Genomic DNA, 70,797 nt, shown 5'->3' on the forward strand with positions numbered 1-70,797 from the left:
GAATATTTTCAACAAAATTATAGAAGAAAACTTTCCTAACCTAGAGAAAGAGATGCCCATGAACATACAAGAAGCCTTCAGAACTCCAAACAGACTGGACCCAAACAGAAACTCCTCCCGGCACATAATAATCAAAACACCAAAGTCACTAAACAAAGAAAGAATATTAAAAGCAGTAAGGGCAAAAGGGCAAGTAACTTATAAAGGCAGACCTATCAGAATCACACCAGATTTCTCACCAGAGACGATGAAAGCTAGAAGATCCTGGGCAGACCTCATACAGACCCTAAGAGAACACAAATGCCACCCCAGGCTATTATACCCAACAAAACTCTCAATCATGATAGATGGAGAAACACAGATATTCCATGATAAAACCAAATTTACACAATATCTGTCCACAAATCCAGCCCTACAAAAGATAATAGATGGAAAAATGCCAACACAAGGAGGGAAACTATAACCTAGAAAAAGCAAGAAAGTAATATTCTTCCAACAAACCCAAAAGAAGATACCCACACAAACATATAAATAACATCAAAAATAACAGGATGCAACAATCACTATTCCTTAATATCTCTTAACAACAATGGACTCATCTCCCCAATAAAAAGACATAGACTTACAGAAATATTTCTCATGTAATTCTTAAATTTTATCAGAATATGTTTGTAATTCCCCTTCTAATTAATTTAGTAATTTTTTTAGGTCTACCATTTTACCTGCATTGTTTTTCATGATAATCTTCAATTTTAATATGTCTTTCTATATATTTCCTCTCTTTTATCAGAAATGTTTTCAATGTAAATCTTTTTTGCTTTCCACCTTCAATTAATTTAGGAAGAATTTTTGTATCTACCATTTTATGTGTAAAATTTTCCATGAAATAGTCAATTTTAACTTGTTTTTCTATATATTTCTTGAATTTTACCAGAAATATTTTCCATGTAATTCTTCAATTTTATCTGAAAATGTTTATAATTCTACCTTCAATCAACTTAGAATTATCTTTAAGCCTATCACTTTATCTGTATAATTTCCATGATAATCTTTAATTTTAACATGTTTTTCTATATATTTCTTCAATTTTATCAGAAATATTTTCCATGTAAATCTTCAAGTTTATCAGAAAATGTTTATAATTCTAATTTCAATCAACTTAGGAATATTTTTTGCCTACTGTTATTACATCCATATAAAATTTTCCATGATAATCTTCAATTCTAACATGTTTAAAATTTTTAACACTTAAAATTTTTCTACAATTTTATCAGAAATATTTTCCATGTAAATCTTCAGTTCTATCATAAAATGTTTCTATTTCATATTTTAATTAATTTAGCAATGTTTTACATGTCTACCACTTTACTCTTTAATTTTCCATGAAAATTGTCAGTTATAACGTGTTTTTCTATGTATCTCTTCTATTTTATCTGAAATATTTTTATGTAAATCTTTAATTTTATCATAAAGTGTTTTTATTTCCCTTTCCAATAAAATAAGATACAAATTACATAATGCACAACTCATCCATGTAATATGTAAAGTTCAGGTGTTTTGTACACTGTGCAGATGGACCTGCCCATTACCATCATAGTCAATTTTCAAATGCTTTTTCGTTCAAATGAACTCAGGGCTGTTTGTGACTCCTACCCTGACTCATCCAGGCTGTACTTACCCAGTAACCCACACACATATATATATATATATATATATATATATATGTGTGTGTGTGTGTGTGTGTGTGTGTGTGTGTGTGTGTGATGAAGGGGTGGTTTTACCAGAAACAAAAAGATAACAGGAAGGAAGGAAGGAAGGAAGGAAGGAAGGAAGGAAGGAAGGAAGGAAGGAAGGAAGGAAGGAAGGAAGGAAGGAAGAGAAGAAGGAAGAGCTGTGTTTACATGAAAAGTAGCCTACTACTCTCAGGTCCAAGTCTATGGTAAGGTCTCTTAACCATGACGTTTTTTCCAAAGTATTGGTCTTCTTGGTGTCAAAATTAAAAACAAAAACAAATATAGTTTATTTTGGAGCCATTTTAGTGACCATATCCTCGGAAGACAGATTTAGGTCATCCCAAATTTCATGTTTCATCATAGAAGCAGTTTCATGAAGGTTTTATAGTTTTACATAACAAAAAAAAGTCATATGTGAAGGCCAGTTTAAAATACGTAGATGGGAGCAGCATGGAAGTACAAATTACCACATGGGAGAACAAGCATTTCTGCAGGCCCCAGATGTTGTCTGTTAACATTTTGGGCTTTTAGGTTGGTTTGCTAACTTAATGGATTCCAAGATTTCTGTCTGTTCATCATAGGATACTGGTTCAAACACATAGGTGGTCAAGGTTATGTTCTTTTAGGGGCTAAAGGTAGCTGAAAATGAAGAAATTTGCCTCTTGAGCTGCAACATTCAAACTTTCTACATAACTGCAGGGTTGTTTGTTTTGGAGTGTGTGAGTGTGTGTGTGTGTGTGTGTGTGTGTGTGTGTGTGTGTGTGTGTATGTGTGTTGGTTGTTTAGTTTTGTTTTGTTTTTATGTGTATGTGTGGTTTACCTGCATGTATCTCTATACATCATTTGTGTAAAGTTCATTATAGATGGTTATGAGCCACCATGTGTTTGCTGGGATTTCAACTCAGGACCCTTGGTTAATGCTCTTACCTGCTGAGCCATCTCTTCAGCCCCTGCAATGGCAGTTTTAACTAGTCTCTGCTGACACAGCTCCATTTTTGGAATTTTGTTTATACTACAAAGTGACTTTTATCAGCTGTCTTCTGCCTGCTTGCCAGCATTCAGCACATAATATGTGATTTATTGTTTTATGTTTAATATTTGTATTTTATGTTTTAAAAAGTTAATATGGATAAGACTTATGATCAGTCCTAAGCTCATAAAACATTTGCCAGGTGGGCCATGGTAGAGCAGGCCTCTAATCACAGCACTAGGGAAACAGAAGCTGGTAGATTTCTGAATCAAGGCCAGGCTGGTCTACAAGGTGAGTTCTGGGACAGCTAGAGCTATACAGAGAAACCCTGTCTTGTAAAACAAAACAAAGAAAACAAAACAAAACAAACAAACAAAATGCTCCAAACAAACAAATTAAAAATTGCCTATTTTAAAATAAGTACATTAGGAGTTTCAGAACTGACTTCTTGAGTTTTGTGAGTTGTTTTCTTTTTTAAATATAATAGTTTTATCCACACAACTTGTTTTCAAAATTTTTAATTGACCAACAAGTACAGGGTTATCAGGTGCAGCTTTTGTACCTTTCTTGGTAACAAGATAGTTCATGATCCAACCTATTTACTGTCTCTCACGTGGCCCTATCCTAAAGACTGTTGCTAGAGTGTGACTTTCTTTTAATTGGTTCATATGTTCATTTATTAATGTCACTGTGTCTATCATATTAAAATTAATTTAAGAGGGTCAAATGTTAAAAATGACAGGATTGTCTGATTCATGCCACCAGTAGATAAGACTTGACACATGAGCCAGCTATACACTCAGCAGCCAGTGAGGAAGAGGCAGCCTGCCCTGGTTGAGTCTGGCCCTGCAGAGCAGAGGATCCAGTCCCAAGGCGTCTGGCAAGAGGCTTCCAGCTTCTACCTCCAGATTGGGAACACCCTCAGCCACAGAACACCATCTCCAAGCAGTGCAGGAAGCCAGCTATACACCCAGCAGCCAGTGAGGAGTAGACAGTCAGCACAGCCTGCATCCAGAGCTGATCGGGGCCACAGAGGTACATACTCAATACAACTACAAGAGAGTGGGTCTTGGCTGCCATCTTTGCTTCTGTGACTGTGCAACAGATTGGTAGGCAGGTTTCACCAGAGTAAAGGATCACTTGAACACACCTGCACCAAGGAACTCTGCAGCACCACAGCAATCTCTACCATGAGAAAGCAGCTCACCCAGGGTTGCTGAGATAGGCCTGCAGGCACACACACAGGAGGGGCAAGCTCCAGCCAGTGACAGCAGGCCCAACTAACAACAGAGATAACCAGATGGCAAAAGACAAACATGGGATAGTTGCTAACAGAAATCAAGGCAATATGGCATCATCTGAACCCAATTCTCACACAACGGCAACTCCTGGATACCCCAACACACCAGGAAAGCAAGATTTGGATTTAAAATCACAGGTCATGATGCTGATGGAGGGCATCGGTGGAGGGCTTCAAGAAGGACATAAATAACTCCCTTAAAGAAATACAAGAGAACACAAGTAAACATGGAGAAGCCCTTGAAGAACTAAGAGAAAACACAATAAAACAGGTGAAGGAATTAAACAAAGCCATCCAGGATCTAAAGAAAGAGGTAGAAACAATAACGAAATCACAGAGGGAGACAACTCAGGACATAGAAAATCTAGGAAAGAAGTCAGGAGTCATAGATCCCAGCATCAACAACAGAATACAAGAGATAGAAGAGAGAATCTCAGATGCAGAAGATACCATAGGAAGCATTGATACAATAGTCAAAGAAAATTAAAAAGACTTGACATGCTAACAAAGTACAAGTAATTTTAACTTTCTCATGGCGACATTAATGAAATCAGACTTAAAAGACTTTGAGATGGTGAACTATGAAGTGAACAAGTTGAGATTTCCATATTTAAAACCACGTGGGGGTTTTGTCTAAGCTGTGTCTTGAGTGTCATACAGAGGTCATTGTATTTGGTAACTGTCATAAACAGTAAGATGTGTCCTAAGACCTGGACACTGTTCCAATTAAAAAGTGCTCTGAGCCTGGAGTTAAGTCCTGTGCATATGTAATACACATCTTTATTTTTAAACTTCTCTCGTTTTATATGTGTAGATGGTTTGTCTGTGTGTATGTCTGTGATCCACATGTATTGGGTGGCTAGAGTTTTCAGAATGGGGTATTGATCCCTTAGAACTGGAGTTATAGATATTTTTGAGCTGCTCTGTGGGTACTGGGAGCCAAACCCATGTCCTACGGTAGAACAGCCAGTGATCTTAATTGATGGACTATCTCTTATTTCCCTCAGGTTTCTGATCAGGAATGCAAAGGTGAGTCAATACTGAGAGGAAAGCAAGAATAAGGGGAAATTTCGGTCTGTGTCCATCTCATCTTGCTCCCTACAAGGAGAAGCTGTCTAGCCACTTGACAACAACCCATAGTCTATTTAAGCACTCTCCTTTTTATAAACATGAGCTCATATTACTAATTGGTGGCAAGGAAATGGCCCATGCTTCACTTGGAAGTTGTTTTAGAGTTACCCAAGAGCTGTAGACAAGTACAAAGATTTTACCCTATCATTTTGCTAATTTTCTCTGGAGCTGACATCTCATGTAAGCACAGGGGGTTTATCATTGCAGAAAGATGGATTTTGATGGACTGAGAAGATGGCACAGTTTGGACAGTAAAATGTCTGCCATGCTATCATGAGGTCCTGAGCTTGGCCCCCTAGCACCTGCAGAGAAGCTGGATGTGGGGATGGGGTGGTCGAGCTGGATGTGGGGGTGGGATGGTCCCTGGCATTCACTGGTTGGGAGTGTATTCTGGGCTCAGTGAGAGACCTTGTCACAATAAATAGAGTGGAGAATGACAGAGGCAGACACCCAGTGTTCAATTGTGTGCTCTTGTGCCCCTTTTATATAATGATACTAATTGAATCATAGAACACAATTATCTTCACCAGTTTTTACAGTGATATCTGTAAGTTTTGCTTCTAGGATCCAACTCAAGATAACTCTTGTGGTATATGTCAGTGTATGTCGTTGGGTCCTTCTCTCCTGAGTGCTCTAACTGACACCTTAGGTTTCTGCTCCGGTGTTCTGAAGCACATTAATGGATGTGGACTCATCCTGAGTAGCCTGTTTTTACATTTGGGGTGAACACTACAAAAGTGAAGAGCTTTGTTCTCTCTCCCTCCCTCTCCCTCTCCCTCTCCCTCTCCCTCCCTCTCCCTCCCTCTCCTCCCTCTCCCTCCCTCTCTCTCTCTCTCTCTCTCTCTCTCTCTCTCTCTCTCTCTCTCTCTCTCTCTCTCTCTCTCTGTTATCTGTTCATGGATTTTTTTTTATCGTTTTACTAAGGGTGTTGATATTTTCTCTCCTCAAAGTGACTTTTCTTCTTTGCTATTTATTTAGATATTTGTGATGGGTGTCCAAGAAGTCCAGAGGGGATGTCATATCCTTAAGGGAAAGAGATAGAAACTATTGTAAGCTGTTTTGGGACTGCTTGGGACTATATTTTGCCTGATTGCTGGGAACCTAGAGCCAAGTCCTCTGAAAGAGCAGCAAGCACTCTTAACCACTAAGCCAACTCTCCAGCTCTTAAAGTGATTTTATATTGAGGGCTTTAAAAGCCTATACTGAATGGTACAAACATTTTCTACTAATTCATCAGGTGGATTTTGATGGATCAATGGGTGGATTATTTCAATGCAGAAACAGACCTGTTTCTATTTTATGTATTTTATCAGAGCATCTAAGAAACAATGAGGCAAAGAGAGTGTGCCTAGATATGATTGTAACCCAAGGGACATTCCCTCCCTGTATGGTAGGTACACTGTACATGTGCCAGTGGTGCACATAGTCCAAAACATGAGAACTGAAAGGCATTGCACACTGATGTTCCAAATGCCCCCAGGTGAATCTGACTTGTGATATGTGTTCATCTGTTGACCAGATAATATGTGGACAGAAACTATTGTGAAACTCACTAACCAATTTCTGACGCATATGTTTCCACCACAAGTTTGTAGCTTGTTCTGCCACACCTGAGGCCCTTGACTCTTCCCAGCATCTCCTGGATCGGCACAGAGTCTGTTCTGGAGAATGCTCACTGAGCAGCGCTCACTGTGCCTGTGAGGTCTGAGCACATGGCATTTGGGGTGTGCAACATACACATTAGTTTCATGACTGGTTCTGTCTTCCCTCACACATGACAACTGTTCCATGAGTGGTCATGGGCTTTCATGATGACATGAGATGTCCTTTCTGATGGTGTGTTCCTCTTGTACAACACTCATACAATTCAAACACAGAAATTTCAGGAAGCCAGCATATGTGCTCAGTTTAATGACCATAGGGGGGAGGGGAGGAGAGAGGCTGGGAGGAGACAGTTAGGGTACAGAAATCCTCTAGGGCCATTCCCTGGCCTTGAATCACAACCTGTCAGATCTTAGACAAGAGGCTAAACATGGACTATCTATGTTTTCTTCTCTAAGAAAGAAAAGAGGGGTAGCGTGTCCTCAGAACAGGAAGAAGCTACTGACATCTTCGGACACCAAAAGAAAAAGGCTGGGTGACTAGCTGACAGGCCTGAAAGTGAGGAGAGGGCTGGAGCTGGGCATCAAAACGAAGTGGTAGGACATCGGCACATCCTCTTTCTCTTGTGTCTCCACATGGACAGATTTCAGCATCTGGAACACAAGGGGCTGGGGCTGCATCTGGTGTCCTTGGCAGAGCAGAGCACTGGCCCATTTTCTGCTGAGCTACCTAGTACTGTCACCATGCTGCAAAGAAAACCACCTTTTGGGGTGCCCTCCTCTAGAGATCATATGCACCTACCAAGTTACCACTAAGGATCTATGTGGGCTTAGCTTGGGCACCCTACTTTGCGGCTCCATCCTATTTGTCCTTATTCTTAAGCCCCCCCCCCCCCCCCGCCCAGTACTGGGCAGCCTGTGCTGGTGAGCAGACACCCCAGGCTCGCAAACTCTGAAGACCTGTTCTTAGTCACGATCCAGCTCCTGCCTCATCGCCAAATCCCCACCCAAAACTGCTCACATGGTGAAGCAGGAGCAGCATCTCCACTTCTGCGAGGCGCCTCCCCAGGCACTGGCGCACCCCAAAGCCAAAGGCCAGGTGCTGGAAAGTCTTTTTCCTCTCCAGCCAACGCTGAGGCATATAGCGTTCAGGTCTTGGGAACACAGCAGGGTTTCGGCCCATGGAGTACAGATTCATAGTGAGGACTGTCTGTGGGCAGATGTCAAGGGTAAGGTCAGCTGCCTCTTTGAGGTAATGCAGGGCAGGGAAATTGGTAGGTGTATGAAGATCACTTACCCCAGCAGGGATGTGATAGTTCTGAAGCACCAAGTCTGAGCTTAGAATTCTCTCCAGAAAAGCACCAGCAGGATAGAGCCTGGGGATGAAGCAGCAACAGCAGGGTACTCAGAAATGAAGGGCTTCTCCTGTCCTGTCTGCATCTGCACCTTTCTCCCTCAGATCCTCCAGGGGTGTGGTGTCTGACTCTGCTGAGCTCAGCCAACCTCCAGAGGACCAATAGCACCCAGCCATAGGACAAAGAACAGAGAACGTGGACCAGAAGAGAAAGACTACTGAACAGCAGAGAAGGAAGGGCAGTCAGCACCTACCTCAAGGTCTCCTTAAGGGCAGCCTTCAGCAAGGGCAGGTCTGACATGGCCTTCTGGGGATTCGCAGCGATGCTGGCTGCAGCTGCCAGGCTCTCCTGCCTCAGGGCCTGCTGAACATCTGGATTCCGAGCCAGCTCAAAAAGGGTCATTACCAAGGGGATTGCTGTCTGTGGGAGCCAGAGAGCAATCTCAGACACCCCCCCAAAGGGCATCATTACTACAAAGATGCCCTTCCCTAGGGGAAGTGCATGGTCATATCAAGGTGGGACCCTGGAGGCTCTGACCCCTCTAATGTACACCTGAACTCTTTACCCTACATCCTGAGGGGGGGACAATCCCTGACGTGATATTCCTAGCCAACACCTCAGCAACTTCAGAGTTTGGTGCTCTAGACCTGATCTGGTGCCCACTGCAATGGACTCCATCCTTGTCACACTCAGTTCTACTTTCCCCAATTCCTTCCAAAGCCCCTCAGAATTGGCCTTATTGTCCAAACCTCTAATTGGTCACAACTCTTCACACTGATCCCTCCGTACCTGTGTAAGTTCTGAGCCTCTAGATCTAAAATACCTCTTTTAATGGCACTGCCCACAAGAGCAATCTCTTAGCTCTCTCTCTCTCTCTCTCTCTCTCTCTCTCTCTCTCTCTCTCTCTCTCTCTCTCTCTCTCTCTCATCACTGGTCTGTTTCCATGCTGAGCATTGGACATATCAACCTGATTGGCATAAGACATGGTACACGGCCCTTTCTAATGGGCCCCAGATTCTTGGTGGCCTCATCTGGCCCTTCAGATTCAGGTATCTTGCTGCCTTACACAGCCTTGGAGTGCATGCATACAGTTCTGGCTTGTCAGTCTCCCTTTCATGGACTCTCTGATCTTTGCACTGTTCCCATGCCTCTGGCTTGTCACTCCCACAGGCTTATACTGGTCTTTACCTTAAGTACTCCTCCATGGTGGAAACAACGTGGCTTCTGTTCTTACTCTTTCTTCTTTAGAACTTGAAGCTTCTGTTCTTAATCAAGAAGCCTAGCCCAAGGTAGACCCTGGGAGAAGGGTCCTTTGACAGGCAGGAAACTTGTACCTGGGCCTCCAGTCCCTACTGCATTACACTGCCATCTTCTCCCTTCTGCCCCAGTGGGTAACCCGGGTGCTTATCACTCCCTTGGCTTTGTCTTTCCTTGTGTCTGCCTCAAGTTCACGCCGACCTGGAGGACTGCTCTACAGTCCAATAGAGAGGACTCTGGGCCACCCACTGTCCTTCTAAGCCCACAGTATGCCCATGCATTGGAGGAAATGAGGGGTAGGCTTCTGCCTGTTGAGTTTTCTCTAACCTGACTTGTACCCAGAACCTAGATGGTCAGGCCTTGCCTACACACTGGCTAGCCAGGTTATCCCTTTCCCATTGCTCAGACGCTTCCTAGTTTCACAGCAAAGGAGCATGATGGAGGAGCATGATCAGAAGGCCCAGGTGAGGGAGGAACAGTGAGTGACTGTGCTTTGGGGGACAGACTCCGGGGTGTCAGTGTGGGATCCTGACCGTGTCAGTACTTCCAGCAATAAGTTCCATTGAGTTGGCCTGGATGGCATCCATTGACAGGGTACCCTCTGCTACCAGCTCTGCTATGACACTCCAGGAATGTGGGCGACCCTCTGCCAGCTCTCGATACATATTCTTGATACATCTCATGACTGTAGAAGAAGAGAAAGTGTGGAGTCGTGATCCTGGGTTCCCTTTCTGCTTCATCCCCCAGCTGTCATGTCTTCCTGCTGCTGACCACCATCCCTGAGTTATATAATCCTAAAGTCACTATGGAAGCACAGGAAGGGCCTTCAGCAGCCACAGCTCTTTGAAATAAATGAAGGTAATGAATCATGTGACCATCGTCCCCTGCCCATGGTGCTACCCAAGGCAGTGGTCCTCACCGTACTCAGAGATGAAATCCCAGGACTCAAAGTTTTCTTTCCACACCCGGGTGCTCGTCCATCGAGTCAGACTCCTGGGCAAGAACATGAGTTGTGTGGTGGTTTTGAACATGGAATGCAGGGCACGGAGGAACTTCAGGTTGTCTGGGATCAGATCATGGCCAAGGAGGCCCAGCCGCTCCCCCAAAAGAACAAAGTGGCTGGCTGTAGAGAGAATATTATCACTGAAGCAAGGCAGTCACTGCTCTCAATGTTGTTTCCTCCTTCCTGGCCTCTGTCATCCCTGCCTCCCTCAAGCTGGATCCTTCCCCCAAGCCACACACACCTTCTGTGGTGTAGTTGAACACATTGGACTGAGCGTCCATAGACAAGCTTCCGTGGGCACTCTCCAGCATTTTCTTCTTCACGATCTCCACAAAGTCCCTTGCTACCACATCCACCAAGGGGACAAAATTTTGAACGGCTTTTGGTGACAGCACATTTGAGTTCAGCTGCAGTCGGTTGAAGTGCCATTCTGGCCCATTTCTGCAGGACACAGAGCAGAGATACAGACACCTCTAAGGGAACACCTGGCCCCAGGCCTATGTCCATCTTCCTGACTCTCAAAGAAACTGAGAAACAAAGACATTGAGCTCAGAGGCAGACTTTGCAAGTCCTGACCCCACTCCTTTCTTCCAAAGCAGCCTACATATATTGGACAGAGGTCTAAGGTGGATTTGGCACATCCTTACTCAAGATGAAAGATGGCTCTACTGCCAAGCTCTGCCTACCTGACCTATACCACCACCCCACAGAAAAGAAGCCCTAGCTGAGCTCACTTGCCCTGCCATCCTGTAGAGTGTGTGGCCTCTGAGACATCAGCATCTGCCTGCCTCAGCTAAGGGATCACCTCTTCCCTAAGGCAGGATCCTCAGCAGAGGACCACTCACAGCATTCACAAACTGAAGACCAGGATGCAGGGCTCCCATGGAGATTCTCCAGTAAATGACAGGGAGGAGTTTGCACACTGAGCCCACACAAGCAGGAAGCATGTCCTTTTGTGTGCTAAAGCCTGTGATTGGCAGTGATCACACTTACATTTGCGCATGTACCCACACAGGACCTCGAAAACATATGTAAACAAATCCCTGTCTGCACAAAGCTAACACAACAGCCATGCGCAAAAAAGTAAACACACGCAGAGTCACAGATGCAGACAACACACTCTTTCATTTCCAGCAATAATAACCCCTTTGCAGCTCATATAGCCTAAGCCACTAGGAGGCGCCCTCTCACCAGCTGAGTCAATGTTTTATTGTGAGCCCACAAGAGCTGCTAACTTCCGCTCTCCACCCCTTCTTCCCCAGCATGGTCTATGCCAAATCTCTGGGAGCAAAGCATCCCCTAGAGAAATGAAACAGCATCGCTAGACATCTGGCTATGGAAGGAGCTGGCTGTGGCGTTGAGCCAAGAGGTCTCCTACCCCCACTTTCCTGGGGCAGCGCTCTTAACCTGTGGGAAGAAGACTGTGAAAGACATGTTCAGAGCAAGTGCTGTTTGGCCATCTCCTTCCTCACCAGACCCCCAAAAACGTCCATGACATGGCACTAATGAATGCTTGGCAGGCACTGGTCCTTCACATCTACCCCAGCTAGTTCTGCATCCTGGGTTCAGGATTCCAATCTCACCTCCCTCCTCATTCCCAATGTCTACTCACAGCAAGAACACACCACGTCTCAGGCCACGGAGTTCTCTGTGGGCCACCCACGGTTCCAAGAGCTTGCGGTGAGGGTATGTACTCTCTACCTGGAGCAACTTCTCAGCATCCTCTGGCAACATCACAGACACGATCTGTGTTCTTCCTACACTGTGCCTGTGGGGTGAAGCACAGAGCCCTGCTGGAAGTGGAATGTCCCCCACATGAGCTCCCTGCAGAGCCAGTCCTGTCAGCGTGCTCTCTCATCTCATCCTCTCCTGGCCTTGCTTCCCACACAGGAGGGCTCTCTCCCAGTGTCTGCCTGACTCCCCTCCACTGGAGCATCCCTGCACCCTGTCCTCTCAGCAGCGAGCAGTGCCTTTCTCTGTCCATGTAGAGAACCCATGAGTCAGGCCCATGACCTCCTGTGCTCCCTCCCTGTCTTCCTAAAGATGGAATGTCTGGTGCCTACTGGAGAATGCAGTACCTCATACCCTGCAGAGCCTGGGCAACCCCAGGGCAGGAAGCTCTATCTGTGCTTGGCTATGGGTAAGGAAGCCCCTTACCTGAAAATGGGCCCCAGTTCCTGGAAGGCCTGGTGCATCTCCAGGTGTAGGTTCTTTTGGCCCTGCTCCCTCAGGATCTGTATCATCTTCAGCCAGTTGTTCCTGGAGTACTGTGGTATGGCTTCAAAGGGCTGCACAGTCTTGGGGGCCAGCGTTGCCGTGGTGCCCAGCGCCCTTTTCCTGTGCAGGTACCACCAGGGTCTCACCAGCCACACATCTGCTGTCACCCTGAGAACCATTGCCGCCCTCCTCTCTTCCTGTGTTTAGTCTGTGGCCTTTTATCTTGCCTTGAGGACATGAATTGCTGACTGATAATGTCACCACAGGATATGTCCCTGGACTTGCCCTAGAAATGTATTCTGACCTGATGGCTCTACTGGAGGTAGAGGAAGGAGGTGGCCTTCTCCCTGGTCCTGCCGCTGCAATGCCTGCTGGTGGGTGGAAGCTGAGATCAGGTGCAGACTCTATTTGAACACTCAAAAAATGTCCACGGGTGGTTGGAGCCTTCTTTCTCTTCCACAGGGTGAGAGCAGTCAGATGCACATATTTTACCTTATTATGGAGCCTTGAATGATTCATCCTGACTTACAAATCACTAGCCAGATAAAGGGGATCAAGGTTTACCAACTTCTGATTTACAGTTAAGTGTTGGCTTTGAAAATTTCCCATTTCTCTTCAAATTGTGAAATAACAAGGAGGCCACCTCTATGGTCTTCCTCTCCTTCTGGAGTCAGGAAATGGCAGCTGTGTAGTTACGACGGAGGTAAATCCCGAAAATCATGCATGTCAAGAATTTGAACTAGAGTTTAATTTCCCATAACATTCTCTACAAGAAGAATTTTGGCAGTATCTTAAAGACATCACTGACTTCTGGATCCTGCATAAAGCTCAAGGAGGGGAAAGGAAATGGGCCACTCCAATTCTAGATCCCATTCTTCAAGATGCAAGTCTAGATCACAGTCTAGTTCTAGATCAAGATCAAGATCACATTCCATTAAATGAGATACAGTTCTAGGTCTCGTTCCAGAACATATTCAAGGTCTCATAGTAGAGATCATATTTATTCTAGAGATTATCATCGAGATTACAGGAATAATAGAGGAATGAGACGACCTTATGGGTACAGAGGAAGGGGTAGAGGGTATTATCAAGGAGGAGGAGGTAGATACCATCAAAGTTGCTATAGACCCGTCTGGAATAGAAGGCACTCTAGGAGTCCTAGACGTGGTCAGTCATGGTCCAGGAGTCCATAAAGAAGATCAGTGTCTTCTCAACGATCCCAAAGCAGATCTTGCCAGTCATACAGATCCTCTCGGTCTCCACGGTCATCATCATCTCGTTCTTCATCCCCATATAGCTAAATCTCCTGTCTCTAAATGATGAGGGTCTCAGGAAAAAACAAACCAAAAAACCCGAAGGGGAAACCCCAAGAAGAGAGTCCTTTGAAAATCAAATCACAGGAGGAACCAAAGGATAATTTTGAAAATGATCCATCTGAATCTATTGATGAGTTTAATAAATCTACTACATCTGGTGATATTTGGCCCAGCCTTTCAGCTTATAATAATAGCCCAAGGTTACCTCATAGTCCTTCACCTCTTGCTACACCACCCAGTTAGAGTTCACCATGCTCAGTTGCCCCATGCTTAGTACAGTCCACTCTGCCAAAACAATAACCCTTCTCAGCATTCACATTCCATTCAGCACAGTCCTGAGAGGTCTGAATCTGGTTCTGCTGGAAATGGTCTAGTCGATATAGCCCTTCTCAGAATAGTCTGATTCAACCCATCCCATCACAAAGAAGCCCTACAAAGATAATCGCAGCCCAGAATGCTCCAAGAGAGAAATCTTGGGGTGGGGGAAGGGGTCGGTCCTCTTTTTATCCAGAAGGAGATCAATAAACAACAAAGATGGGAAAGTTTTTAAAAAGGTTCACAGATGAGTCTAGAGTATTCCTGCTTGATAGGGGTAATATCAGGGAAAAAGAGGCTCCGAAGGAGAAAGGGTCAGAGAAAGGCAGGGCTGATAAAGATTGGTACGATCAGGAAATTCTAGATTACTTTAGTGATAAAGAATCTGCGAAACAAAAATTCCATGATTCTGAAGGGGATGACACAGAGGAGACGGAGGACTACAGACAGTTTAGGAAGTCAGTTCTGGCAGTCAGGGGAAGAGCTTTCCTACTTTACCTCACCGAGTACTGAGGAGGAAGGACCCAAGCACAAGTCCCAAGTTTGGCAATAGAGAAAGTGATGGATTTAGAGAAGAAAAATATTATAAACTAAAAGAGACTGCATACACAGTGGGAAGGTCTAGTACTGGGAAAGACAAGCACAAGAAGACAAAGGCGCTGACAGAATAACAGTGAAGAAAGAAGGGCAGTCACCGGAGCAGGTAAAGTCTGAAAAGCTCAAAGAGCTCTTTGATTATAGCTCCCCTGTCCAAACGAGTCTGAATGCATGAGAAAATTCCATCTTCAGAGAGGCGAGCCCGCTGAGGATCAAAATGATAGCCAGTGATTCTCACCATCCTGAAATCAAACTCAAAATGGCACCGGTTCCTCTTGACGATTCCAACACACCTGCCTTCTTGACTAAAGACAGGCTACTTGCTAGCATGCTTGTCCATTCTGTCAAGAAAGAGCAAGAATTCTGCCCCATCTTTGACCACATTAAGTTGCCTCAGGCCAGCAAAAGTACTTCAGAATCATTTATACAACACATTGTATCCTTGGTTCATCATGGAAAGAGCAGTATTTCAAATCACCGGCAGTGACCCTAAACGAGCGGTTCACTCCATGCCAGAAAGCTACTGAAGAACACATACACACACACACACAGATAGAGAGACATACAACACACACGTGCATACACAGTCAAACCTCTACCCCACACATCTATGTGTATGTGTGTATACATGCATATTTACATTCACATTTCTTTTTTTTAAAAAAATATTTATTTATTTATTTATTTATTTATTTATTTATTATATGTAAGTACACTGTAGCTGTCTACAGAAACCCTAGAGAGAGCATCAGACCTCATTATGGATGGTTATGAGCCATCATGTGGTTGCTGGGATTTGAAATCAGGACCTTTGGAAGAGCAGTCAGCCGCTGCTCTTAACTGCTGAACCATCTCTCCAGCCCCACATGCATATTTCTATGTTTCTGATACAGAAGAGATTGTTGTTGTTGTTGTTGTTGTTTCTAGACAAGGTCTTGTGTAACCCTGGCTGTCCTGGAACTCACATGTGGACCTGGCTGCTTGCTACCAAGCTCTATTAGATCACAGATAGTGGAGCTGCCCTGCTCTCAGAAATCAAGCTATGGTCTGCTGCAAACAGGTTCCTGAGAAATTTTAAGAGCGAGCACTTAACTGCAAATCAAGACCATTAGTAACCTGCTGCCCAGAGCCCTTCTCTGGCTAGTGATTTCTAAGTCAGGGTGACTCATTCTAGGCTCCACAATAAAGTACAATGTGTGCATCTGACTGCTCTCACCCTGGAAAGGAGAAAGAAGGCCCCTGCTGTGAAAGAGCACATAGATCCAGTAAAACATGGGAGGCACACAAGCCCTGCCCCTCTCCCTCCCTCAGAGCTGCAAGATAAATCTGTGGTCTTATCCACTATCTGAGTCCTCCACAGAGTTCATAAGTGCTATTTCCCATTCTACTCTGAAAAGCTTTAGAAGTCAGGTATTTACTTTGCTCAGGGGGTGTCTCTGAAGGTTCTCTTTCAGATTCCCACTTCAGTGCTACCTCCTGTAGGTCACAGCTGCCTCTTGTATTCTTTAAGCTTCGGATGGAGCCCTTCTCCAGACTTGTGAAGGGAAACCTCACTCTCCCCTTCAGTCCCAGCGATGTCGGCTCTTATCTTCTGACCTGACTCTCTATCCCTTCCCTCATCTTCCCATATAAAGACCCAATCATAGCCACTGGGTTCTCTCTACTAATACAAGAAATGAATATGTATGGCCCGCTTTCCAGGTGAGGTACATTTAGAGCCCATCAGAGAATCACAAATGAGTGGGAGGTACTAGCTTCCTGACTTCCCTAGCTAGCACCTGGTGCCTGCTTGTCTAGTTGCTCCCAGTTCATCTTAGGATTGAAGAGTTGCAGACAGTCTGCAACATAACTGAACCCATGTCCAAAAGGGGGAGGGAGGGGAATCTTGAGCCCCAGAAAGTCAGAGACTTTGGTTTTCAGGCTATCCTAGCTCAGTATGGGATAACTGTAACTCTTTGGCATACCAGCCTTTTGGAGAGAAAGATAGTAGGAATAGGTGTTAGTTTAGGGACTATAGGAAGCACTATTTCATGCCTGTTACTTTTGCATTTTCTCTAACCTGACACTCCTGCAGAATCTTAAAACTTGTCTCATGGTCTGTAGTACAAGGGCAATGAAGTCCAGGCTAGTGAGGCTCTGGAAGAGAGCAAGGTCTTTGCTGTGAATGGAGTCCAAGACTATTGCATTGTAATCGAGGAAGCATCTGGATGTTTCTACTCATGGCTTGGAAATTTGAATGTGACCAAATCAAGAGTAATAGACTAAGTTGTCCAGTGAAGCTATTTAAAGACAGCACACCATCCAGGCTGGGTGGGTTGCTCACTGTTCTTAGAGTTATAGTGGGAGAAGCAGAAAAAATATAAAAATTTGCATTTTGGTGCAAGAAAGGGGCACAAATGGAGTCAATGTTGCATCCAGGGAAGACAAGATTAGCTGAGTCCACGCAATGTGAAACTCTTGAGTGGGCTGTGCAGGAAGAAGTCAGGAGGAATCCTAAGTTACAGTGGCGACCTCAGAATATAGCAGATACCAGAAATGTTGAAGTCTACCAAGGAAAGCTATAGGTACTGAGTAGAGAGAGCCTGGTCAGTAGAGTTAACATGCTACAATCAATAAACCTAGAGAGGTATGGCTTGCCAGGCCCTCTGAGCCCAGATGATGCCATCTCGAGCTAAAGATGCTAACCAAACATGGAACTTAAGCAGTTGATGTTCATCCTGCTGAATACCAGTCTTGCTTTGGATTGATCTTCATTAACTGTGTCCATGTGGTGGTTAGCTTTAATTGTCAACTTGACACTACCTAACACCACTTAGGATGGTCTTAATGAGGGATTGTCTACATGTGGTTGACCTGTGGGCATGACTTTGGATGAATATACCTTAATTACATTCATTGATATGGCAAGACCTAGCCCTCGGTGGGCAGTACTATTCCCTAGACAGGGAGCCAAAGCTGTGAAGAGATCAGGCTGAGAGAAAGCAAGTGAATAATCGGCAAAGTCCATTCCCTCAATGATAGGCTGTAACTTGGAATTGTAAGGCAAACAAACACTTTCCCTCTCAAGTTGCTTTTTGTCAGGCTATTTTATCACAGCAACAGAAATGAAACAAGGGCAGCCCCAATTTCTCCCTTTTAGAACAGGAACAGTATTCTGAGCCTTTGCATGTAACAAGTGTATCACTTGGTGCTTTATTTTTATAAGAGATCACAGTTAAGAGATGGCCTTAGGTCCCAGAAGAGACGTTGAGCTTTTGAGCAGTATTGCAACTGCTAAGTCACAGGGATATTTAAAGTGAACTGGAAACCCTTTGAATTTGACTGTGAAATGTCTCCACAGGCTCATGTATTTGAACACTTGGTTTTCAGCTCATGGCTCCGGATTTGGAGGTCGTAGAATGCTGGGGAGGTAAGGCCTAGCCGGAGAAAGAGGACATCTGGAGGAAAGGCCTCAAGATTTATAGCCTGGCCCATCTGTGTTTTATGCAGGTTTTCTGTTTCCTGTTCCACCAAGATGTAAGAAAGTGAGGAGTCCAAGCTTCAAGCTCCGGCTATCGTGGAGTCACCTGCTCCTGCACTTTCCCTACCACAATGAACTGTATCCCTTGTGAGAGTTGGCTTTGTCAACTTTACACAGTCTAGAGTCACCTGTAAAGGTGATCTCAGTGAGGGATTGTCTGCATTCAGTTGGTTTGTGGGCACGTCTATGGATGAATGTCTTCATTAAATTCATTGATGTGGAAAGAACCCCATCCACTGAGGGCAGAAGCATTACCTAGGCAGAGTCCTGCACTGTACAAAAGTGGAGAAATCAAGATGAGTGCAGGCAAAGCAGGCAAGTGAATATGTGTAAGCATCTGTTTCTCTTTTACCTTGGGATGCACCAGCTGCTTGATGTTCCCCGCCTTGACTTCCCCACAATGATGGACTGCAACCGGAAATTCTAAGCTAAAATAAATCCTAAGTCTCCTAAGTTTGGTTTTTTGGTTTTTGTTTGTTTGGTTTTGGTTTTTGGTTTTTTGTCAAAATGTCTTATCATATCAACAGAAATGAAGGTAGAATAGTTTTCAAGCCATGAACAGAAAAAATTTTCCCTCCTTAGAGTTGCTTTTGTCAGATCTTCTGATAAAGTGTAACATGAGAAGTAGCTAATACACATACTTAGTTCACATGCAACTGTTTTTGTGGTGGGAAGTTAGTCTGCTCTTTTGACAATTTGTCAACATACAACACAGCACAAGTTAACATTCTGTGAGTCTGTAGAATCTATCCTTTCTGCTGAAGAACATTGTGTGCCTTTGGCCAACAGTAGCCTTGTCCCAAGGCCTGAACCAATGGTTATTACTGTTTTTCTACCTTTGGCTTTTTTTTTTAAAAGAATTATTTACTTATTTTTCAGAAGACAGAGGGGAAGGAACTGGGTGTGAGAGGGGAAGGGGAGACAAAAGGGGGAACGTGATCAGGTATTGGGGTGGGGTGGGAATAAGAGAGAAGCTCTGAGGACCAGCAGAAAGAATGGAACCTCTGGGGTAGGAGGTAGGGGGACCCTCAAGAATGTACCAGAGATCTGGGAAGCGAGAGACTCTCGGGACTCAAAGGGAGGGATCTTAGATGAAATGCTCAACAGTGGGAAGAGGAACTTGCAGTCTACCTCCAGTAGAAAGACAGGACATCAAGTGAAGCTGTGGTTGTCATCCCATAGTCAAAAACTCTGACCCAGAATTGTTCCTGTCTAAAAGAACCGAAGGGACAAAAACAGAGAAGAGACTGAGGAAAAGGAGGCACAGTGGCCAGCCTAACTTGTGATCCATCTCAAGGGGAGGCTCCAAGGCCTGACACTGATGCTGTGGTGTGCTTACACACAGAGAAGCCTAGCATGGTTGTCCCCTGAGAGGCCCAACAAGCAGCTGACTGAGACAGTTGCAGATACTTATACCCAACCAATGGACAGAAGCCAGGGACCCCTGGGGTTGAATTAATGAAAGGCTGGAAGAGGCCGAGTAGGAGGACAACCCCATAGGAAGACCAGCAGTCTCAACTAATCTGGATCTCTGAGATCTCTCAGACACTAAGCCACCAGCCAGGCAGCATGGTCCAAGGTTCCTGACACATATACAATCGAGGATTGCCTGTTCTGGCCTCAGTAAGAAAAGATGAGTCTAACCTTTGAGAGACTTGAGGCCCCAGGGAATGGGATGCCTGTCAGTGGGTTTGGGGGAGTGGGTTTGTCATCCTCTTGGAGACAGTGGGGAGGAGGAATGGGATGTGGAACTGTGGGAGGGTGGACAGGGAGGGAGTAACAATTGGGCTATAAAAAAAAAGTAAAAGTAATTTTTAAAAATTATTTATTTTATGTACATGAGTACACTGTAGCTGTCTTCAGACACACCAGAAGTGGGTATTAGATCCCATTACAGATGGATATGAGAGACCATGTGGTTGCTGGGAATTGAACTCAGGACGTCTGAAAGAGCAGTCAGAGCTTTTTTTTTTTAATTAGATATTTGCTTTATTTACATTTAATGGTATCCGCTTTTCTCATTATCCCTTTGAAAACCCCCTATTCCATCCCCTGTCCCCCTACTCACCCTCTTCCCAATTTCCTGACTTGTATTCCCCTATTCTGGAGCATCGAGCTTCCATAGGACCAATGGCCTCTCCTCTCATTGATGTCTAAAATGGCCATCTTCTGCTACATATGTAGCTGGAGCCATGAGTCCCTCCATGTGTACTCTTTGGTTGGTGGTTTAGTTCCAGGCAGTGCTTTTTAACTGCTGAGCCATCTCTCCAGCCGTCTACCTTTGGCTTTTTCCAATGTATCTTTCTTCAACTCACTAGCTCCTTGTACGCTCACGTTTAGTTTCCCTGTGCTTCACTTGTTTTACCTAATATAACACCTTCTATATCCTTCTAGATGATGCAAATGCTATGCTTCCTTTCCCTCCTTGGTCAGGGTAGGTAGTATTACCTTATGTACGAACCATTATTTATTTGTTTGTTTGTTTATATTTATTTATATATTTATTTATTTGTTTGTTTATATATTCATTGGTTGGTTGGTTAGTTTGGTTGGTTAGTTTGGTTGGTGGGTTTCTTGAGACAGGTTTTCTCTGTATAACAGCTCCAGTCATCCTGGAACTTACTTTGTAGACCAGGCTGGTCTCAAACTCACAAAGATTCTCTGGCTTCTGCCTCCCGAGGGCTGGGCTAAAGACTTGTGTCACCTACTGTCTGGCTTGAATTCTTTTTCTCTACTGACTAGCTTGAGTGCATGGCTCTGTGAGCAATGCTACAATTAAGAAAGAGCTCCCTTTGACATAAAGATTGTGATTCCTTTGGGTGTAAACTGTGAAATCTGTGCATGATTGAGGGCACTCGCTGGGCTTGCTTTCTGAGCCCCCCCCCCCCCCCCCCCCCCCCCCGCTCTTCCTCGTGGCTGTGCCAACTGGCTTTCCCATTAGCTGTGCACAGAGGTTCCCCTTACCTCCTCTCTCCCTTCTCGGTGCTTCTGGCCTTTTGCCACTCTCACAGCATCAGGTGTTTCTCACAGTGGGTTGAGTTTGGATGATGAGTAGGGTTGAACATCTTTCATGTCCCTTCTCTCATTTGTGTGTCTTAAGACTATCTGCTTAGACCCTTTGCCCACTTGCCAACTCTGTCATTTGTTTTCTTGCTAATTGAGTTGATTGAACACTGGGTCGCCTGTTGGTGGTACTGTCTTTGGAGGCTGTGATACTTTGGAAGGTCTATGTCTTGCATGAGGATATAGGGCTTATAAAACATGTGGCTTGCTTTTCTATTTCTTCCAGTCTCTAGATTGTCTCAACAGCCATTCAACACAGGGTTGATTCCTTGTGATCCTGTAGGTATTTTAGTCACTTCTATTTGTGAATTCAAAGCTGGGTTATGGTCTGATTGCTATGTATAAGTATGAGCTTGAAGTGACTTTTATTTAGCTATGGTGTAAGGAACCATGAATCAGTGCCCAGATAACAAGGGTTGAAGGGAAATGATTGATTTTGGTTTCTGCTCCCCTACTACATGACATGTATGTCAGTCAATGTAGTAGCTTGTATGCACTGCTTCATGAAATTCCTAGGCCAGGAGACGTTTGTGGATGACAGCTCCAGCTGATGAACAGTCCAAAATCAAGAACAGTAATATCTCGTGAAACTTCTTTTATAGACACAGAGAATGGGGCTAGAAGTAAATGCTGCAAGTAAGAATGGAAATTCTCATAGGTAAATCACAAATTAAATGCATACTGGACACCAATAGTTAAACATCGGAGATGGGAAATCAGAAAATGTATAATCCGGAAGCAAATCAAAACATAACACAGTAAAAAACAGTATGGAACAAAATCATCACGCAGGGAGAAATTCTACACGCAGATGGTTAACCTTGGTCTCTGTTCAACTTTTCCATGTAATCTTTGCCACTGTCAGTTTTCACTTCCCTTGCTAATGTAATGCTACAGGGTATTTTGAGTGACTGTGAGTGAAAAGTCTTTGTGATTTTTGTCTGAGGAAGTTCAGTATGGATGCACAATATTCTTGTCACACTCCTAAATGCGACAATCAGCTCAGAACTTTGTGAAGTCTTTGGGGTTTCCCCAGGTCTAGAGATGCATCCCTAAGTGGAGATTGAGATCTACCACATATGAGAACATCACAATGGAATCAACATTTTGTGTACTGATTTAAAAGATATTTATATTAAAGAATTAATCATTATAACACACAGGCCAGTTACTTCAAGGGAGCATATCAAGAGCGAGGGCAAGCAGAGGAAGTGGTTCACATTGTGACTGTCAGGAAATGGAAGACACGAGTCCAGGATCCTAACAGCCCTGTCAAGAACACACCCATGAAGCCAGACTTCCTTCCACTGAGCTATAACCCCATTAAAATCCCACCACCTCGCAGCAGTGCAGTGAATTGGAACCATTTTCCTTTGTGTTGGGGGACTATGAGCCACAAGTAGCCCCTACTCCGCAGATCATATTAGCTCTGACCATCATGGCAAAAGACTTCAAACTGAGACCTCAACAACAAAAGTTTATTTTTCCCAGAAAAGGAGGTGACTGAGTGTTGATGGAGCCAAGAGTGCAGTAGTTCCAACCTCTTTCCATGGCTTGCAGAAGACCAGCTTCTTGTCTTCTGCACAGAGGACGTCTCCATGGGCCTGTGACCTCACTCTCTTCTTGGGAGGCTCTCTGGGGATTTGATTAGGCACAACCAAGTAACCTTTCACATGAATTATCTCATTAAATGCCCTGTCTCCACACTGCCTCATACTCAATGGCCCTAGACTTTGGAATTTGGCACACACAGCTCAAGAAAATGTGCTTCGATGCTGAGCACAGAAGACCCTGTGAAGTAGTTGTTCTTGGCCAAAACTTTTTGCCCTACATTCTTGCAACTGAAAGGAAGCCTGAAAACTGCTCATGTTCTGGTCCACTTTCACAATTCAAGAGAATAAAGCTTTGTCCAAGCAACACGTGCTTGCAGAAGTCAGTCAACACCTTGACCTCCTGGAAGAAGACATCCGTCCCTATAGGGACTTCACACACTATCAGGGTTCCAACAAGTTCTCCTATCTGCATCTGCTACCACCACCACATGGTCCTTAGCAAGTGCAACTGTGCCTACTCTTATGAATGCTGTAGAGTCACCAGCTCATATGTACTAGCTCCACTGTGAAGCTGCTTCTTCAAACAAACACAGGGTTATGTATGTATGTATGTATGTATGTAAATATGTATGTATGAATGTATGTATCTATCTATTTATCTATCTATGATCTATCTATCTATCTATCTATCTATCTATCATCTATCATCTATCAGCTGGCTAGCTATCCATGTATCATCTATCTATGTATCATTTATCTATCATCTATAATCTATCAGCTAATATCTACCTATCATCTATCATCTATTATCAATCTATTATGTTTCATCTATTATGTATCATCTATTTTGTATCATCTATTATCAATCAGCTATTATCTATCAGCTATCTATCTATCTATCATCTAAGCATCTTTCTGCTCCTACAAACCCATATGTGTATATGAAAATGTTTTTGTGGCTCATGTCATAATAATGGGAAACATAAGGAAGGGACTGACTTCTCACTTTACTCAAAGGCCCTTGGAAGGCCATGGACACCCTGAGTGACCATTGGAAAACATGGGGAAGACCACCCAGCAGAGACTGCTTATTGCTACCAAGATACTCCCAATCTCTTCCCTGGCCTCTCCTGTCCCTGATGCTGGAGGTCTTTAGCTGTGGACCTTGTACAGGTATTGAGGGATGACAGTGTGACTTCCCCGCCATAAAAATTTCTGCTGGCAGAGAAGTGTGACCTTGGGAGTCAGGACAGAGGAAGGCTAGTGGCCTGACTAGGACCCCAGATGCAAAGGTGACCAGCTGACAGGCCGGAAAGTGAGGACAGGGCTGGAGCTGGGCATCAAAACGAAGCGGTAGACCATCTGCACATCCTCCTGCCTCAATGTCTCCACCTGGAAGGTTTTCAGGATCTGGAACACAAGGTTGGAGAGGGGGGCCATAGGGCCTCCTCAGCAGGGCACAGCACTGGCCCATCTCCTGTTAAACTGTTTAATGCAGCCATCATGCTGAACGTAGGACTTCCTGTGGACACCTGAAGGCCAGCTCTAGAGACCTCACCAAACACAGGAAGCCCGGATAGACCCTGAAGGCCTATGTTTTTGTTCCACATACTGCTCATCACCACCCTGCTTCTCACAGGTCCCTGCCCAGGGCTGCTCACATGGTGAAGCAGGAGCAGCATCTCCACCTCTGCCAGGCGCCTCCCCAGGCACTGGCGCACCCCAAAGCCAAAGGCCAGGTGCTGGAAAGTCCTTTTCCTCTCCAGCCAGCGCTGAGGCATATAGCGTTCAGGCCTTGGGAACACGGCAGGGTTTCGGCCCATGGAGTAGAGATAAAGTAGGACCAATGTCTGTGGACAGAGGCCAAGGGTAAGGTCAGCTGCCTCTTTGAGGTAATACAGGGCAGGGCAATTGGTGGGTGTATGAAGATCACTTACCCCAGCAGGGATGTGATAGTTCTGAAGCACCAAGTCTGAGCTTAGAATTCTCTCCAAAAAGCCACCAACAGGATAGAGCCTGGGGATGAAGCAGCAACAGCAGGGTACTCAGAAATGAAGGGCTTCTCCTGTCCTGTCTGCATCTGCACCTTTCTCCCTCAGATCCTCCAGGGGTGTGGTGTCTGACTCTGCTGAGCTCAGCCAACCTCCAGAGGACCAATAGCACCCAGCCATAGGACAAAGAACAGAGAACGTGGACCAGAAGAGAAAGACTACTGAACAGCAGAGAAGGAAGGGCAGTCAGCACCTACCTCAAGGTCTCCTTAAGGGCAGCCTTCAGCAAGGGCAGGTCTGACATGGCCTTCTGGGGATTCGCAGCGATGCTGGCTGCAGCTGCCAGGCTCTCCTGCCTCAGGGCCTGCTGAACATCTGGATTCCGAGCCAGCTCAAAAAGGGTCATTACCAAGGGGATTGCTGTCTGTGGGAGCCAGAGAGCAATCTCAGACACCCCCCCCCCCAAAGGGCATCATTACTACAAAGATGCCCTTCCCTAGGGGAAGTGTGTGGACATAGCAGAAAAAGAACCAGAGAGACGAGACCTTCTGCCCTGATGTTGACCTGGGATCCTTGCTCTAAGTCCAGAGAGACAGGCCACAGACATCCCAGTCCTGGCCACTGTCTCAGCACCTTCATGGTCTGGTGCTCACAGACTGCTTTGGTACACAGTGGTACCTGGGCGTCATGTGGGGACAACGGCCACTGTACCTGAATTACAATGGCTGTCCTTGGGCCCCTCAGCACTGACCTCACTTCCCAGGCCCGAAATGGGTCCATGTTCCCCACTCCAACTCCTCTTGCTTCAATGAGACGCTCCAGAGTCAGCCCCGAGCCTCTATATCCAAATTATCTCTTTTTATGGCACAACCCTCAGAAACAGCCTCTGAAGTCTCTCTCCCTGATGTCACCAACCTGCCTCCGTGCTCCACCTGGGCATGCTGTCTATATTCATCTAATTTGTTATAAGACCTGGTGCATGGCCCTTCTTGAGGGAATCCTACCCGCTGCTGACCTCGTCTGTCTCCCTATCTCTCGCCTTAGGCGGCCATACCCTCCACCCACCACCCACCCCTTAGTCTAATTTTGCATGCAAATGCTGCTGCCCTGAAAGCTTCCTGTTCATGAGCACCAACCTGTGCATGTTCACCTAAAGACCTCTCTCTTCCTGGCATACCTCTAGGTACAGCCTTCAGTCAGGGGCAAGAGGCTTCTGGGAGAGATAGCCTGGGAATGCAGTTCATAGGAAATGCTTTGGGGCACACAGACAAGGAGTCCCAGGGGATGCCCACAGCATGGCCTGACCGTGTCTACGCTCCCAGCCGTGAGCTCCATAGAGTTCGCTTTGATGGCATCTAGAGGCAAATCTCCCTGAGATATTAGCTCTGCCACAATGCCGCTGTAGGTCTGAGAATGGCCGAGTCTGAGCTCCTGGTGCACCTTCCAGATACATCTGTTGGCTAGAGATGTGAAGTAAGAGCTTGAACACAGGCAGTCCCCACCATCTTGTTGTGTACCCCACCCTCATGACCAATGACACTCCCTACTCCCCTCCCATTATCTCTGGGTCAGTTCAGTCAGAGGCTTGGTAGGAACATGTTAGAAGAGCAGGAAGCCGTGGTTGCCGTCATTTGAGATGAGCCCAGTGTAGCCGTGAGGAAATATAAATCAGGCTGACCCGGTGTCTCCTGCCCCATGGCACGGCCCAGGTCAGCAGCCCTCACCATACTCAGAGATGACATCCCAGGCTTCGAAATGTTCTTTCCACACCCGAGTGCTCGTCCAGCGAGTCAGGCTCTTGGGTAAGAACAGGAGCTGCGTGGTGGACTTGAAGACAGAATGCAGGGCGTGGATGAACTTCAGGCTGCCAGGACTCAGGTCATGGCCAAGGAGACCCAGCCGCTCTCCGAAAAGAGCAAAGTTGCTGGCTGCACAAAGAATGATACCCCTGAGATGAGGCAGTCCCCGTCCTCAAGATGACCTTGGCTCTCCCCGCCACACACACCTCCCTCTCTGATTCCCTTAAGTTGAGGCATTCCCCTGGACACCCACCTTCTATAGTGTAGTTGAAGAGACTTTGCTGGACATCCATGGTAAGGCTCCCACGGGCATTCTGACGCACCTTCTTTTTCAGGGTCTCCAAGAAGTCCCTTGCTACCACATCCACCATGGGGACAAAATTTTGAACGGCTTTTGGTGACAGCACATTTGGGTTCAGCCGCAGCCGGTTGAAACGCCATTCTGCCCCATTTCTGCAGGACACAGAGCAGAGATACAGACATCTCCAGTGAAGGCCCAAGGCCTGAGTCCATCTTCCTAACCCTCAAAGAAACTGAGGAAAAGGGACGTTGAACTCGGAGGCAGACTTTGCAAGTCCTGACCCCACTCCTTTCTTCCAAAGCAGCCTACATATGTTGGGCAGAGGTCACTAAGTCTAAGGTGGATTTGGCACATCCTTACCCAAGATGAAAGATGGCTCTACTGCCAAGCTCTGCCTACCTGACCTATACCACCACCCCACAGAAAAGAAGTCCTAGATGAGCTCACTTGCCCTGCCATCCTGTAGAGTGTGTGGCCTCTGAGACATCAGCATCTGCCTGTCTCAGCTAAGGGATCACCTCTTCCCTAAGGCAGGATCCTCAGCAGAGGACCACTCACAGCATCCACAACTGAAGACCAGGATGCAGGGCTCCCATGGAGATTCGCCAGTAAATGACAGGGAGGAGTTTCCACACTGAGCCCACACAAGCAGGAAGCATGTCCTTTTGTGTGCTAAAGCCTGTGATTGGCAGTGATCACACTTACATTTGCGCATGTACCCACACAGGACCTCGAAAACATATGTAAACAAATCCCTGCCTGCACAAAGTAACACAACAGCCATGCACAAAAAAGTAAACACACGCAGAGTCACAGATACAGACAACACACTCTTCCCTATCTATACAAAAAAACATGGACACATTTACACACGTGCAAGAATATACACAGGTATGTACCTGCACACGTATGGGCACCCTGCTTTCCCAAAGGTACACACACACACTTTGCCCACAGCTGCCATTTGCATCTGGCCTCCCTGACAAACTCCATCTGGCAAGTGCCTAACCCATATGTCTGCTTCCTAAAAATATTTTATGAACGAAAGAATCCCCTCCAACATGGACTGGTGTGCCAGTGTGGCTTCCATTGGTAGGCCTCCCAATAGCCACTAGTGACCTCTTCCCAGACCATTCACTCTGAGCACCAGGAGTCCCGGATTAGCTCTCTAGATGTATATCAAGCTGCAAGAGAGAACTCTCTCCTCTCTTACCACCGGACTCAGTTTTGATGGTGAGTCCATAGGAGTTCTAACTCCTTGTTCTCTGCCCCTTCAAGCTCAGAATAGTCTATCTCAAATCTCTGGAAGTAAAATTACCCCTACAAAAGAAGGACTTCATTGCTGGCTATCAGGCTGTGGCAGAAGCCGGCTATAGCCCTAAGTCAGTGGCACTCCCTTCCTGGGCCAACTTTGAAACTGGTAGTAAGGAGAGCCACACTCTAGAAAAGCCTATTTGGAGCAGAAGCTTGGAGCAAGATGCATTCCTCTGCTATCAGGCCCAGGATCTTCATGGCCTGGTATCGGTCCTTGCTTGCCAGTCCCTGGTCTCCATACCCGTCACCCAAACAGGATCTGCATCTCTGTGTCTGGGCCTCCAATCTCAGCTCCCTCCTCATTCCCAATGTCTACTCACAGCAAGAACACACCACGTCTCAGGCCACGGAGTTCTCTGTGGGCCACCCAGGGCTCCAGGTGCATCCGACGGGGGAGCATACTCTCTACCTGGAGCAACTTCTCAGCATCCTCTGGCAACATGACAGACACGATCTGTGTTCTTCCTACACTGTGCCTGTGGGGTGAAGCACAGAGCCCTGCTGGAAGTGGAATGTCCCTCACATGAGCTCCCTGCAAAGCCAGTCCTGTCAGCGTGCTCTCTCATCTCATCCTCTCCTGGCCTTGCTTCCCACACAGGAGGGCTCTCTCCCAATGTCTGCCTGACTCCCCTCCACTGGAGCATCCCTGCACCCTGTCCTCTCAGCATCGAGCAGTGCCTTTCTCTGTCCATGTAGAGAACCCATGAGTCAGGCCTATGACCTCCTGTGCTCCCTCCCTGTCTTCCTAAAGATGGAATGTCTGGTGCCTACTGGAGAATGCAGTACCTCATACCCTGCAGAGCCTGGGCAACCCCAGGGCAGGAAGCTCTATCTGTGCTTGGCTATGGGTAAGGAAGCCCCTTACCTGAAAATGGGCCCCAGTTCCTGGAAGGCCTGGTGCATCTCCAGGTGTAGGTTCTCTTGGCCCTGCTCCCTCAGGATCTGTATCATCTTCAGCCAGTTGTTCCTGGAGTACTGCGGTATAGCTTCAAAGGGCTGCAGTGTCTTGGGGGCCAGTGTTGCCATGGTGCCCAGCGCCCTTTTCCTGTGCAGGTACCACCAGGGTCTCACCAGCCACACATCTGCTGTCACCCTGAGAGCCATTGTCACCCTCCTCTCTTCAGCCCCCAGCCTTTTATCCTGCCTAAGTACTGTACTGTTCGACTAATCACGTCATGGAAGAAACTGTCCCTGGACTTGTCTGAGACATTTGGGCTCTGGTAATGGCTGGGGATCAACTGTCAGGAGAAGCATATAACCAGCTCCCTGACACCTGCAAAGCCTGTTGGTGGGTAGAAACTGAGAGCAGGTACAGTGTCCACACAGGAGACTGTGCTCCCTGAGGTAGAAGTGGGCAGAGATTACTCTCTTCTCCCTATAGATGGACAAAGGAAGCTGGATTTATCCTTTCTCTTTTGAAGATATCATAGAAGACCTTGGTTTCTTTTAATAGACTTGGATTTGTTTTGTGTGTGTGTGTGTGTGTGTGTGTGTGTGTGTGTGTGTGTGTGTGTGTCTTTAGTGAAAATAAATCTAAGGGCTAGAAAGTGTATAAAAGCATTGTATTTTTCCCCAACAAGTTTGAATTCAGTTTCTTTCAAAAGGAAGAAAGCTTTTTGTTGTTACTACACATGAAACCAGAATAGCACTTGTGGCATGCTGGTAGTGACATCACAGTGGCACATGAGCTTGTGAGAGCAAGCCAGGACCGTCCCCTCCATCAGCCGTGGTCTGGTTGGACAAGCCTCACCCTCAGCTACCATCTCCCCTCCTCACACTTGTCAGATCTTCTAGCTCGCCGGGTGTCTGCTTACTTGGTACAGTGGGCCTGTACAGCACTATCCTCCGTAGGAACCTCACCGTCTTCAGGAGTTCTGCTGAACCTGGTCACAGAAGATCACCACACCTGAGTCTGTTGATTGTTGACCCTCCCTCACAGAAGAGCCCTTGCCTGAGTATCCCATCCCCCCTCCAAACCCATCGTATGTCCCTGTCCCCTAATTGAACATGGCCTCAGGGTACATATGAGGGGAGTATTTATGAGAGGAAGAGTTAGGAGAAGTGTTCCCTCTACATAGCCATGGGGGAAGCCAGCGTCCCAGCTGGGTACAGACCTCCCAAGGTAGCTTCTTTAAGGTCATCTATGCTCCTGCCCCCAAAGCCCTCACCCATTGCTCTGTAAGTCTAATAAACTCATTGGCTCCCTGGAGGTGACCTTTGGTGGAATTCTACTTTTGCTTGCCAGTGGGACTTTATGAGGAGGAGATAGACACCCTGCCTAGACTTCTCACTTTCTATACCTAGAGAAAACTCTCCGGACTCAGGGCAACACAGCCCCTAGTTCTACCCAGAGAATGTGTCCATTCATTCTCTCACTAGTTAAACAGTGTTAGCAGGTCAGAGTACACAGAGCATTGGGAACACTCACGTGGGAGTCTCCGGCACACACAGATAATAGGATTGCCTGAAACGTAGCTGGTGCTCTGTTTTGTATCAGAGTCTATGATGAGAGAAGTGACTTCTAGATCTTTCCTTGAAAAGTATTTGGGTTTATTGAGGGAGGAAAAAGGATCAGAAAGTACAGAGAATTCCCATGAATGCCCTTCCCCCAGGCATAGCCTCCTGCTCTGTCAGCCCCACCGGTGCTCTTCACAGCAGACAAACCCAGCCATGACCTCGGCTTCCATGGGTGGGGGGGGTTGACACTCAACATGCTATGGGGTTGACACCTGTAGAGACGTCATGGGAGTCTCATGCAGGATGCTTTCCTCTCCTTAGATGTTTACCACTGCCTGCTTATGCCATCACTCATCTCTTACAACCACTGACCTTTCTACTCACCCACTTTTTCCCCTTTACACTTGTTTATGACATTGTGTGTGTGTGTGTGTGTGTGTATTTGTGCAAGTGTGCATGTCTATGGCATTGAGGGGTAGGGGTGTGTGTATGCATGTGTGTATGTTTGTGTGTGTGTGTGTGTATGTGTGTGCCTGTCTGGGAGGGGGTGCAAGTGTATGCATGTATGGTGTGTGCAAGTGTGTGCATGTGTTTGTGAGTGTGTGTGTGTGTGTCTATATGCATATGGTGTATGTGTGTGTATGAATGTGGAGGCCAAGAGACAACTTTGGGTATCATTCTACATAAACCATCTACCTTTTTCTTTTTCTTTTTGAATAGGAATCTCTCACTGGCCTGAAATTTGACAAGATAGAGGGGCTGGATAACCAGTGAGCCTCAGAGACCCACCTCCCCAGCATTGGGATTAAAGTGCATGCCCTATGCTGGGCTTTTTAAAATAAGACTTAGTTTATTATATTTAACTCTGTGTGTGTGTGTGAATGCCAGCACATGTGAATGCCTGTGCTGACAGAGGGTAGAGGTGTCAGGTTACCCATGGAGCTCATAGTCATAGATGGGGGTTGTGGGGAGGTGGAAAGAATGAGGGGAGTTGGGGGTAAGCTCCCTGAGTGCTGGGGACTGAACTTGTGTGCTCTGGAAGAGCAGTAAGGGCTCTTAACCACAGAGCCATCTCTCCAGCCTGATACTGAACTTTTTAAAAACACAGGCTCCTGGAATTGAATTCAGATATTCATGCTTGCAAGGCATGTATGTCACCAGCAGACCACCCCAGGCCTCTCTCCCTGTCTTCCTCTCTCATAGTGTTCAGCTTGTAGACTTTCACAAGAAGTCATTGACTTCTTTCTCATAGTCATTTGGGTCTTCTTTGGTGGACCTATCATTTCCTTTTAGAATTGAAGAACGCCCCAGGTTCTGCCTAAGCCGGGATTTCTTTGTCTATTTACCAACAAAAGAATACCTTAACTTCCCCAAATTTGAAAACCAGGAATAAGTCTCCCAAATTTGAAAGCCGGGAATAAGTCTACCAGCATCCTCTTTTGTGAATCCCACTTGCAGTTCATTTGAATAAACACCAAGGCGTACACTTGCAGGCTATAGCCTGTCTCGAGCGTGTTTTCCAGAGAAGCCACATCTGAATTCTCATCTGAAGTGAATGAAGACTCCTGGTACTCAATTTACTTGAGGAGGCTGGGACCAGGCGCTCCCAGAGTCAAGGGCCACAGGCTGAGGACAGCACCTAGCCCAGGGTGGGGAGGAGGGGAATGGGAACCTCAGCTTTGTTCATCAGTGAAAGTCCTTAGCTTGGCAGTGGTTATGGCTGGGAGCCTAGAGGCTTAGGCTGTGGCTTGGTAATGGAAGGCCCTCCTCCATGTTCCCCATGGTGGTTCTCAATGAAAGAGATAGTCCTTGGTTCCAAACTGCATATTGGTTGTTCATTGAGGAAACTGTATGTGTACCGTACCTCTCAGGGTGGACCTGAGATTGAATACCTTTTGCAGGGAAGAATGTCTGAGAAGAGAAGCTTACTGGCAAAACCCCCAGGGCTTCTAGGTACCTCATTGGCATGGAGAACTCTAGGCCTGTGGTCCACCATGAGTGTGTCTTCTTCAGTCACTTCCTGCAATGTTTTTCGAAGACAGTCTCTTGCTAAACCTGAGACTCACCAACTTAACTAACTTGGCTGGCCAGCAAACCCCAGGGATCCTCCCGTCTGCCCTTCCAGTGCTGGGATTACAGATGTGTGCCACACCTGGCTTCTACGTGGGCACTATGCACCAAACTCACTCTTCATCCTTAGTGTGGCAAGCACTTCACCAACAGGACCTTCTCCCTGCCCTCCCCCTCACCTCTGAAAGATGATTATATGGAATATACAGTTGTGCATCACAAGGGTTTTCCTTTCAATCTTTTAAAGGTTTCTTTCTGGTGACTTCTGAAAAGCCAGACACGATGTTGGTTTTTGCTCCTGCACAGCCCAGATTTTTGTTACTCTGATTTATTATTATTTTTTTATTTATGTTTGGTGCAATTTAAATACTATATACTTAGGTGCAGGGGGTTTGTTTTGTCTTTTAAAACCTTGATTATTTTGTGAGGGGCACACATATGCTAGCACTGCATTCACAAGGAAGCCAGAGCACAGCTTTCCCGAGTCACCCCTCACCTTCCAGCTTGTTTAGACAAGGTCTCTGATGCTTTGTTTGCTCTAGGCTAGCTGGCCAGCATGCTACCTGCTGATTCTCCTGTCTCTGCCTCCTATTTCACGTTAAGAATTCTGAAATTACAGACTCACGTCATGGTATCCAGCTATCTTATTTGATTTGTTTGTTTATTTGATTGCTTGGTTGGTTGATTGGTTGGTTAGTTGGTTGGTTGTATTGTGGTTTTTTTCGAGACAGGGTTTCTCTGTGCAGCCCTGGCTGTCCTTGAACTTACTATGCAGACCAGGCTAACTTCAAACTCAGAGATGCCTCTGCCTCCCAAGTACTAGAATTGAAGGTGTGTGTTAGCAGCACACACACACACCCCCAAGCTGGTTTTGTTCTTTAACATTATATTTCTGACAAAATAAGAGAAGTTTAAACATTAAGAGTCTCACTCCCTTTATAAGTTCTTTTATGAAGGCCATTGTTAGTCAGTGTTCTGCTACTATGGCAAAATGCTGGAGACAAGAACTTACAAAGAGAAAAGGTTTGTTTGGACTCATGGTTTCAATCCATGGGTCAGTTGGGTTCATTGCTTTTGGATAGTGGTGAGTATATTGTGGTTAGAATGTGCATGAGAGAAGAATCTCACCTCACAGCATCCAAGAAGTGAAAGAGAGAGAGACAAGAAGGGCCTGGACCCTTTTAAGCTCACACTTCCAACATGACATAAGTTCCTCCCACAAGGCCCCAGCCTGTAAAAGTCCCACTATTTCCATTAGTGCCACAGGAAGACGACCATATCTTCTATGAACCTTTGTTTAAAAAACAAAAATTCATGTTCTGATTAGAGTAAATATGGATAAAATTTGGGGGTAAAGCTAATCTGTACTAACTTGGTTTTTAAAACTCTTTTCTTAGGAACAATAGAAATGGCTCAGCAATCTAAAATGTGCTGATCTTGCAAAGACCTCAAGTTAAGTTCCCAGCACCCATATCAGGCAGCTTGAAACTTTCTGTGACTTCAATGCGAGAGATTCAACTTCCTCTTCTGACTAATTCAGGCACCTATAGTCACATATCCAACCCACACACAGACACATACATGCAGACATAGACAAAGACTCACCCACAGAAAGAGGCACACAAAGACTCTAACAGACACAGACTCTCACATTCACACACAGACTCTCACACATAGAGACACATTCACACAAATACAGACACATAACAAAGACACACAGACTCAGATGCATAGACACAGATACACACACACTGAGAGAGAGATACAGAAACACAGAGAGAGACACAGACGGTGGTGGTTTGAATATGCTTGGCCTGTAGGGAGTGGCACTATTAGGAGGTGTGGCCTTGTTAGAGGAAGTGTGTCACTATGGAGGTGGGACTTTGAGGTCTTAAATGTTCAAGCTACACCCAAAATGAAACATATCTAGTCTCCTCCAGGTTATCTTCCAATCAAGAAGAACTCTCAGCAACTCCAGCAAGCAAGCTGCTGTGCTTCCCACCATGATGATAATGGACTAAACCTCTGATCCTGGAAGCCAGCCCCAATTAAATGTTTTCCTTATAAGAGATGCCTTAGTCAGGGTGTCTGTTCATTAAAACCCTAAGACAGCTATCATACACTTAATTAAAAATAAATAAATCTCCTTTTTTTTGGTTTTTTAAATTTTTTTTTTGAGACAGGGTTTCTCTGCATAGCTCTGGCTGTCCTGGAACTCACTCTGTAGACCAGGATGGCCTCGAACTCAGAAATCTGCCTGCCTATTCCTCCCAGAGTGCTGGGATTACAGGCGTGTGCCACCACCGCCCGGCTATAAATCTCCTTTCTAAACCTCCTTTTGATCTTTATTTTCCCAAATGAGATCGGGGTAAACTTGTGTTGTTTCCATTTTAGCTAAGACTAATTAGAAAGGTAAACTTCAAATTTTATTATTATTATTATTATTATTTTACTGAATGTCTGTGTATGGATGCCCCTGTGTTGCAGTTCATGTGTAGAGGCTGAAGGACAGCTTTCAAGAGTCAGTTCTCGGGGCTGGAGAGATGGCTCAGCGGCTAAGAGCACTGACTGCTCTTCCGAAGGTCCTGAGTTCAAATCCCAGCAACCACATGATGGCTCACAACCATCCGTAATGAAATCTGACATCCTTTTCTGGTGTGTCTGGAGACAGCTACAGTGTAATTACATATAATAAATAAATAAATATTAAAAAAAAAAGAGTCAGTTCTCACATGTCACTGATATCCAGATATCCAGGGATTGAACTCAGGTCACAATGCTGTCACGAGGCGATCCACTGACGAACCAGCCTGCCTCCAGCCTGCCTCCACCTTAGGCTTAAAAGCCATCTCATAGTAAAACAAACTAGGCTCATTCCAGTTTATGATTAAACCTGTTTCTCAAGGGTCGGGCTATGCTGCACCTGTAACCTTAATTGCAAATGATTCGGTTGCACACTATCTGTTCCTGGAATGGCAATTGTGCCTTTGTTTCAAAAGGTTATATGACCCCTCATTTTATGACTACCTGTTGTTATACCACCTTGTTATGTCCACCGTGCTCCAGAAGGAACCAATTTATTATGCTAGTGTTCTGCTCCTGTAATCCCAGCTGTTTTGCTCACCAAAACCCCCCCATTTGGAAAGGCCCTACCCCTGAGCTATAAAACCCTTGTCTTCCTCACATCTAATGCCGACTGTCTTAGTCAGGGTTTCTATTCCTGCACAAACATCACGACCAAGAAGCAAGTTAGGGAGAAAATGGTTTATTCAGCTTATACTTTCCACACTGCTGTTCATCACTAAAGGAAGTCAGGACTGGAACTTAAGCAGGCCAGGAAGCAGGAGCTGATGCAGAGGCCATGGAGGGATGTTTCTTACTGGCTTGCTTCCCCTGGCTTGCTCATCCTGCTCTCTTATAGAACCCAAGAACACCAGCCCAGGGATGGCACCACCCACAAGGGGCCCTCACCACTTGATCACTAATTGATAAAATGCCCCACAGCTGGATCTCATGGAGGAACTTCCCCAACTGAAGCTCCTTTCTCTGTGATAACTCCAGCCTGTGTCAAGTTGACACACAAAACCAGTCAGTACACCAACCCCTCAAACCCAGCCTTAGGGGGAGACAGCCTATGCACACAAATTTAAAAGCTTGATTTCATTAATTTGGCCATGATGATTTGGGCCAGTAGTCTTTCTCCTCACATCTTTGGAATAAGCACCATTTCACATCCCTCTTGAAAAATATTTATTTTATATGCAAGCGTGTTTTTGCCTGATTTTGTGTGTGTGTGTGTGTGTGTGTGTGTGTGTGTGTGTACCACATGTGTGCCTAGAGTCCTTTGAGGTCAGGGTATAAACTCCCTTGGAATGGGAGCTGTGGATAGTTAAGAGCTGCCGTGTGGATGCCAGGAACTAACCCACATTCAGATAAAAAGAGTATTTTGGAAGAATGTTTATTCTCCCCTCTTTAACTTGCTTGGCCTCCCTCCTGACACTCAGTTGACGTCTCTGTTGCTGCTGCTGCTGCTGCTGCTGCTGATGATGATGATGATGATGGTGATGGTGATTATGATGATGATGATGATGATGATGATGATGATGATGATTCCTTTCCTGAGAGCAGAATCTGCATTTCCAGGCTTTCATTGTTGAATAAAGACAAGCAGCTTCTGAGAATCTCCTGGGCTTCCAGTACCAGACTGGCATGGCCGAGGCACCCCACCCCACCGTGTGGACTGAGTAATTATTGGCCCTCACCCCTTAGTGAGAGATAGCTATTCTGGGACTAATCTGGCATAAGGTGAAGAATGAAACTTGAATCTGTACCATCTTTGCAGGTATTAGGTCAAAACCTCCAGGATCTGACCTCATGGCATATCCTTACATATTAAACCACAATAAAACTCTTGAAAATGGTTTCCAAGTAACAATTATCACAGAAAAGCTCTGGGCAGGGCTACAAGGAAAATCGCTAGCAAGGTTGCAAAGCACCTGTGACCTTTACAATGAAAATGAGTCCTACTGACTGACAAAGAGAGCTCAGGGCCAGGGCCTGCAGGAAGGATCTGTGATAATTATAAGGATAGATTCTATAGGTGGAGGATGCACATGGGGCCTCTTACACAGGGCTGAGCTCTGTTCACTGCGAGACAAAGCCAAGGATTAGACCCTAAATAATTCTCAGAATAGTGAGGGGATTTGGGTAGAGGCTGGCTCCTAATAGAAAAGCCCAGGGTCACCAGGTTATGTGACCACTTTTGGGGGCTTTCCCGGTGACCAGGCATTACCCGTTTCCTTCTGTTGAAGCAAATCGGCGCAAATGATTGACAGCCATGGTTTCTCCAATGCTTACTCTGCACTGTGCTTCCTACAGCAGGTATGACTCGGTTGTCCCACTAAAACAGCTCCTCAGCTAGGCTGGGATTGGGGCCTAGCTCCTCTCCTCTCCTCCATGCTGGGATGTTGTTTGGCCTGAGGTTAGGAAGATCTAACACATGCTGTCACAGTGGCTGTGAGTCCGTGTGTACATCTGCCCTGCTGTGTTTGGAAATCATTTTCTCCTTGAAGTCATACACCCACCGCCTCTGGCTCTTACAACCTTTCTGCCTTCCACATAGATCCCTGAGCCCCGAGGAGAGGGGTGGATGTCTCGTCTGCATCTGAGCACTCCACAATCTCTGTGTTAGCTGTCATTTACTATAAGGAGTTTCTCTAAAGAGGATTGGGAGATGCACTGATATATAGGTATATAGCAATATGTCATAGAATTCATTTTAATGTTATATCTACTTAGCAGAATCATATAATACTAGATTTTTTTCCTTAGAGGTCATGACCTCATTCTTAGCCTCATTGACACTATTTTGCATAAACTCCATCTCATGGAGAATGCCTTAAATCTAGTTTATTTTTTTAAAAAAAGTGGATTGTTCCTCCCGTGCTGCTCATCCCACTGCTGTAGCAGTGGGCATCCCTCGTCAGGCATATCAGGAGTATAGCTCACAGGGTTCACAGCTAGGTAATACTAATGGTTGCTTTTCTCCTCTATTCGTGTGCACAGTACCTACTAGAACCATAAAAGCTGGCCAGTGTGGGCGAAGCTTCCAGATGAGAGCCAGCCTCATTTCTCCATAGTCTATGACTCAGGTATGTGGTGTCTTCAGCAACAGGATCTTACTGCAAAGTTCTGGATGGAAAAAAAATAGCATTGACGATCTATAATCGTCTGTAATGTTTGGTATGTCTATGGGAAAAATAGCATTGATAATAGTCTGTAATGTTCGGGTGTCTATGGGACTCCACTGGTCAAAAACTTAAAAAGTGGTAGCCTATTTCTGGTCCTGAGGTTTTTAGTTGGTAGCGTATGGTGTCTAGTTGGGGTATTGTGCTCCTATTACAAGGTAACACTGTTTAAACTTTTTTTAATATATGAATATGTGTGTATTGTATATGCACATATACACATACATATACATCATATACATCTACATATATATCTACATCTACATATATATGGAGCTCTCTAAAACTACCAAGTGGGCTTTATCCTGGTTTTGTTTTACGTCTGTTATGGCTCCCCTGATCCATGACTCTAGACAGTTTGTCCTGACAGCTTTTATTACCAGTCAAGCTCCTCCTTTGTAACCTTTGGTTTTATTTATTTTTCTGTGTTTTAAGGGTGCTTTCTAGTTACCTTTGTGTTGCTGTGATAAAGCACTCTGACCGAAAACAATGTAAGGGAAAAGATTTATTTCCGCTTATTCTTCCAGCACACAATCCATTGTTGAAGAAATCAAGGCAGGAAATGAAACAGAAACCGAGTGTAGGAGTGCTGCTTGCTGGCTCCTCACCAGAGCTGCCAGCACAGAGGCTCCAAAAACTCCAGATAGCCCTGAGAACTGGGACTTCAAGGCAGGCTCAGCAGACACACCACTCCGGAACTGGAGGCGCTCCGAAGCTGCACTTCCTGTGGGCCACTATGGCCCCAATCAGAAAGAATTCCCTTTGAGATTTGGTTCACACATCTGCATTCCTTAGGACTGTTCGGACTCAAGCTGAGATACTTCCCAAGTGGCACAGGGGCTCAGGACACCCCAGCAGAAGTCCTTTATAGCATGTAAGAGTTCTGCCTGTGTGTCTTGCTGCTGCTGCTGCTCCTGCTGCTACAGTGAGGCCCCAGGAACCCCTCAGGCTAAAGGGGGAGGTGAACTCCACCCAGATGTGAGGGGGGAAAATGGAGCTGCCAAGGAGTTGGAATGGAAGAGGCCTGGGCAGAGAGGACAGGAGGTTTCTCCATCCTAGGCATGCATAACAGGAAGAGAGGGCTATGGGTGAAAGAAATCCCAGGTACAGTGCTAGAGCCCCACAGGGGGCAGTATGGGGACTGCCAGTTGTGATCCTGCTGTTCTTTTGACTCACATTAATCTTATCAGCTCCCCACTCCCCAGCCTTTCCTCAGGGATGGCTGAGGAGAGGGATATATGAGAACTGTCATGGATCTTCTGCAAGCTGCAACATAGGGCATGTCTGCTGTGTGCCTCAGCCCACATGAGATGCCAGGCAACCTTGGCAGGTCCAGGAAGCCTGAATTCTTTGCATATCCTTGGAGTGGCACAGCCATCAACTCCTCCTGTCTCTGAATGTCTGTTCTCCCCAACTCTAGCCTATTGCACAATCCCTGCCCCATCCTGGAAGGTTTCTGAGTAGATTCTGTGGCCCTTCATGGATTACCCACAAGGAAACTGGAGATTTGGGTCATTAGCGGGAACTGCGGCTACCCAGAGACTCCACTGAACACTTGGCTCTCTAGCCCCAATTCTCCAGATTCCAACATCTAGTAGCTGTGCTGTGTGGATGGGAACTCTCTTCCTCTTTAGCATCTCCATCTGCTTCTTCCACTTCTCCAAAGAGTGCTTCTGCCAGAGCCATAGAAACTACTTGGCTTGGCGGCAGCAGGGTGGGATGGGGTGGGGGTGGGGGGTCTTAGTTAGAGTTTTATTGCTGTGAAAAGACACCACAACCAAAGCAACTTTTATAAAGGAAAACATTCTATTGGGGCTGACTTACAGGTTCAGAGGTGCAGTCCATTATCATCATGGTGGGAAACAGGAAGGCAGACTTGGTGCTGGAGGACCCGCGAGTTCTACATCTTGATCTATAGGCAGCGGGGAACTGTGCTGTACTGGACATAGTTTGTGCATATAGAAGACTTCAAAGCCCACCTCCACAGTGACACACTTCCTCCAATAAGGCAACACATACTCCACACCTACTGATAGTGCAGCTCCCTGTGGACTAAGCACTCAAACACATGGGTCTCTGAGGGGCCATACTATTCAAACCTCCACAGGGTGGCTCATGACTGTGATTTTAGCATTCAGAAGGCTAAGACAGAAAGATCCCTGCAAACTCCAGGGCATCCTGAGCTTCGTCATAAATTCCATGTCAAATGAGACCCTTTCTCAAAAAAAAAAAATCTAAACAATGAAATGAATAAACCTTAAGCTGTGTGAGGATATTTACCTCCCATCTGGATAGAAGGCTTCTCTCTCTGAGGTCCAAGGAAGGAAATGTTAGGAACCCTCTGCTTAACAGCGGTGAACTGCAGACTTCCTTATCCTCGATGCCTTGGTTTTCTCCCAGGCCAGTCTGAAAATGTTACCCTCCAGTCAGGACACTGACAGGGACAACCCAGAGGAGGAATTCTATGAGGAAAGTTGTACTGGCTGGTTTTGTGTGTCAACTTGACACAGGCTGGAGTTATCACAGAGAAAGGAGCTTCAGTTGGGGAGGTGCCTCCATGAGATCCAGCTGTGGGGCATTTTCTCAATTAGTGATCAAGGGGGGAGGGCCCCTTGTGGGTGGGACCATTCCTGGGCTGGTGTTCTTGGGTTCCAAAAGAAAGCAGACTGAGCAAGCCAGGGGAAGCAAGCCAGTAAGAAACATCCCTCCATGGCCTGTGCATCAGCTCCTGCTTCCTGACCTACTTGAGTTCCAGTCCTGACTTCCTTTAGTGATGAACTGCAATGTGGAAGTGTAAGCTCAATAAACCCTTTCCTCCCCAACTTGCTTCTTGGTCGTGATGTTTGTGCAGGAATAGAAACCCTGACTAAGACAAAAGTGTAATATTAATGCTTGCCCCAGTTTTTGAGGGTCCTGTCACAGAACAGCCAATGAAATCAAACATTTTTCCAACCAGCGATCTCAAACAAGCGATCTCCCCTCTGCCAACTTGTGAGCAAATCAAACTCTCAAAACATACAAACATAAGGGAGCAGTCCTTCCCCCATGGGCTGCTGGGTTCCTGTTAATGACACTCAGAGGGGCTGGTGTCAATGTTTGTCTTGAGGACTGACCGAGAAGGTGAAAAAAAAAACATAAGTTTAATTGAGATTCTAGAGATATGCATTTTCTCACCAAAAATATGATACTCTTTTTTGTTTGTTTGTTTGTTTTTTGGATTTGGTTTTTTTGAGATAGGGTTTCTCTGTATAGCCTTGGCTGTCCTGGAACTCACTCTGTAGACCAGGCTGGCCTCGAACTCAGAAATCCACCAGCCTCTGCCTCCCAGAGTGCTGGGATTACAGGCGTGCACCACCACCTCCCCACCTTGCAATATGATACTCTTAATGTATTACTTGAAGTGTTGAAGCCAGGCTCCAGGAAGGGAGGACAGGGGCGGGGTGGGGGGGGTGGGGGCAGGGGCTGGAGACAGAAACAGAGGCCTCAATATGGTTGCAACACATGTAAGAGAAGGGTGACTGGCTGTTGAAGATGTCACTTCAGCTCAGGAGTCCTTGTTTGGAGCTTGGGGAAGAATTGTACAAGAGCCACTCAACCTGGGACAGTGAGTTTCTGCCCTCTTCCCAGTGCTCACCAGTGCTTCAAGCCTCTGGTGACTGGTGACAGGTGGTACAATGCCCGTAGAAGACTGCTCTCTGCAAATATGACAGGCTGGGTTCACCTGAAATTTCCCACGGGCCAGACCTGGGTCAGGGATACTTCCCAGACAGTGATCTCTCTCTTCCTGTTGCCAGCCTGTGTTCTCCCATCCCCCAGGAATAGAAAGGATAATAGACTACATCCTGAATGTGCTCAATGAATAAGAAGATCACGACAGAAACAACTGTCACCAGAGAGAGAACCTGTGCGGGAGACTACACTATGCTACTCCCAAATAGGCCATCCAAGATAGTGTGACAAGGTTTTATTCTGACCTGGGGCTTCAAAGCTAAGAGGAACTTCTGTGTCCCCTGTAATGATTAAAACAAAACAAAATAGAAAACAGGCAGTCCATCTTCAGAAGGCCCCTTTCCTGTCTCTACTAGGGCAAATTGTGAAGTGTCCACACCGATCAGCCTACATACGACAGGCTGCAGGATCGCAACTAACCTTGACACCTCCGGATGCCTGGAGTTAGGCTCTTTAAAGGCTTAGTTACCTGAGAAATGTTTTTTTTTTTTTTCTGCATTTAGGAGCAGTTTCAGAACAGCAAAGCAGGAAAGGTTCGCACTTCCTCTCCCCTAGGTATCTCCTACTAAACTCCTATTGCCAGTTTAGGAAGGGGGAAGCTCCTTTCTGCTCCTGAGGAGGTGCTGTTAGACCTCCTCAGGAACTCACAGGCCTGGAGGACTAGGCCCTCTGCGGGGTTTCCATTCCAAATTCTAACCTGACTTAGATCTCAACCTCTTATCTTTCATCTTCCACGTGAGGCTGTGAGAGGCCAACAGCACCTAGGGCCACCCAGGGAGCTTGCTAAATTGGTTTCTGTGCCACCTGATCCCTTGTCCGGATCACCTTTATGGGATCCAGAAGATGGTACGTGCTTTCCACATCCCAAAGATGTACTTTGACATGATTTCGAGAATTTGAAGTTGTAAGATGTGGAATGAGTGTCAGCATTTTCAGAGTCTCTGGCTCATAAATACCCTACAGGCATTTGCCTGCAGCGTCCATGGAAGAGCCTTCGCGGCTGAGCCTCCGCGGCTGCAGTGGAGAGGCAGGTGCTCTGTGGCAGCATTTGCTTGGGGCTGCAGTGAAGTTTGCACCCTCTAAGCTTTCCTTGCAGAGATCTGATCACATCTGAAGAATGACTATCCATCAGCCTTTTGTTCTCTACACAATATTGGTCAGCAGTGTCAGTGCCTATACAGACTTAAAGTAGCCAAACCCACCTGCTTATGGGCCCAGTAAGTGCATATTTGCTGAGAACTCTTGTGTCAGGCACTGAGCATTGTGCCAGTGAAAGGGGGAGTCTTCCCTTTCAGGGTGACTATCTACTGTCAACCTAAGCTACAGGAAGGTATGAGCCAAATTATTTTAGTAACGCCAAATGTAGACATGATACAACTGCCTATGGCAAGAACAGGGCTCGTCAAGGTAAAATGCCACCCATGCTGTAGGTCAGACATCAGGAAGGGTGACTCTGTGGAAACACTCAGTGGGACTATTGTTCACAGTGCAGTAAACGAGGTGACGTAGGGGTGGGAGTGGCGGTACCCTGCCTATCTTTTTTCAAATATACCCAACAGACACAATGCCCAGATGTCCCTGACCCATAACATCTGGGTCTACAATGTCTTGATGTTGTGACAGTGTGAACATACCCACATCCCACTCTATTCACTCTAGTTCGAGATTCAGTAACTGATGTGAGCAAGCCAACATGTCAATAAACAGAGGGCCTTGGATTAGGTGACTTTGCCCAAAACCAGGAGCATCTATGTATAAAAGCCAGCATCCTCATAGTTTCTGCACAGAAGGCCAATAATGAAACAAATGTATTCAGAGCCCACAGGGGCTGGAGAGATAGCTCAGTGGTTAAGAGCACTGACTATTCTTCCGAAGGTTCTGAGTTCAAACCCCAGCAACCACATGGTGGCTCATAATCATCCGTAATGAGATTTGATGGCCTCTTCTGGTGTGTCTGAAGACAGCTACAGTGTACTTACATATAATAAATAAATCTTAAAAAAAAAAAGCCCACAGGACTATAGATTTTATGGCTTTTAGACTTAAATGACTTAAATTATGCCTTAACCGCACCATTAAATGTCAGCAGATGATGACATAATACCGGAAATGTACAAAGGAGACACGGCCATCAACCTCACAGTGTGAGCTCAGCTCAGGGTCCACACAAGAGGATGGGCTGAGGCATTTCAAACAGCAAATGGCGACATCAGTTTGACAATCAGAAGACCTTCATCCTCAGAACCCTCAGAAGTTGCTTTTAAAAAGAAAAAGAAGAATGATCGTAGATAAGATAAGGAACAGGAAATTCAGGATAACTGAGAAATCAATTTTGATGACTCACACAGATACTGGTTGACAAAGAGAGGGACACTCTGGACAGAAGTCAAGCAGTGACTGATGGCAGCTCGGACGTCATCAGCAGCTCAAGCGAGCTCCTCTCCTTGGACGAGGGGATCGCCATCTGCACTGAAAGATCCTTTCAGCCTGCAGTGTCTGAGCAGCATCGCCTGTATTAACCCTTTAGCCCACGGCTCTGCACACCATGCACACCTAGGGTGGTCAGTGAGCCTGTCCCTGCGGTCCAACCTCTCTGGTCCTCAACACTTCCATTAATCTGCAAAGCAGTGCTACAAAGGTCTTATCAGTAGTTGGGAAACACTGTCATAGCAAAAAATAACAGATTACACAGTTTTATAAATTAGACAAAAGGAGACTATAGCGTGGTTTATTTGTTTGTTTATTTAGAGACAGTCTCTTGTCTCCCAGGTTGACCTTATGTGGCTTCAAACTCGATATCCAGGCAAAGATGTCCTTGACCTTCTGACCCTCCTGCCTCCACCTCCCCAGTGCTGAGGTTACAGGAGCCATAACGTTCCCTTGACAGGGTGCTAAGAATGGAAGCCCGGGGTTCCTACACCGCAAAACAGGCGCTCTACCCTCTGAACCACATCTTGGGCCTTAATGTGTTGTTTCTACCCTTTGGACACAGAGCCTTGTGTTCTCATTTTACTGATAAGCAAGTGAAAAGAAAAATTAGAGTCTGTGCCCCAGGACATAGGAGTGAGTGGTGGCAAGAGGGTGACCCCTTCCAGGTTGGGTCTGAGGGATGTGACCTGCAGCATGGAAAACCATTCTGGAGTGAATGCTTGAAGGACAGACACTGTAATAAAGTAAAATTTTTAAGGGGCCTTTGGAGCCTATGGGACACCTGCCCCTGAGCCAGCCCGTCTCAGACCTGTGTGGTGTCAGTTCTGGGTGCGGGAAGCTCGGTGGAAGAGGGTCCCCAGCACTTGTGCACTACCAAGAAAGCCAGGGAGATCCTGGATTCTGGGGGACAAGCGACTAACGAGACCCCTGCTCAAGCAGTCCGTTGACCTGGGGAGTTTAGAAGCCAGTCAGGGCACTGATGGAAATCTTCATTTCTATAGCAACAAAGCCCCTCATGCAGCTCCACACACTGTCTTGCATGCCCTGCTCTCATCTGGCGACTGTCCCTCTCTTTGGGTCCTCTGGTCTCATCAAGAAACTCCAGCCTACCCAATTTCAGCGCCAAGCGCCATTCTTCAGTAGAAGTCTGTTGGTCTCTAGGACTCTGGGGACCTGCACCAAGTAAGATTCTGAGCTCTGCCCTTCCCAGCCAACCATATTTCCAGGAGCAGCCTATCTGCCTTCTCAGTGACAAGCAGGAGGTCACCTGAGTTCAACCCCAGGGTGCTGATCTTACACAGCACATCCTTGTGTAAGAAGGCAGCGGGAACCTTATGATCAGGCCTAGATGAGGCATGATCTATGAAAAAGACCACAGAAAGTACTTGGAATGGAACAGGGGTGTGGGGTGACAGGCATGATGAGCTCACTGGTCTCCAAACACAGCTCTGGAAAGTTAGGGAGAATCCAGCCAATGGAGTCATGCGCCAAAACTGCTGCCGGTTTAGAACTCAGTTCCCAGATCCATTCTCTTCGTTGGGGCAAGGTGTTGCCCAGGCTTTCAGAGATGAGGAGAAAGGTAGACACGCACTGACCAGGAACAGCTTCTCTTTGATGGAGGATGTACAGTCGCTAGGGCTGACTGACAAGGGTCCTGGAGCTGGACCACAGGCAGAGGAGAGAGGAAAGGCTTCCGGCTTCACTCACAGCCAGACAGTTCTGGATGCTCCTCGCTCCAGAATAGACTGGAGTTCACAGGGGCTCCTGAAGTCCTGAGGAGATTGGTGTCATCTCCGGATAGAATCCTCAGGGTCCATCCCAGGGGTGAAGCATGCTGGGGGCTGGGGGAAGGAGGCTACCCAGCTGGCATCCCATGTGACAATCTTGCTGAAGCCAGTCTGACCACACCTCGTTCAAGCTAATCTGTCCCAGCATCTGCCCTCCCCCTCACAGCCAGAAAGGAGGCCTCTCCATAGGTTTCCATTTTCCAAGTGTCTTTGAATTCAGGTTAAAGCAGCCCACTTCACAACCGGGCCTCCAGTCAGCAGGTGCCCTGAAGCTCAACTCTTTTGAAGTGGTGATGCACTGGCTCAGTTCTTCTGATGTAGTTAGAGGGAGCCATGGATGTGTGAAAAAAAAGAAGCCCCCAAAATAGCTCATTGGGCCTCCTGAGAGGCCTACCTCAGCCCCCAGCAACCGGTTCATGACCTTGACACCCTCTTCAAACCAGCTCGTGGAAGCTAGCAGATGACCAGCGTACAGAATATAGCACTCTGAACAGTGGTCATGGTCTCCACCTGCCACATCGGTGAGGTTGTCTCCTGGAATCCTTCTGACTGGAGTTAAAGAAGTACTGCCTATGGCTACATGTTCTAGTCGCATGATGGCACCGAACGACGACTCCTAACTCTGCAGCTTGGGAGCCTGTGTGGTGCGCTGCACCTACTGGCTGAGATAGATACACCAGATGCAGAGGGCTAGCAGTCCCCAGCTGACAGGGAGGCTCCGGCTACTGTTGCAGAGGTCTGTGTTGCAGCAGGAGGACTTGGAGTAGGCTGTGACCTGATGAATGTCAGGGCAGGTAAAGGTACATGTTTTTGTCACTGTCATTTTCTGGCCTGGTGGTGCTGGAAACAAAGGGCAGAGGGTCATTTACTGAGACCTATAGGACCCACTCCTGGCCCGTCAGCAAACCCAGGTCACCTGCAACCTCCAGTTCAAAGGGTCAGACAGCAAGGTCAAACTCAGGATGGAGCCAAGTTCAGGGTTCAGTATGTGGCCAGGATTAAGGCTTAGTATATAACCAAGGTCAGGGCTCAGAGTCATGAAGATCAAGGCTCAGAACAGGACCATGATGAGAATTGGATGCAACATGGGACCCAGGACCAGGGCTCAGGAATATGACTAGGGTTACCCACTCCCCTACCCACTGTTTTCTTTTTTGAGTACCTAGCACTCTTGACAACAGTTAGAATTGTGTGTTTCACGTGCCTGTACTCCAGCACAGACAGTAGTTCCCTTGGAATATCCCACCCACGCTTCCTAAAGCATCAGGGCTGGGTTTCATTTTGTAGGGAGGACTGGACACTCAAAGCACTTTCCTGAACAGTTGCAGGGAAACTCTCAGGGCCTTATCTGCCCAGCTTCCTCTACCAGCGAGCTTTGCCTTAGGTTGGCATCCCCAGGTGCCCGATGCAGGTTCTGTCTCCCGACCCACCTACCTAGGACCAAGATACTCACTATACCAGTTGGTCAAGCAGTAGCGGCTCGTGTTGTGGCAAGATGTAGGCCAGTAGCAGTTCTCTGTACCACTGCATTCATGACACCGCAGCGCCTGGGCTGGAGAGACACAGCTGGGGTCAGAGACAGAGGCACTCGATAACCACACCAGACAGCACGGGGCCCCGCTCTGAGGGAAGCACTGAGCACCAAGCAGCCCATTCTCTTTCCCCGGCCACCCATGTGGACAGCCTCCCTCCCGGCAGCCATGAGGCGTCAGCTCGGAGGGCAGGGCCCTGTCTCTGGGACTGAAAACCAAGGCTCTGAGCAACCACAGAACATCACCAGCCAGATGATGCTAATTCCACAAGACTTTGCAAAAGAGACAGCAAGTCTAGCAGGACAGCTAGGCTTAATAGAAAATAGTGAGTAGGAGGACCAGTGAGACGGCTCAGTGAGTAGAGACACGTGCTGTCAAGATTGAAGACCTGAGTTCAATTCTCCAAAATCCACAGTGAAAAAGAATCGGTTCCAACAAGATACCTGCTGACTTTGACATGATCACATGTACACACTCACATACACACAGACACACACACAGCAGAGGGGGGATGAGGAGGGGAGGAGAGTGGAAGGGGAAGGGAGGACAGTGGAGGGCAGAGGGAGAGAGAATAGTAAGGTAATAAAAGAATTTTAAGGTGAGTGGTACCCATGCCATGACTCTGTGACTAGATTGTGGGGCCTCCAACAAGTCCAGTCCCCTGTGCCAGCACCTCCTCTGGACAGCAGGACCACATCCTCTGGGGGCAGGTCTAGCCAGGTCATCTCACCCCTCAGGATGCCAACCAGGGACAGGATGCCACACAGGGGTACCCACTTCCTTACTCACCTGAGGATGCCAGCAGAATGAGGGGCAACAACCAAAGCAGGTGAGTCCTCATCTTGGGCAGTGAGAGCAAGCAGAGCCCGTGTCCAGCTAGCACTGGACCAGCCTGTCTTTATATCCCTCTTGCTCTAGTAGGTGGGGCCTTGGTCTGTCTCTCACCCCGGACTACCTACATGTGTCATCTCTGGGTGTGTAGTTGGGAGGTGAATACCTCTAAGAATTCTTTATCCAGAGCTCCAAACCCTCTCCCACTCCCATCCTCCCTTTTCCCTGCTCCCTACAAAGCCCCCAGCCCTGACTCCAGTCTGCTGCACAGCTCTGATTCTAACCAGGCTTTCACTGAGGTAAAAACAAAAACAAAAAAACAATGTCCCAGCATGGTTGAAACACCAGCAAAGGAGTCTCAGGCCAGAGAGGGAGCATGCTCTCTACGCTCCACTCCTGATGTGTAGGTGGTGTTTACCCTTCGTGTCCCCGAGGCCCCTTTGCGTCTCTCAGCTCTTCCAATAAGCCCAGGGAGGTTACTCTCCATGGCCTGCGAGGAGCCAGAAAAGGAATCAATAGTGATGTTCACTCAGTAAGCAGGGGAGAAAGGAGATACCATGGAGAACCATAGGCTGGGGATGCTTGGTGCTGGTGTCCTGGGTAGGCTGGGGGGGACAGTGAGCTGGGATGCTGGGGTACGGTGTGCTTGGAATGCTAGGCGACAGTGGGTTAGGAATGCTGTGGGACAGTGGTCTAAGGGTGCTAGGTGTCAGTGAACTGGGAAGGCTGGTTGTCAGTAGACTATTAATGCTGGGGCCAGCATTAACAGTGGGAGGGGGTGCTGAGCTTTAGTGAGATAAGAACATTGGGGTCCAATAAACTGGGTATACTGGAACCAGTTAGCCGGGGACTTTGGAAACAACATTCTGGAACTGTGGGAGACGGGAGTTTCAAAGGGGTCAGTGACCACTGGCTGGCCATTGGTTGGACAGGACTCAGCTCTGTAAAGATATTCAAGCAACCCAAGTGCAGAAATTGGTCTTTCTTCCCAACTTAAAGCATTCTAGATATCCATTGTGTCCCCCATATTACAACAAAAGAAAGGGAAACAGCCAGGTCACAATGAGGGTTGTGGCTTCCCACCAGCTAGATGTTGCATCTGCCCATTGCTAATAATTTTTCCCTGACAGACTTGAGGCTCCAAGACAAGGAAAGCACCCTTCTGTGCCATGGGCTCCTGTCTGACTCCCCTATGCACAGTGACAGCTATCACCTTCCTAAGGACCAAGCAATATTTAGGCAGGCTAGTGACTGTACCCATCCTAGCCTGTCATAGGTAGACACATTGGTCAGGACCCATAGGAAACCCCAGTGTCGGGGTCACATCCCACCCAGACAGACCTCTGCCATCAACCAGGCACAGCAGCCTCCTGCATTTGGGGGAGCATTCATGCACACAGGAAAGTGGCAGATCTCGTAGCAATTCCCAGACAGACAGTCTGCAGTTGAAGGCTGTGTGACCTCCGTCACTCCACTGTCACAATTACCTTCTCTAAGCTAATGAGGACTCAGGGGTCAGGCCAATGAGGCACAAGTTTCCTGATAAGGAACTTGGGCAACACCTTGACCAGTCATAGCTACCAGCCTAGAAGGCCTGTTTGTTGTCTTGGTCCTCTAGACAACCCACACAGAACAGTAGAAAATCATCATGCCTGCAGAACACCGGGAGCTGTGTACATTCTAAGCCTAGGACATATGGGTACACTGTCTCACCCTAAGGTTTTTTACTAGAGAGGAATAAACTAAAGATTTGGGCATGGGAAGATGACACTGGGAGCCCTAAAAGCCACTATGGAATCTTCACAGGAGGCTAAGGGCTGGGGAGAAGTTTCAGTCAGCAGAGTTTTGCCTTTGTAAGCATGAGTACCCGAGTTTGATCATCAGAACCCACTTGAGAAGCTGGGCCTGGTGGTATGTGCTTATTATAATCCTGGTGTTAGAAGGGTGGAGATAGATGGATCCCTGGAACTTGTGGAGCAGTCAGTCTAGCCTACTTGGTGACCTGCAGGCCAGTGAGAGACCCTGTCTTGAAGAAACACACACACACACACACACACACACACACACACACACGGAGGAGAGACAGAGAGAGACAGACAGACACAAAGAGAGGAGATAAACAGAGACAGGCAAGCAGACAGACAGACAGACAGACACAAAGAGAGAGAGAAACAGAGAGAGAGAGAGAGAGAGAGAGAGAGAGAGAGAAGGCTGGAGGGTCAGAGGACAGGGCATGCGATCTGAAGACAGAAGCAAGGAGGAGGATACACCAGAGAAGCTTCTAGAAGCTGGAAGCAGGACAGCGATGTTGCCCTCCAGAAACAGGGCTGTGTGGCTCTGCTGAGGAGGTGGTTTTAACCCGAGGACCACCACTTGACATCAGAAGTTTAAGTGGTAAGTGCATAGCATTATTTCAGGCTGTTGGGTTTGTGGTTTTAGCTGCCGTGAGTAGCTAAGCCATCGGGCGTCTCCTCAGCCAAGTGGACCAGTTGAGAAGCGGGCCCAGCTCTGAGATTCTGCCTTGTGGGGAAGCTGAGGACCAAAGTGCAGCCCCTCCCCCCCACAGAGAGTTAAGCTCTGCCACAGAATGGATGACAGAGGCCTCCCAGCTTTCATCCCTACTTCTGGAGCTCCCATACCAGCCTTGGGCTTCCCCAAGTTCACAGGGTATGAACAGACCATAATAGTCAACAGTTGTACTCCAAAGTCAGATCCAGGCCCATCCCTACTGCACCCTTAGTCTCTGGGACTCACTGTGACATCATGCAGTCCTCCAGAGGATTTACCTCTAGGACAAGGTGTCTGTTTTCTGGAAGTGTGTTTGTTTTGGTCTCTTGTAGCCCAGGCTGGACTTGAACTATTGATCTTCCTCCCTCCACCTCCAAAGAGCTGATAGCACAGGTATGTACTGACACACCCAGAGTAGTAAGTTTTTTTTTAATATGACTTTATTATGGTGGTAAAACACACATGCATCAACTTTGCCTTTGTAGCTACTTGGGTGGAGATAGGCACATTAATGCTAAGCTACTATCTCCATCCATTCATCCACAGAATTTTCTCCAGCTCACAGACTGAAGTTGTCACCATTAAACACTGAAACCCCATCATCTTTTCCAGACCCTATGACCCACCATCCCACTTCCTTTCTCTATGGACCTGACTCCTCCAGGGACCTCTCAAGGATTTCAGGTAGCCCATGCCAGCCTTGAACTCACTATGTAGCCAAGAGTAGTCTTGAATGTCTGATCTTCCTGCTTCTGCGTCCCCAGTGTTGGCATCACTGGAAGACACCATCGTGGCCATTTTATGCAGAACTGTCATCAAACCCACGACCTTGGGCTCTCTCCTCTGCACCACCTCCCCGGCACGGCTTTAATCTTTTTGTAGCCTGGCTTGTTTCATTCGACAAGACTCCCTTTTGCTCCCTCATGTAGCAGTTCATGTGTTCACATCCGTTCTGATGGTGTGTCACTACTACTCAAGTGTTTGACATTGATACATCGTCTCGCTGTGTGGTTTCTTTAATGTATACCTTCTTTGCCTAGCGTTAATTCTTCTGATTTGCTTCTGTCTGTCAGGGTAGCCAACTGGCTCCCTTCTGCCTATAATTTTCTACATTTTCTTTTTCTGCCCATTCACTTTTAACCTGTTTGTGTCTCTGTAGCTGAAGAGAATTTTACTAAGCCAGGGGGTGTGGCTTAGTAGTAAAGACTTGTCTAAAAGGCACAAAGCCCAGGATTTGACATCAGCACAGATGATAGATAGATAGATAGATAGATAGATAGATAGATAGATAGATAGATAGATAGATAGATAGATAGACAGACAGACAGACAGGTAGATAGATAGATAGATAGATAGATAGATAGATAGATAGATAGATAGATAGATAGATAGATAGATAGATAGATAGATAGATAGGTAATAGGTAGAGGCTAGACCAGTTATTCCCCCTTCATATAGTTCCTCATGCTGTGGTAACCACCAACATTATTTTTGCTGCTACTTCATAACGAATTTTGATACTGTTATGAACTGTATGTAAATATTTTTGGGATAGAGGTTCACCAAAGAGGTCACTACCCGCAAGTTGGGAACTGCTGGGATAGATGACAGACAGACAGACAGACAGACAGACAGACAGATAAGGTAAGTCTCTCACAGACAGGGCATAGTTGGGTCATTTTTTTAAAGCAAATTCTGCCAATTTCCATCTCTTTTTTGCAAAATGTATGGTATACATGTGTGTATGTGTATGCACATGTATGTGAGTTGCTGTGTACACAGAGGCATGAGGCTGATGTCAAGATCTTCCTCAATCACTCTCCACCTGATTCACTGAGGCGGGGTCTCTCAACTGAACCCAGAGCTCACTGATTTGGCTTATCTAGCCTGCTTGCTCCTGGAATCCCCAGTCTCTGCCTTCCAAGTGCTAGGATTTCAGATGGATTGCCACACCCATCCCACTGCTTGGGAGAACTGATCCCAGCTCCTCATATGTACATGTACCTTGTCCTCTGATCCATCCTCCCAGCCCAGTCTTCATTGACTGGGGAGTTTGACAGTGGAACATATTGATAATGAGTTTTCATGTTTTATTTTGCTTTTTGCTAAGAACCTTCTCATTTTTGTCTCACATCCTCTGATGACTGTTGCCTTTCTGTGCAGCTGGTTTTCACGTGACACTCATGTAAGCACAGGGTGTAGGAATTCCTGTAGTTACATCAAACACTTTGAGCAGCAAATGCACTCAATAGCAACAGCAGGTAAAACCCTTCTCCCTTAGGAAGGGAACCTAGGTTCTGCCTATTCCAGTTATCAGTATCACAACATTATACTATAACCTCCTGTCCATTCCAAACCATAAATTAATTATTGTTTCAATTCACGAATTTCTGCGATATGTTTTTTAAAAAAATGTGAGTTGCCAAATCAAATTATAGTAATGGCAACTTTAGAATAATTTCCTTCAGGGTGCCTCAGTCTCATGAATTGTACAGAAAAGCTGGAGTCTCGCCCCGTTGTTAATGGTATTTTCTAACTGCCCCCATGATTCCCTGTACTGTACTTTTAGTCTTCCTGTGGCTTTTGGCTGCCACATGCTGTCCTTTTCCTCCAGCACAAACTCCTTCGACTGCTTCCTACAAGGCAGGCCCAGTAGAGACAACCTCCCCAGCCTGTCTAGGAATGCCTTCATATTCCTATCTCATATTCCTAAAGAACAGGATGCTGAAGGTAAGCTTTAGAGTCCTCTCCCTCCCTCCCTCCCTCCCTCCCTCCCTCCCTTCCTCCCTCCCTCCCTCCTTCTCTCTCAGCACTTTAGCAATCTGTAGCCTTGACCCCCTGCCTCCAAAGCCATCTGTGAGAGACTGCCTCACTGTGGACCCTTGTATGTGAGAAATGCTTTGTTGCAGTAAATAATTACTTAGGGGTTTCTACCCCACCTTTGATCATTTAACTCCCAAATAAAAGACACAAAGCCTTTAGAGTTGTAATAAGCTTTAAAGGACTAGAGTTGGGCAGATATCAACGCCCTATGTGGATTTTGTCTACTTCCCTGTCAATAGTCCTGAGATATCACTTGCTATGTCCTGCCTGGGCTGCTACTATTCCAACAGGCTGGCCCTCATGGCCATGTGCTTATGGTCCACCTGCCCCATGGTCCACCTACTCCATGGTGACACTTCTTCCCCTCCTCTCTCTCCTCGAGGTCCCCGCCTGGGAACTGAAGCCCCGCCTACCAAATTTTTGTTTTGTTTTGTTTTTGTTTTTTTGAGACAGGGTTTCTCTGTGTGTTCCTGGCTATCCTGGAACTCACTCTGTAGACCAGGCTGGCCTCCCAACTCAGAAATCCTCCTGCCTCTGCCTCCCAAGTGCTGGGACCACAGGCGTGTGCCACCACACCCGGCTCCCACCTACCAAATTAAGAAGCAAGGTTTGCACATCAAAAAACTGGCACAGAGAGGTTTCACTCAGGGCCCCTAGACCTTGGGGTACAGAATTTAGCATTACAGTGCATAGCAACAGACCAAACCTCAATAGTGCTTTCTCTCCTGCTGCTTTTAAATTTTCTTTAGCTTCAGACTTTTGATGATAATGCCTCAATGTAGGTCTCTATGAGGCCATCTTAGAATCCTTTGAGCTTCTTGGATGCTGATATTCATACTCTTATCAGACTGGAGATTACAGGCAGGGTCCTCCTAACAATGCCTCTAGTTCTTTCTCTTACTCTTCTCCTTCCAGGGTCCTACAATGTCCTTTGGACTGTCTAGTGGCAGCCTTGGGTCCCTCTGGCTCTGTTCTGCCACTTTTACTCCACTGTTCTATGTCCTTGGTCCAGTCACTGGAGTCTTGATCTCCCCTGGAGCTGCCTTTGACTCTGATGTCATTAACTGTCCATTTCCAAAGTTTTACTTCTCAGTCTCAGGTTGTCTCCTTTTGCCCTTTCTCATGTTCTCCCCTCTCCCCTCAGCTCTCTGGGCACTTTTAAGATAGTGTCTGCATCTAATGTGTCTGCCGTCTTGCTAGTCTCAAGCAAAGTTTCTGTTAATTTTTTGCTGCTCTTCCTTTGAATGGGACAGCACATTATATGTTTCCTTATACAACCTGGGATTTTTCATTGAATATTGAACATTTGAATCTAGAGGTGTGGTGACTCTGGAAACCATCTTTTCCTCTGGGTTTGTTTGTTTTTCATCATTAACTCTCTATGCTAAGGATCAGCCTACTGCGTAAACACAAGAACCTTTCAGGTCTTTATGTGTGTGCTTACACGGGAATAGGTGTGCACATGACAGTGAAAGCTAGAAGTCAATCTGGAGTGTCTTCCTAAATCATTCTGCACGTTTCTTGCTTAGACAGGGGGTCGCTGAACCTGGAACTCACTGGTTGGTTACAGTGGCTGGCCAGCAAGCTCCGTATGTCTGCTTGTCTCCACTTCCGTGCTCCACATCCTGAGCTAAGATTATGGATGCATGCCACAGCACCTGGCTTTTCACACGGGGGCTGAACATCCAAACTCAAGTCCTTGCACTTGCAGGCAAGCACTTAAGCCATCTCCCAGATGCTCCCCTTTTTGTAAAGTGTACACTCCTTAAGTGGATGTGGTGACTTTCTAAATAGTCCTGTTGATGTGGTTTCTTTGAAATGTCCAAGACTTTAAGTGCCTGGCTTAGAAGGGGGTACAGAAGAGACAAATGAAAGGTGGATAAAAGAAATGGGTATAAAAGATTCAGCCTATTTAACCACCAAGAAGCACCTAAGATTCAAGATGAGAAGATGCAATCTCCTATAAGAACACAGAGCCCCAAAATTTGGAGAACAGAGTCCTGTTGCCTCTCTCAGACCCCCAAAGCTATGTACAAGCTGGTTCTAACTTATATGACTGTCTGCCACAGGAGTAGGAACTGGGAGATAAGTAGCTGCTACTATGCTAAGAACCAAAATTGACCAAAATCAGCCTACCACAACCACACCAAGTAGATATGCAATTGTTATTTAGGAAAGGCGACAGGTTTCTACTGCTTTCCGGTCTGTCTTCTTCCTAGAACAGAGTTTCAATACTATAGAGGATGGAACATTTGGGCTATGTGGAAAGAAAAGGAAGAAACTCCATGTAAAAAAGTCACCTCAGCTTAGGGGAGGCCACAGACATTGTGAGCATAGATATCTTACATAAATTGTTTTCTCTGTCCACAACTCTGTGGGTTTTGCTCTTTATTCAGAAGTGATAATATCATTCATGATTAGTGATGATTGAGTGGTGGTGACGGTGGTGGTGGTGGTGGTGGTGGTGGTGATGGTGATGGTGAGACATAGTGGTGATGGTGGTAGTGGCAGTGATAGTGGTGGTGCTGGTATTCATAATAGTGGTAACCAAGGTGGTAGTGATGGTGGTAGTAGTGATATTGGGGGTTTTAGGGATGATATTACTGGTGGGGTGGTAAAGATGGAGATAGTAGTATTGTCTTTTCTGACTAATAGTAGTGAAGGAAACAGAGGACTATATTACAACCTTTTTCTGGCATGAGTCAAAATCAGGTGTTAACGTTAAGTGTTAACCTTTAGGATCTTAAACACTTGGACTTGAGCCCCAGAACTTATTCACAGCATGATGACAGCCATGTTAGTCACGCTGTGTGCCTCACTTACAGCCTTCAAGTCAATGTGACGGGAATCATCAGCTGAAAATTAACAGATCACCATGAGCCTAGTCCAGGAATGGTGTGAGAGTCTTACCTCATGCCATGTTTTCAATGACTCTGTTCTGTGTGGATTTTTCCTGGTGTGGTACTAGCACCTGCAATCCCATTCCTTAAGAGACTAAGATAAGAGAACTGCTGTGAATTCAAGAGCTAGCGTTGGCTACAAAGTAAGACCCTATCTCTCTCTGTCTCTCTCTGTCTCTCTGTCTCTCTATCTCTCTCTCTCTCTCTCTCTCTCTCTCACACACACACACACACACACACCAAAGGACCTAGATTTGCATTATTCCTGGCCCTGATCCACTCTGGTGATGTTGCTATGATCCACCCATCTGGATCTTTGTATACTTTCTTCTTCCCCAATACAGAGGGGAGACATTCCCAGCAATCTGACCCCCAACCCCTTTTTGTGGCTTCTACTGACAATGCCACTATAGTGTCATTGGTCTCCAGAGTTCCACACGCTGAACATTACACCTGTGTAGTGAGTGGTGATGTTGCTGATGCGGGTGGCGGTTGTGACATTGCGGGGAGGGGGACGGGGGGCAGAGGAGGAGTGATAGGGATGATATTACCCGTGGGATGATGAAGATGCAGACAGCAGTGGTTGCTGCTCTGAATCATGGTGGCGATGGAAGTGGACCGGTCTGTTGCAAGCTGTCCATTGGTTTCCACCATACTGTCTCAGAACAGAGGATGACCACCTGCTCTGTCTCTCTGCTACCACAGCCCATTTCTCCTGTACAGACACTAAGTCACAGCCTCTCAAACGTTCCCTAGTGCCCGTCTCCCATCAGATGAAGGCTACCCCAGCCACTGTGGGCTATGAGGTCATTTTCCTTTGATTCTACTCTAGTTCTGCCCCTGCTTGCTGTGTGCCTTTGGGCGGGTTGTTTAACACTGAGCTTCACTACTCTTGTCTATAGCTTAGGCTTCGCAATGACATCTACTTCTAAGGTTTAGGGGAGACTCATGTAAGCTTAATAAGCACTGGCTCCTTAAAGGTGACTCTTACACCCTTAGATAGTGTTCCCACCTTAATCGCCACAACACTTACACCACCCAAGTCTGCCACAAAGCCCCAGGCCTCACGGACCCACCTGGCAGGAGTTAGAAAGGGGTCCTAGATCTCCTGTTGCCCTGGTTGAGCTGACCAGCTACTTTGCCAAGTCTGAGCAACATGGGGTTAGAGAGAGGCACGACATATTGTGAAGAGAGAATTGTCTCCTCCCTGGGACAGCAAGTTCTAGGTTGGACCAGCTGAGGATGCCAGGTGCAGCACAATCCCAGCCCAGAGTTTGTTCCTTCAACGTGACACACTGCAGGCCAGAAAGGAGGCTGATGCGTGCTGCTGGGAAAGAAGCCCATTGGTTTCCATAGTGATAGCAGCTTGCAGCTTTAACTCCTTGATTAACGAGTGCTCCAGTGAGTCACAGCACCTTGACAGCTCCACATGGGATTATGTGGAGCTGTCAGTCAGTCAGTCACCTGTAGCCCTGTCTAGATCCCTCCCTATGTCTCTGGCTTCTAGCCCAGACTAGCCTCTAAGCCCACACCTAGAGGACTCTGGCCCCTGGAAATGCCGTAATAGGTTTGGTTTGCCTGCATCTACAAGGTAGTGGGGCTTTCTGTAGATCTGACATTAACCCCACACCCCGTGGGAAATGAAGTCATTAGGGAGAGCCTCCGGACAATTCCCGGTGGGATCTGGAAGTTGTGCCTGCATTTCTGACACATCCGGCCAGGTCAGTCCTCCTTACCTAGCTCTCAGAAGCCACTGCCCTCAAGATGCCCTCTGCCTTCAGCCTCCACTGCGATGCTTTGTCTCACCCTCCACAGTCCATCAGCCCCTACAAGCTGGACTCAGAGGCTGGAGACAGTTCCCGCCTGGGTGAGAGCTGTACCTACGCCACGCCCCTTCCTCCCACCTGCCAGACAGAGAGAGGCGATGTCTCAGGACAGGCACAGGCGAAAGAAAGTGGTTTATCAAGAGTGCTGGGCACTCTACAAGTAGACTTGGTGGTATCAGCATTCTTGTCTGGATGCCCAAAACTCCCTCGGGTTCCTGTTTCCCCTCCGAGGCTCCCACCTCCTCTCTGTCCCTTTCTGCCTCTCTCCCTTGCTCAGTTCCTGCTCTCCCGCCTGGATTTGATCCGGCAACCCCACGCCGCACTCTCCACACTGCAGCTCTCTCTTCCTCAGTCCGCTCCCTCCCTCCCATCACCTTATCCCCCCTCCAAATGTCCCTCCCACACTGTTCCAGGACCAGCCAGTCCTTCCTGGGTACCCCTCAGTCATTGTCCACCAGACCACTTATATCATTCCTCTGCCTCCAGCTGGCTCCTCCCAGGTCCCGTCCCCCCTCCCCCTCCCCCCCCTCACTCAATCATAGGCGTGGTTCAGCAGAGTCCTTCCGGTTCCCCAGCCTTAACCCCTTCCGGTTCTCAGTGGCCCACAGTATACAGCCCCCTTCTCACCATCCATGCCACCTCTACTGATTCAGTTCCTGCCTCACGACCTTCCTGCATCTACAACCTCCCTATCCCAGGCTGCAGGCAACTTGACCAGCAAAGCAGGGAATGGTCTCAGACACTCTTGGCCTCCTTCAGACATCCCAGGTCCTGGTTGTGCTGTGTATTTGGAGTTTTCCTGAGTATCTTGCTACTGCTGTGTTTTCTTGCCATATAACCTATGGCATCGTCTAGAAGGCACATGAAGTGCATCTGCACAAGGAGTATGTCCCGTGGTTTTCACGTGGTTATACCTGCATCATGTCTACAGCCAGCCCACGGTCTTCAGATCTCATCTGTCCTCGGATGGAGCGCTCTTCTCCTCTGAGTGGTACCTGTGCAGTGTGTCCTACCTATGTGGCTGCTTATGACTATGCCACAAAGTCTTCATCTTTTCTTCTGTTGATGAACAGGGTTAATTCCAATTAGAAATGAAGGGCTTTGAGAACACTTCCTTTTAATTTTACTTGGGTGCAAAAGTCTAGCATCAAATTGCCAGGACACGGGGAGGCTGTGTGGACAGTATATAGTTGGCAGTTGACAGTATACAGTTGATAGAATCCAATAACATAGCTTTCTGTTGCTGTAACAAAATGCCTGTCACAATCAAGTTGTGAAGAAAAAAAAAAGGGTTGTTTGGGCTCAGTTTCGGTTTGGGCTGGTCACTTGGCCAGTTTGTCTGTGACACAGAGACTTTTTAAAAACACTGTCTATGACATCTCTGAAGTCCAGAAGTGACTGGAGCTCTGATAAGGCAGGGTTGAGAGGCGATGAGGAGTGAGGAGGGAGTTGTGAAGGAGACACGAGACCTAATGTGGAAGGAGGGTGAAGGTCACATGAATGAAGGTATGAGGCAGAATATGAGGGAGGGAGGAAGGGAGGGAGGGAGGGAGGGAGGAAGGGAGGGAGGGAGGGGACAGGAGGGAGGGAGGGAAGCCTCCTGAGTGAACCATGAGTCCTAACAAGAAGGACAGTGTTACATCTCCCTAAGGTTGTAATCTACCCTGTCCAGACAGCTTTCCTGAGCTTGATACAAAATGGAGGACTCCCTTGTCTTAGTGGGGCTTTCTCTCCCCCACCTGATCGCTGGACTGCATCTCTATACAAAGGAGGTGTCACCAGAAACTTTAAATCTCAGTCAATGAGACTTCGCCCTAAGAAGAACCCCTCCCCACTCTCCAGGGTTTTTAGATATATAGCCCTTGACTCACCCCCAATGAAGTGTATGCGCACAAGCTGTTTCATTTAAGCACTATCGTTTAAGAGAGCTGTTTTCTAAAACAACTGTAGCATTGAAGAGCTGTGGCTCTGAGATCCTCGGAGACCTCCTCCCCCAGCACTCGCTGCCTGGGCAGGGGTCCCGCTGACCCATCCCCCATCAGGGCCTGGACACTCCAAGGGAAGATGTGGACCTCAGAGCCCCTCTCTGCTCCATCCTTCTCTGCTTGGTGTGTAGGGAAGAAGCCAATAAATAAATAAATAAATAAATATGAATAAATAAACACAAAAAAAACAGAACCACAGGGCAGAGGCACCTAGACTGCAGCACAGGGCCCTGACACCATCCCCACAGGCTGGTGGGCCAGGCTTTCACTGATACATCCACCAAGGTGAACCTAGCAAGATGGAGGAGCGTGGGGGGTTGCCCCTCTGTGGCAACTCTATGGACTTCTCCTTGCAACCATGTCACCCTTCCCCGCGCCAAGGCCACAGATGCAGAGCTGAAGAGCCAGGGGCTGTTGGACTGTTGGCGTGTTCTTCTATCTCTGAGGCGACGGAATTGCTGCTGAACCACGTGCCCAGCTATGCTGCAAGACTTTAGTGATGGAGCTAATAATTAAAAAAGATTCACACACAGACTGGAGTCTGTGGGGGGACTGGAGGAAAGGCTCAGTGGTTAATAGTTAAACGGTTAATAGTTAAATAGTGGTTAAAACGCACACTGCTCTTGCACATGATTTGAGTTTAGTTCCCCAAATGATCGACCTGAGGGAAGCTTGAAACCCTTAGTTTATCCTAACACACACACATTCCACCCCCAACACACATACCCACCACACACATATACACATGCACCACACACAGATACACACACACACACACACACATTCCACCCCCAACACATACCACACACACACATGCACACTACACACACATATATACCACACACATACATATACCCACCACATACACACATGCATACCGTACACATTTACACACCACACACACACGTACCACATACACACCACACACATCATATCCACACATACACACCATATACACACCCACCACGTACACCATATAAACACATACATACCACACATAGAATCATACCACATACACACCACACCATACACATACTCCACCCCCAACACACACACACCCACACACATACACACCATACCACTCACACATACTCTACCCCAACACACCTACCACACACACATATATACCACACATACATGCACACCATACACACACACACACCATACACACATACGTAACATCATATACACACATTCCACACACACCATACACACACATGCACATCACACCACACACACACACACCATATACACCACACATACAAGCCATATATACCACACACACACATACACACCACATATACACACCACTCACTATACACATACATACACACTACACACACAAACACACTCACACTTTGTTTCTCTCTCACACACACAAGCATACCATTATATTATACCATGTTCAAAAACAATACTCATGAACATACACACACACACCACATACAACATACTTTTCAAAACATGCATAACACATGTACACACCTTTGTACATCACACACACACAATATTAATACATGGATATTTCATATATATATATATATATATATATATATATATATATATGCAGCTCACACATTGCAAAACATCATCTGCATAGCACAGGATATGCAGTAACCTTCTATACAGAACACCATATACAACACATGGACCAGACAGGACCTAACACTGCACACAGACTACCTACATACTGCAAAAGACCCCTCGCACATCACATACACACACCATGGACCTACACATCTACACATTACACTACAAACACACCCATGCACACAGTTCTTTGAATTCTGTTTTAACTATGTCCTGGCTTATCACATGGCCAATATTTAAGACGGAAAGAAAAATGCCATGGATGTGAGAGCTTTTGCCACCAGGGGGCGCAAGTAGCCTAGCTCAGAACCCTGAGATGTGGGAACTTCAGTTCCACCTGGGATCCCACAGAGCCCAGAGCCAAGCCTGACTCCAGCTGCTCTGCTGATGCTAAATAGGAGGGGCTGCGGGTGAAGTGAGGGTGGTGCTTTCAGCTCAAGAGCTGACCACCAGATTAAAGCCACGGGTCTTGCCACAGGACAGCAGGAGACTACAGAGTCTCACGCATGCAACCCTTCCCTCTGTCTGCCCAGCAGTGGGCAGAGGATCTTGGCACTAGGATCCCCAGAATCTGGCCTGGAGTCTCAGCTCCCAGAATACAGAACCAGAGATATTAATCACAGGGCCCCAGCAGATGCCCCCAGGTCCCAGGATGGGCTCAGAGGCTGTTCTAGAAGTTTCTGTTGCTGTGCTAAAGCACTGACAGACTCAGGGCTGTTGCGCAATGCCTTGCTCTCTTGGGCTTGCTCAGCCCAGGCGCACCTTCATAGAGATGGCACTGCCCATAGTGGTCTGGATCCGCCTACATCAATTACCAGGTAAGACAGTGCTTCATGTGTTCCCAGTCCAACCTGATGGCGTCTGTTTCTCAGCTGAGGGTCCCTTTTCCCAAATACAAAATTAGCTAACATAGAGGCCTTCCAGCATCCAGGCTGTCCTTTCAAGTGGAACGGAGTCCCAGCCAGCCACCTAAGGCCTAGAAGCAGCCTGAGGTGTGCTGGGCTCTCCGGTCCTGTGAAGACTAGCTAGGGGCTTGGTAGAGGAGAAGGAGGGAAGAGGATAGGTCCAAGAAAGGAGGTTCTGAGGTACTGAGCCCCAGCTGTTCGTGGCCACCCACTGTGCAGAGGACTTAGCATCTCAATGAGGGACCTAGGCCAACGAAGCACCCTTTGAGGTCACAGCAGGGTTTGGAAGGAGCAGAGGAAGATCCTCGGTGGAGAATCCTCAGCTGGCAAGATCAGGAGACAGAAGTGCAGAAAGGACTCAACACCTCCAAAGCCTGAAGAAACACGTCTGTGAGTGCTGGCACGCAGTGGCTTTGTGTGCCTGGGCAGTGGAACAGAAGTCTAGGACATTTTATCTCCTAACCTAGCGTGGGTTGGGCAGGGCTGGGGCCTCCACCTCAGCACCTCGCCCCAGGCCTGAGAACCTTCCTTTCTTCTCCCTACCCCCTCACCTTCCTCCTCATTTCAGGAAATGAAACTCTGCCCCCAGGCTTCTCCCCTCCCTCCCAAACCCCGCCCTCAGCCTGGCCTCCCTCTTTGGCTCTCCTGGCTACCGCCTCCCTGGGGAGGATTCCAGCAGAACCTATGGGTTTGACCAGCCTCTCTGGTTTGAGGAAAGCCAGGGTGGACAGGGATACCTGAAGGAGTGGACAGAGCCAAACTTTTACAGAACCAGCCTTAGTTAGCCCTCCATAACCCCAAGAGAGAGATGGCTGCCGAGAGGGTAGGAGAGTAAGGTAGGCAGAGCCTCCAGGCACAGAGCTAAAGTACAGTAGGACAGGAGCCACCAGTGGGTTGGGCAAGTAGGTCGGACTGCCCAAGGAGGTTCACATAAAGCTCTGGCTTATGACTCTGGGCATAAAGCACCTGGCCTGGTGCCCTCCAGATGTCCAAATGGGACTGGTTTGCTGCAACTCAAGAGTACACCAAGCCTGTGGCCTGTCCCTTCAAGCCCACCTGGATGCCCCAGGTCCCCGGCAGGCAAAATTGGCCCCCCAGCTTCTCGGGATCCCTCTTTAATTTCCGGAAGCTCCACATTTCTTCTCTGGGTCCCTTTGCATATCCTCCAGAAAGACTACAGGGGCTTCTGTGAAGGCCCAGTAGCTGTTCAGACTTGTCTCTCTGCTGGAGTTCAACACAGACTTTTGGAGAGTGGTTTTCTGAGGCTCGCACACCTTTCGCATTCACCACTGAGGGTCACAACGTATGAAACCCCTCCCAAAGACCAGAGCCCATGTCCAATTACCACCGACCCACTTCAAACTGAGTCCTGCAGCAACTTTGTCTCTGAGCCCATCTCAGGGTGGGTGGAACAGGAAGTGCTGGCTACTGGATCAACTGTGGCAAGGTCACAGGGACCAGGTGACCCTGGTCTTTTAGACAGGGTTTCTATTACTGGGATGAAACAGTATTGACCAAAGCAACTTGGGGAGGGGTTTATTCAGCTTATTTTATTCCACATCACAGCTAGTCATCGAAGGAAGCCTGGACAGGAATCAAAACCGGGCCAGAACCTGGAGCCAGGAGCTGATGCAGAGGCCATGGAGGAGTGCTCCTCATTGGATTGCCCATCATGGCCTACTCAGACTGTTCTCTGATAGAACCCAGGACCACCAGCCCAGGGATGGCACCACCCACAAGAAGCTGGGTCCTCCCCCACCAGTCACTAATTAAGAAAAGCCCTACAGCTGGATCTCACTGAGGCAATTCCTCAGTTGAGGTTCCTTCCTTCCAAATGATTCTTCTAGCTTGTGTCAAGTTGCCCTAAAACTAGCCAGCGAGCCTAGCTAGTATTCACACTCGGGGCCTTTAAAAATATTTAATAAAATTTTGAGTTACAAAACAGAGTAATTCATGTAGGAACCTTGGGGATCCTGGCACAGAACAAGAAAGAAACAGGTGACCCCAGAACCAGCAGAGGCAGCTCTGGTTCTCACTCTGGAAGGTGGAGAATGTAAGAAGCAGCATGAGGCCTCTGGGGCTGAAGGCAGCCACTTGGGCAGGAGCAAGGGGCGGTTAGAGTGACCACCCACAAAGGCATCAAGCTTTTGCATCTGTAGGACAGGGTATCTTGTTTAACACCATTCACAAACCTCTCTTCCAGGTGGGGGGGGGGGGGATAAAAAAGGCCTCTGGCCTCAGTCAAATCCTTAGGCTGCTTGGTTCAGATCCCCTATTTCAGCTGCAGCCCTTCTATCTGCCATCTGTGGGCTGGAGAAGGCCTTGTCCCTAACTGAAGAGGTCACATTTGTGGCGTAATACAAGATCTGTCCCGGCTTCCTCTCTTCTGAAGTCTCAAGAGTACCGTTGGGTCCAGAGTTCCCAGTGAAGAGCTGGTCTGTGGTCCCTCAGAATGGGACCCACTCTCTCTCAGGGTACACACCAGGGTCCTTTGCTGAGTCAGTGGAGCAGGCCAAGCACCCATGAGTAAGCTTAGGGTGAGCCTGTGACCAGGTAGAGGGAAAGCTAGTACCCACGCCTGCCACACTGCCCAAGCCTTCCTCAGCAACGCTGGCCCTTGCTGCAGTGTTCACTGCCTCGTTAGGGTCTTGGTTGGCCTTTGTCTTTATCTGACCTCCTCTTGGCCTTGTTGACGTCAGCCTTAGGCTTATTCTTGGCCTTGATTTTAGTCTTGAATGGAGCTGTGGCTGTGTGCCTTGACCTACTTTGTACACAGGTGTCATAAAAAGTATCCATGGAGATTTACTTTCAGTTCTGATGTGTCTATGTCTCAGCCTAAGTCCCAACAAGTCACTGGCTCTCTGAAAGAGAGCTGCATGGTAGACCATTAGTAAAAGTGGAAGTTCTGGAAGATACTGTGACGGATTCTGGCATTGATGAGTAGGTATCCAGGGTTGCTGTGACACCCAGGCAGGACAGCATCTGAGCAGCCAAGACAGGGTCTTGTTTGTAGAATATCCCACTCTTCCACAGAGAACATGGGCACATCAAGAACCTAGTGGTAGCCAGGAGTGGTGGCACACGCCTTTAATCCCAGCACTTGGGAGGCAGAGGCAGGTGGATTTCTGAGTTCGGGGCCAACCTGGTCTACAGAGTGAGTTCCAGGACAGCCAGGGCTACACAGAGAAACCCTGTCTCGAAAAAACAAAACAAAACAAAACAAAACAAAAAAAAAAAACCAAAAAATCCAAAAAACCCTAGTGGTACAGGTAGAACCAGAGAGCGCATGGGCTGCAGTGGGACTGGAGACCAGTACGTGCCCTGGCATTTATTACTTAGATACCACTAACAAAAGATCATCCACTTCCCAGCAGCCACTGGCACACTTTAAAACTGAAGGTAGACCATCGCTGCCACTTCACAAGGCTTGGGACAAATAGTCAATTCTATAAGCATGCCAGGCACCTTACAGTGATTAGAACACAACAGATACTTCACACACACACACACACACACATCCCAAATAGATCTACCCACCTAGGCTAAGCAGGGCAAACCAGGAGATTGCCCTGCCCTCCACTGCCTCTGATCATCAGGCTCCACACTTCCATGCCTTTTCTGCCAGGGGCTGCCATCCCATGCCCCTCATTTCCTCCTGTATCCACTTGTTCCTACTCCCTCTAGCAATTTCAATAACATGAGCTCATTCTGCAGTCTCTCCAGAGATGGACCCTGAAGCACCTTGCAGCCTGGAAAGTGCCCAGCCTAGAAATAAAAGTTAGGTTACCAGCACTGTGGTCCTACCATACTTAAGGTTGGCACACAGGTCTAACTAGGGCTGTACTAGAAGATCAAATGCTGTGGCTCAGTACTGCAGGATTAGTAGGGGCAGCCAGTAATGTTGTAGCCCTTGATTTGCTGATGCTAACTTTCTGCTGTTAAAAGTTCTGTTTCTTGGAAGCCTTACCAAAGAGACTTCAGTGTGTGGGTACAGTTGGCTTCCGCACCTTCCCCCTCTGCACGCTCACCGCCTGTCACAAGCATGAGCAGACAGCTGGCTTCGGCTGTTTGCGCTCCTGCAGCAAGCACAAGGCTCCCTCCCTCTCCCTGGCCCCACTGCACAACCCAATCTGGCATTGGAATACAACTACCCATAAAAGGGGGACCCCCCCCCTGTAACAAAACATGAGGCTCGAGGGAGCAAGTGCCAGCCTCCCTCCCTTGCCTTCACACAAGCTCTCCCCAGCTGCAGCTGCCGCCTGTCCTTGGGACCTCAGAGAAAGAAATAACATCCTTAAGGAGATTAGGGTCCCATGTTTGAATCATAGAAAGGAGGTGATCAAAGGTCTCAGACAGTCATGAAACTGGCCCCTGATAGTGACCCCGTAAAGATAACCCTTAAGGTCAAGAGAATCCCCCTCTCAGCCTCACAATTCCCCCTGAACAAATGGTTTCCTGTTAGAATTATGACTTGCCCCATCCGCCTCCCCCATCCCCTAGTATTCAAAGAATTCCTAACTATGCTGTATATAAACAGAAAGCCTTCTGGACTCGGGGTCGCACTCTAACCTGGTTTGCAACCTGAGCCTGACTCGTTTTTAATACTTTCATGCATACTTGCAGCAGGACATGGCACTGCCTGAGTTCTCCTAGGTTCCCCATGTGTGCTGTGCGCGCGCGCACACACACACACACACACACACACACACACACACACACACACATACTCGGATATAACAGTAACTGGGAGGAGGGAGGGGGGAGGGAGGTGTCATAGGACATAACTGGGAAGTTCTCTAGGCAGCAAAGAAGTCGCCAGAGTGAAGGTCTAGGCGAGCTAGACAGGGCGTCTAAAACACTGATCTTTCCATAAGGCCAGCCCAAGGTGGACATTCCACAAACACCCATTAAACAACCGGATGCATTTTCTATAATACACATCCATTCGATACATGAACACAACCCCACTTTTTAAAAAGAGTGAGAAGCCAATATTTATAATTCCATTCTTAGGCTAAATCAAGAAGGTCACAGGTTTAGCCTCAGTTACATAAAAAGTTTAAGAGAATCAAGTGTCTGTAAACTGCATACAGACCTTATGTCCTTGGTGATAACCCGGGCATTCCTCTTCTCTTCCGGGAAGTTTTAGCACATATACTTCTCCCCTGTGTGCGCATTTTTTCCAGGTTGTTATATTTGTTTGTTTGTTTGTTTGTTTGTTTGTTTGAGACAGAGTCTCACATAGCCAAGACTGACCTCAAACTCCCTAGGTTGCCAAGGATAACCTTGAACTCCTGATCTTCCTGCCTTTACATCCAAGGGCTATGATTAGGGCATGCACCGTCATACTGTTTCACTGGGTGCTGGAAACTGGACCTATGGCTTTACCCATGTGCCAACTGAACTGCACACCTAGATCCTTGTCCACATTTTAAACCCTTTTTTTTCCCCTAATTTTTATTTTATATATATGGGTGTTTCCTCTTCATGCATATCTGTGTACCCTGTGTGTGCCTGGAGCCTGAGCAGGACACCAGAGAGTGTCAGATCCCCTGGAACTAGAGTTCCAGGCATGGTGAGCTGCTATGTGGACGGTGAGAATTAAAATTAGGTCCTCTGGAAGAGCAGCCAGTGCTCTAACCACTGAACCATCTCCCCAGCCCACTTGTCCACATTCAAACAAGCCCTTCCCCCATGGCATAACAGCAACCTCTTGACATCACTGTAACAGCTGCAAACAGCCTGTAGGCCAGACTGCTGTTGCTTAGTAATGCCTTTACTCTCTCTATCACCTGATCTATTTATCCAAAGTAGAAACATAGCCCAGCTCCTCCTGATTGGTTCCACAAAATACCAACATTTGCTTGCTCGCGTGTTTTCTGGCCATTTATCATCTATCCCCACGCCACCCTCTACACAGATCTTGGGTTTGGATATGACTATTCCTACTTGTCCTCACTGGCCCTGGCTATTTTTGTTTTCAGAAAAGTATTTTCCCTAAGGCTGTAGCTTAATGAGGCATCACATGTCTAGCACACATGTCACCCCGGGTTTGAGTCCTACACACCCCCTCAGCCACTCTGGAGGACGAGATTTGAGCTTTTCTGTTTGACCTTCCTGCTTTCTAAACCATATACTCCCTTTAACTCTCAAGCCTTGTAGTGTTTGCTGAATCTCTTAGTTTACAGCAGACCCTCTTTGTAGAAGAGGATCTGTAGGCGTCTCTGAGTTAGGGTGAAGATGAGACCCTCAAACTCTGACCTCTATGTTCATCAGAGCTCTTCAGATCTGCATACCCCACCCCCGCCACCTGCCCAAGCCCTAATTCTGGTGATGGATTTGGATTCAATGGGAAAGATACAATGTCAAAGGCACAGGGAGAAATCAGAGAGGAAGAGATGGCAGGGAGGAAAGACAGGCAGCCTTGGGCACTCGGGGGAAGGGGCAAGGACAGGACAGGACATGGAGAAAAGCCTCCACAGATGGGGAATCTGAAACAAGGCCCAAGATGACCGATCCTTGGCCCAGAGCCCTGCCAAGCCCACGTCTGTCCTCCTGGCAGGGCATGTGGTATAACTGTATGCGTGTGTGGACAAGCCCGTATTCCATCTCTACCTCCACAAGGATGGCTGTGGGCCTAGCTTACCTCTCCAGCCTGTAGCCTTCCTTCCTGATCGCCTGTAGGAAAACCCCGGTGTGCTGAGCCGGAGGCTGAGCTAGAGCCAGCGACTGAGGCAGGCACACTGCCAACAACTGCTGGGTTTTGGCAAGCTGAGGTTGAAGATTTCAGAACTTTTGTAAAGTGGTTTTAAACATGCATTTCAAATTAAGTTCCTGACTAGGGAGATAAGTCAGCTGGTAAAGGTACGTGCTATCAAACCCGATGTCCTGAGTTCAATTCCCAGCACTGGAATGGTGGAAAGAACGGACTCCAACAGTTGTTTTCTGACGTCCATATTCAAACCAAGGCGAACACACACAAATAAATGTAATAAATAATTTTTTAAATTTAATTATAAATTAGGTGCAGTGGTACACTCCTATAATCCCAGTATTTGGGTAGTGGAGGCAGGAGGATCAGAAGTTGAATTAACTAAACTAATTATATGAGATGAGACCTTGTCTCAAAAAACAAAAAAGCAAAAAAACAAAAACAAAAACAAAAAGGAGGGGGTTTCCAGAAATGGCTCAGTGGTTAAGAGCACTGGCTGTGCTCTTACAGAAGACAAGGGGTTTGATTCCCAGCACCAGTTAGCATTCTGTCTAAGCTCCACCCCCACAGTGACCTGGCAACAGCCAGGTGTGCCTGACTCACTATAAAAGGGGCTGCTTGCCCTCTCC

At 47.1% G+C, this 70,797-nt stretch overlaps 3 protein-coding genes and 1 pseudogene across 5 annotated transcripts; 1 reads left to right on the forward strand and 3 right to left on the reverse strand.

Moving 5' to 3' along the window:
* Positions 1-7,275: 7,275 nt before the first annotated feature.
* On the reverse strand, positions 7,276-12,746 carry LOC127667824 (cytochrome P450 11B1, mitochondrial-like). Of its 3 annotated transcripts, none has more exons than XM_052161165.1 (9): positions 12,508-12,746; positions 11,963-12,118; positions 10,592-10,791; positions 10,267-10,470; positions 9,881-10,032; positions 8,344-8,510; positions 8,033-8,111; positions 7,757-7,945; positions 7,276-7,389 (listed from the first exon to the last, which is right to left on the reverse strand). In XM_052161165.1, exons 1-9 carry the CDS (start codon positions 12,744-12,746, stop codon positions 7,276-7,278), a joined length of 1,500 nt encoding a protein of 499 aa, XP_052017125.1. The 3 variants fall into 3 exon arrangements, with proteins under 3 accessions (XP_052017125.1, XP_052017124.1, XP_052017126.1); XM_052161164.1 differs by having other exon boundaries at positions 9,881-10,025; positions 10,248-10,470; XM_052161166.1 differs by lacking the exon at positions 7,757-7,945 and having other exon boundaries at positions 9,881-10,025; positions 10,248-10,470.
* A 667-nt stretch (positions 12,747-13,413) lies between these two features.
* Positions 13,414-15,326, forward strand: LOC127667341 (bcl-2-associated transcription factor 1-like; annotated as a pseudogene).
* An 8,877-nt stretch (positions 15,327-24,203) lies between these two features.
* Positions 24,204-29,440, reverse strand: LOC127667342 (cytochrome P450 11B2, mitochondrial). Its single transcript, XM_052160348.1, has 9 exons — positions 29,202-29,440; positions 28,657-28,812; positions 26,975-27,174; positions 26,647-26,850; positions 26,228-26,382; positions 25,180-25,346; positions 24,869-24,947; positions 24,593-24,781; positions 24,204-24,341 (listed from the first exon to the last, which is right to left on the reverse strand). The coding sequence occupies exons 1-9, from the start codon at positions 29,438-29,440 to the stop codon at positions 24,204-24,206; spliced, it is 1,527 nt and encodes a 508-aa protein (XP_052016308.1).
* Positions 29,441-45,079: 15,639 nt separating this feature from the next.
* On the reverse strand, positions 45,080-48,929 carry LOC127667344 (lymphocyte antigen 6D-like). Its single transcript, XM_052160349.1, has 3 exons — positions 48,878-48,929; positions 48,010-48,108; positions 45,080-47,396 (listed from the first exon to the last, which is right to left on the reverse strand). The coding sequence occupies exons 1-3, from the start codon at positions 48,927-48,929 to the stop codon at positions 47,212-47,214; spliced, it is 336 nt and encodes a 111-aa protein (XP_052016309.1). The 3' UTR covers positions 45,080-47,211.
* Between the last annotated feature and the right edge of the window lie 21,868 nt (positions 48,930-70,797).

The sequence above is a fragment of the Apodemus sylvaticus genome, chromosome 17 (genome assembly GCF_947179515.1).
Source record: "Apodemus sylvaticus chromosome 17, mApoSyl1.1, whole genome shotgun sequence".
NCBI classification, from domain to species: domain Eukaryota; kingdom Metazoa; phylum Chordata; class Mammalia; order Rodentia; family Muridae; genus Apodemus; species Apodemus sylvaticus.

Bases quoted from the DNA above. Each gene is read 5' to 3' on its own strand.
- LOC127667824 (XM_052161164.1), bottom strand. From the start codon at position 12,746: ATGGTTCTCAGGGTGACAGCAGATGTGTGGCTGGTGAGACCCTGGTGG. The intron at 10,792-11,962 runs GTGAGTAGACAT...TGTGTCCTGCAG, and splicing joins AGACGTGGTGTGTTCTTGCT to AAATGGGCCAGAATGGCACT. The intron at 10,471-10,591 runs GTGTGTGTGGCT...TTCTCTCTACAG, and splicing joins GTTCAACTACACCACAGAAG to CCAGCCACTTTGTTCTTTTG.
- LOC127667342 (XM_052160348.1), bottom strand. From the start codon at position 29,440: ATGGCTCTCAGGGTGACAGCAGATGTGTGGCTGGTGAGACCCTGGTGG. The intron at 24,948-25,179 runs GTAGGTGCTGAC...CTTCATCCCCAG, and splicing joins GCCCTTAAGGAGACCTTGAG to GCTCTATCCTGTTGGTGGCT. The intron at 24,342-24,592 runs GTGAGCAGCCCT...CTTGTGTTCCAG, and splicing joins TGCTGCTCCTGCTTCACCAT to ATCCTGAAAACCTTCCAGGT.
- LOC127667344 (XM_052160349.1), bottom strand. From the start codon at position 48,929: ATGAGGACTCACCTGCTTTGGTTGTTGCCCCTCATTCTGCTGGCATCC. The intron at 48,109-48,877 runs GTGAGTAAGGAA...GTGTCTCTCCAG, and splicing joins CATTCTGCTGGCATCCTCAG to CCCAGGCGCTGCGGTGTCAT. The intron at 47,397-48,009 runs GTGAGTATCTTG...CTTTGTTTCCAG, and splicing joins CTGCTTGACCAACTGGTATA to CACCACCAGGCCAGAAAATG.